The sequence below is a fragment of the Cibotium barometz genome, chromosome 34 (assembly GCF_041138505.1).
Source record: "Cibotium barometz isolate CiBa-2024 chromosome 34, ASM4113850v1, whole genome shotgun sequence".
NCBI lineage: Eukaryota > Viridiplantae > Streptophyta > Polypodiopsida > Cyatheales > Cibotiaceae > Cibotium > Cibotium barometz.
In genome coordinates, this window is record NC_141079.1 from 36,860,248 (window position 1) to 36,932,336 (window position 72,089).

Consider the following 72,089-nt stretch of genomic DNA (forward strand, 5'->3'; position numbering starts at 1 on the left):
TTTGGGATCGTAAAGGCCATTGAAGCTGGAATGAGAGTTGCCTGGGCAAAGGTCTTGTATCACAATTTGAAGGAATAGATAGGGAATCTCACCCGGCCCAATACAAAAACAAAGAGTGGCCCATATTTGATGCCTCTAATTAACATGAAAGCATAAGTAGGAGCTAGAAAAGATAAGGAGGAAGGCCCCAAGGAGGATGCAGCAGGAAAGCCTCAGGAACATGCCACTTTCGATGAGCAACTAGGTGACTTCAAGGCAGGGCAAGAAGCCTCAAGACAAGGCATTGTCGGGACTAGGGAAGAAGAGAATATCTAAATTTGGTGTGAATTTTCATAAAGTTGAAATTTTTCCTAAGTCACCGGTTAATTTTCAGTTAATTAGAAGAAAAATCCTTAGGAATCAAAGGTTCGGATTAAACCGAGTAATTTATGGTTAGACCACGACCATGAGTATGGTGGGCCAGTAAGATACTTGCCCATCTCTCGAATCTGAATCAAGCAAAACCTCGTGACCAATTCCAAATCTTCGATACGAAGAATAGACTACCGGTTGAATTAGAGAAGTTTTCCTTAGACCGAATTCATCGAGAAATGAGTTGGAACTTCATTGAATTTGATGGGTAAATTATCCTCATATGAGATTCATGATTTTCATTAAGAAAGTCTGGTTTGTGAGAAAAAGGGTTTTGTGGAATCAAACTCAACGAGAAATTCTGAAAGGTTGGAAGAACTTCCCGTTGTTTGAAACCTTTTGAAGGTCAAGGGAGCTGGCTTTGGCAAGACCTTAACAATAAAGGCCTTTGCGAAGTCCTTCGCCATCCTTACTGCTTCAGTAGTTATGCTCCCCTGGGTTAACTCCAATTCATTCATCTTGGTTTTGAAAAAGCTGGGAGGACAGAATCTCTTCCTTAGGTAAGTCTTGAGATCATTCCATGTCTGGGTATTTCGATCCAGATGGTTTGTCTTGCAGTGGTTTCTCCATGCCACTTTGGCTGTTTTCAACTATCTTCAGCCTTGCAAGAGCCAAGGTGAAGACTTCTCTTTTAACATCAAAATTAATTTATGCATTTTTCTACTTAAATTACAATGAAAATTCTTCTTTTAAATAAATAAAAATATCCATATCTTAAAACACCTCACTTTTCTTCTTCATGAAGTAAATCCACACTTTCCTAATCATCATCAATGAATGTAATATAATTATTGTCTATAATTGTTATAGTCTTGGTCGATCTCTCCATACATGAGAATGTATAACGTCCAATGGCCTCACGATGCTGACGTGATTTTCATGTAGGAAAGCATGTTTGGCCTTCTTACTAAGCTGGCATGCTTCACATACTTTGTGCATACCATTAAGCTTAAAACGTCGGCAATCCTGCAATAATATTTTAGGCATGCATAGACTTCAGTCTCATTGTATATTCACATGTCCAATGCACTTATGCCATATGTTAATATGTTAATGTCTGCAGCAAAACAACACATGTCCCACGTGTAAACATGGATGCATTCGTCTTAGGCATGTTAACATGCCTTCACTTTAGGCATGTTAAAATCCAAAGTAAACATCCTACCATTTCTCTTACCCTTTGCAACCAAGCGACACTGATTTTTGAAGTCTTCTACAAAGAATCCTTAAGGATTGAACCTCACTTGTAGACCATGTTTAACCATCTATCCAGCAGAAACCACATTTTTCATAATATTAAGAACATGAAGTACATCCATCTATCCAACAAAAACCAGGTTTTTTGTAATATTAAGAACATGAAGTACTTTGATTTACCATCCTACATAAACAATGGCACATCAAGATGCGCAATGGGGTATGTAATGTCATCACCAAAATCCATATTGCACATCAAGATGCGCAATGGGGTATGTAATGTCATCACCTGACATTACGTACCCCAATGCATAATGTCATGACCTGCTTCCATATACCTTGGTTTTTCTATCTCTAAACCACTTATCATGATTGGTCATGTGTTAGAGGCACCATAATCCACATACCAAACATCTCCAAATCTTGACACATCTCCTGCCACATGGAACTGAGCACGTGCTGAATCACAACACTTCTATCATCACCGTGTTTACTTGATTATGCATAGTTGCCCTGCTTGTAGCTTTCCACTTTTGATATCCTTCTACTTTTTATAATAGTCTTTTGCAATGTTTACTAGTTTGCCACATTAATAACACTCCAGGCTATTTGCATTTTGACTTCTTTGCCAAAACTACCTCTGCCTCTCTGGCTCCCCTTGCCTCTAGAGTGGCCTCTTCCACCTCCTTGTATATTAGATTCTTGTTTTACTACCCAGTATGATTTCTATTTCCAAAACAGCCTTCCAATATGGCTTGCACCTCAACCTCTAGATGATGATCTACCTCTAGCTCTACTTATATATGAGTAGAAGGCCTGCTTCTATGAATTTCTAGAGGATAAACCTTCCCAATATTCATCTCTTCTCGGATGAGGAGAGAAACTAAAAAATCTAGAAAGTTCTCTCGAACTCCAATGGAAGTCTGAAACTAGTTGTATTCCTTACCAAGGCCATTCAAGGTCACTGATATTAAATTATTAGCATTTGATGATCAATATAAGTAAGGGCATCTACAATCCCTTTAATCTTCACTGAGTAATTGTCTAAACTCACCTTCCCTTTAGTCACATTATGCAGCTACTCCTTTAGTGCATCTTCAGAGCTTGAGTGTTTATACTGTACATCTTCATCAAGGTGTCCCAAGCATTCTTAGGCGTTTATGAATCCTATATATGCACAATCATAGAGTCTGTCACATAGACAGACAACCAGTACAATATCTTTCTGTACTGCAGTTACTGCTTTAGCTACATCTTCGGAGCTTGAGTGTTTATATTGTACATCTTCACCAAGGTGTCCCAAGAATTCTTCAGCATTTATACATCCTGTATATGCACAATCATAGAGTCTATCACATAGACAGACAATCGATACAATATCTTTCTGGTTCTTTGCTTCCATGCTTTATATATCTACACCTACTAAGGGTGAGATTTTCTTCAACAATCTGGCTCCTTTTCATCACTTGTGATAAACTCCCAATATCATTTTCCTAGGAAATTGGTCATCCTGAACTTTTATGCTTGGAAGTTATTCTTGTCTAACTTCTCGCTCACAATCTCAAATAGACTGTTATACATAATTACCTTATAGATAGTGATTGCAAATACTTCTACACTTACAACAATCTCCAATAGAGCAGTACCGTACACATATTATACTGCAACTATATATGAAACAATTACACAAACATACATTTACCAACCACCTACAAATCTCAAAATCTCTGCACAAATTATTCAACTAATTTTTTACCACAACTTTGCTTCAAACGAGAAATTGGCATACACAATCAAATTTGACACTTTCTTGAAGTGCTTATGAGAAGAACTTGCAAAGCAAAAAACAAGGCTTGAAACACGCCCGTATCGCGTCAAAATGTGAAAAGTTTCAATTAATGTAGCTCATGCAATTAACTACACACACCTGGGTCTTTTTCCTTTACCTAGAAGGATGCCTCAACCAGAGATAGTGACTTCCCTGTTAGCTTTATATATATATACATCTATGGCTCTTATAGCTACCCAAAAGTATTGCTTCAAAATCAAAGAGGAAAAGAGATGTAATTACCTTTACCCGTGTACCACTTAGCTCTTTACATGAATTGGTGCTCTGATACTATGAGAAGAATGTAGGGGAGAAGATGACCTTGAGCTCCCTGCAAGCAAACACAAACACACAGGAGTAGACAAGCATACAAGAGAGATGGATGGTTGAATTTTCTTCTATTCTCTTCTTTATAACCATGGACTAAAGAGAGAAGAGTACATACTATATGGGAAAGTACTCTCTTACTATAACATACAATGGTCGGTCCATAGTGTGAACTCGCCGACTACATGAGTTGGCACTATAACTATGCTATAACTCTAGTACACCAAAGTGGCTATCACATAGCCTGTAAACCATTGTTGGTATTTCGCCCATAATCTCACCAACCATGCCAATGGCATAAGTGTGGAAGCTATCACCAAAGCAGGTCATCAGTGTCTGTAACCCTAGTTGAGCTCGATATCTTAACACAAACCCACTGCCAAACTTAGATTTCTAATCCCTAATATTGAGCCTTTGGATTACCTGCTATACAATAATGCCCACCTAATACTCTAAGCCTTTGGTTTACTTATTATATCATAATGCCCACCTAATACTCTAAGCCTTTGGTTTACTTATTATATCATAATGCCCAGTTAAGCCTTTAGTTTACCTGCTATACCATAATGCCCATCTAAGTTATTGTGGGTTTTGGCATTTGCAAAATGGTATCTTCTCGCTTTTGCATGCCACTTTGCAAAAGTTGCAGTGTTTGAAGAATAACTATATTACAAACAATGATTTTGAATAGCCGTCACTTGAAGAGAAGGCAAAAATATGCAATTAGTCCCACTAAATAAAAGGTCTGGATTGATCCATATTAGCCATTTCACTTTGGCTAACAAAAAATATTCCACCCCACTATATCCTATAAATGGCAGGATCAAAAACCCTTCTCACATTGCTTTGTATAAAGTGAGGTCTCGAGCGTTGATTGTGGCATTCAATCTTATTTTTCAATCCAACATTTTTGCTTCTCTTTGATTAAATAAGTTCGTGGTAATATATAATATGAGATATGGGTGACTCCTCTCCTACTAACATGGCATGAGTCGAATTAGTGGCGATTTTTACCATGCTGCTTTGCCTATTGAAATCATCTAAATCCCCCAAAAAATACAGATTTAGTGTACTTTTGACACCCCTAAAAAAGGTGTCAAAAAGCAAGCGCAAGTTCAATACCAAGAAAAGGTGTCTTTTTTTTTGGCTTTTTGGGAGGGATGAGTCAAGGAGGACCGAACTCGAGATGCTACACCAACTCCGTACCAACCCATGTTGAAATCATCCAAATTACAGATTTTGGTGTATTATTGGATGTTTTAGAATGTCTTGAAACCTTGAAAAAGGTGTCAAACAGCAAGCGTGAGTCCAATTGTAGGGAAAAGTGTCTCAATTTTCTTTTTTGCTTTTTGCGAGGTACCAAACTAGGGCGGGGCTTGGGAGCAAATAGACTACACCAACTCGAGCCAACTCATGCATCCTGAAAGTGCCACATCTTGGGGGCAGTGCTCGAAAAAGACAATGACGTAATGTACTTTAATAACAGGGTAGAATCATGAAAAAAAAAGCTTTTTCAATGCCCTTATTTGAAGGATTCATTTATTATATATAATTTAGTTATAAAGCGGAAATGTAGGATATGTTTTGGGAACTAAAAACCGAACAGTGGGATTAATAATTATTTGTCCTTATTTTGATTGGTTGAAAAAAACGTTCTTATCGAGCAGCTTTGATATTTCATGGGAAACGCAAGCCGACAAGGTCACGAAAAAGGCATTGGCATTTGGCATATTTAGAGGAAATTCCCATACCTTGATGTTTGGAAATTGGCACCGTTTATATCAAGGGCCCTTTTCCTCTGCATTCAATGATTGCGCCACCATGTGCAAACACACCCCCTCTGCCATTTGTCTTCCTCTCTGGCTCTCTCCACACCGCTCACAGCTTCCTTCCTTTCCCTTCATGTGAGCTCTGCATTAGTTCTCGTCAGATTAGACATCGCCTTTTCGTATTGACGCGCTACCCGAGCTTCGTCCCTACCGCAAGCCTTCAGGACTAGGGTTTTGCAGAAAGCTGGAGAAGAACTTGCCGTTTTCTCCACACACACTCAGCTCTGCAAGACTCTCCTGTGCTTCCACTGGAAGCTTTCTCTGATAGGTATTTGCGCTTTCTGGAGAGACTCTCTCTGATAAGGAAAGCTGTGGTTTCTCTGCTAGGTTTTTGCTTTTTCTGCAGGGACTCCTCCTGTGATAAGGGAAGCTTTGGCGATCTCTGCGTTTTCTCCGTCAGAAGGCTTCCCGCTATTGCTGGATTCTCTCATGTCCAGCATGACTCAGGCTATGCATGCACTTCTGCATCCATGCCCTTCCTCCTCCATCTCTCTCCGCTTTCAACCCGATTCGCTTCTTCTTCGCAAGAAGTCTTCCCTCTCATCTGGCTTGAGCCATGACCTTTGTATTTTCTCAAGTAAAAGCTATGGAACCAGATTTGCCATACTTCAGAGAAACAATCATTTTGGCAGAAAAGCTGCCGTGCTCGACATCGAGAACTCCGGCGATGGTGTGCTGACCGACACCGAGTCGGAGATCGCCAACGGAGAGTCTGCCAAAGTAACGAACGGCAAACCGTTTGCCAGAAACGGTTCTTCCAGAGGCACTGTGACTGAGGTGAAGGGCCCTGGCAATGGCAGGACGGAGATTCGGGACTCTGGCAATGGTAGGACGCTGATTGGGAATCCCAGGAATGGCAACATCAGCGTTTCAGGGATTGAAGTAGATTCTGTTTCTGAAGCGGAGCTGAAGGAGAATGGCTTCAGGAGCACCAGAAGAACCAAACTTATATGCACCATCGGCCCGGCATCATGTGAGTTTCATCAGTTAGAAGCCCTCGCTAGTGGAGGCATGAATGTAGCCAGAATAAATATGTGCCATGGGACGAGAGAATGGCACCGCAATGTTATCAGAAACGTACGCAGGCTCAATGCAGAAAAAGGGTATGCCGTTGCAATCATGATGGACACTGAAGGCAGCGAAATACACATGGGGGACCTTGGTGGAGCATCCTCAACCAAAGCAGAGGTGAGCTGCGTTAATTGATTTACAAGCAAGCCCCACAAAATGTATGCAATAAGACCTTTTTTGGTAAAGTTATTCTGGTGATGCACATTGCCTCTCTTGCAGTCTACCTTTTCCTTTTGCAGCCGAAAGTGGATGTTTCTTCACAATTTTAAGGTTTCTAAGGTCTCGTGCTTCCTCATCCTCCTTCCTTTTAAAACAAAGGACAGCGAGCAGCTTGGTCGGGTATCCTGTTACCCTGAAAAATGATATCTTTGTTATAAAAGCATTGAGAAACAAAGGGCAATCTTTTCCATGTTTCTCTAGGTGCTGAACTGAGGAACTGGTTGTTGCTCCACTCAAAACTGTTGCATAAACTGGCACGTTCCAAGTTTGGTCAGTTTGACTGTAGTTGACGGACCTAGTAGATCTAAAACTACAGCTACGGTTTAGCAATGCCACATGTACTAACTGTAGAAATGTTCTGCATGTGACATGCCCTCCTACTTGTCTCATTGCCAAAAGGTGCGTGAAAGTTTGATATAGGGCTGAAAAAAATTTGCAGAAGCCTTCATGCTACCACATGGGTGCATCTGTTTTCTGGTACTGTCATTGGTGCTGTGTGGCTCCGTGCTAGAGTATGTGAAGGATGTTTTTCAATGGAGCTAAAGCCTCTGCCTAACCAACTACGTTCAGCCGGTCTGAATGGAGTCAAGTTTGTAATTTTGACCTAAATAATCCCAATTTTATGCTTTGTATTATGTCATCTGTGTGCTTATTGGCTTGCCTTTGAACATTTGTGATTAGGCCAACTATAGAATTTATCTTTTTTGCAATCTTACAAAATAAGGGGTGTTTTGGAGCAGCTTTGCATTTTGACAACATCCCAACCCTGCATTTTGCTCTAGGATGGAGAAATTTGGACCTTTACGGTGCGTGCTTTTGAGGGGTCCCTTCCAGATCATACTATTCAGGTCAACTACGATGGCTTCACAGAGGGTGAGCTTTTAGTCCATTTTGCTTAAGAACATTGTGATGTGACACACAACCTTCTGAGTTGACATTGTCGTGCCATGTGTTTAATGTATGAAATAGATGTTCGAGTGGGGGATGAGTTGATGGTAGATGGTGGTATGGTGCGCTTTGAGGTTGTGGAAAAAATTGGGCCTGATGTGAAGTGTAGGTGCACTGACCCTGGCCTTTTGTTACCACGAGCAAACTTGACCTTCTGGAGAGGAGGACGTGTTGTTCGAGAACGCAATGCAATGCTCCCCACAATTTCATCAAAGGTCAGATTTAACTTAGTGTAACATTCACGTCCCTTTTTTGACTTGTTGGCAGGATAATCTTTATGGGTGCTGGGAAATTTGCTATCTTAGCGAAACATTCATGTTTTGTGTGCATTTGGCTGTCATTGTGTAAGCCTTGTATGTACTTGCATGCCATCATTCAAGCATTCATGCACTTTCCAGCACTATGCATGCCTTGCATGCAATCACTTTCATGCAATGGTTTATTCATTTACATGCCTCTGAATGCAACCTTAAATATACTTGCAATCAGGCATGCATTTGCATGAAGCCAAGCAGGACTTAATAGGCATCCTGACCAAGTGGTCTAATATCAGAGAGACTCCCATGGCTTTTCTTCATCCATGCACTCAGGGGCACTCAGGATCAGGTGTGGTCAACCCCATGCAGTACTGAACAGAGTGTCAGTGCCCTGAAAAAGGTGGCAGTGCATCCATGGAGAGGCCATGTGTTCGCATCCGTCTTGTGGTTTTGGCAATATTGGCAGCTGTCTATACAGAGACTGCATTTGGCAGGCATACATCCATAGGGAAGACACCTTTTTTTGATTCGTCACTTCAAAGTCAAGATTATCAAGAAGTGACGCTACTTTGGTAGCTCTTTGTATTTAAGAAAATTGGTGTTTTGACATTTACGTTTATCTTTCTCAAATTTTACGATGTAGTCGCATAGAGCTGTTTCTGGGTTTGTTGTTTACATTACCCTCTTGTTTTCTAAAAAATAAGTACCTTATTTTATTTCTAACCTTGTGTCTGGGACTTTCAGGATTGGCTTGATATTGACTTTGGAATATCTGAAGGAGTAGATTTCATTGCAATTTCATTCGTAAAGTCAGCTGAAGTGATCAAACATCTAAAGAGTTATCTTGCAGCAAGGTCGTTGGAAGGGTATGTGATCCATTGTTTTTCGTGTGTGTCGGTAGGTAATTTTCATCTAAAGTTTTGGAGGTTTGCAGGTCCATTCGAGTGATTGCTAAGATAGAGAGCAGTGACTCTCTCAAGCACTTGGAAGACATCATCAGGGTATCTGACGGTGCAATGGTTGCAAGGGGTGATCTTGGGGCGCAAATCCTGCTCGAACAGGTCCCGTCTGTTCAACAACAAATAGTACACCTGTGCCGTCAGTTGAATAAACCAGTAATTGTTGCTTCTCAACTGTTGGAATCAATGATTGAGTATCCAACTCCAACAAGAGCTGAGGTGAAAGGGCTAATCATTGACTCTATTTTGATTCCTCATGTTGATTGAATTCTAGGATAATGATTTTGCTACCCTGTGTGCGTGCGACACTTTCTTTACTTCTAGCCTTCAGCATTCCTGAAGGTGTCCTTAGAAGTGATGGAATATCAGTGTGATGGTTTATCCATTAAGATTTGTCTGCTTATATGGACATTTATCTTTATGCGTGAACTTGCACATACTCTTGGGCACTGATGACATGAGGGGTTGCTATAGCAGATAGTTTATGCTGTGCTTGATGGAATTGATGATGTGAAGCCTTTTGACTAGTACGGAGTTAAAATTGCCCTTTGTGGTTTTTTGAAATTTGGGAATTAACATAATTTTCCATTTTCAAACAAAATTGTTGTTGTTGTGTGTCAGCACGTGTTTGCATGTGTGCATACATGAGCCTGCGTGTGCATGGGTATCTAAAGGTGTTTTCTCGGATGAATTTCAACCATGGGGTATTTCTTCATAAGTTGGATGGTGGTGAGCAGGTGGCAGATGTCTCAGAGGCTGTCAAGCAACGTGCAGATGCACTTATGTTGTCAGGAGAGTCAGCCATGGGTGTTTATCCAGAGAAGGCATTGAGCGTGCTTCGCACTGTGAGTTTGCGGATCGAAAAGTGGTGGCGCCAATCACAGAGACACCAAGCTATGCACCTTATGGAGCTTTCTGAGTCAGTTTCAGATCGCATATCTGAAGAGATTTGCATCTCAGCTGCTCAAATGGGTAAGAGACTCTTTTCTTAGAAACAATGTCTGTGTGCGCAATTAGTTATTATTAGTTGAAGGGACTCAGGGGTTAGGGTACTGATTTCATGCGAAAGATTAAGGCTGAGCTGGCACTCTTGAAGAGTTGATTAATAATCCCGATAAAGCAAGGTAAATAATAGGTGTCTTGGGCCTTCGTAATTGAGTGGGATGCATGTAGGGCATTATCTAGTGTACTCTGAGAGGTGGATGTTGGAATGCCAAACCCAAGGGTAGTTTCCAAGCATGGTATAGGACGTGTCTGGTGGGTGCTAGTATGTAATTAATTTGGCATTTGAAGGCCTCATACCAAGTTGTCTTTCCTATGCACTAGGGCGGTTTAGACCTACAGGACCTTTGTTGGGGCAAGGGAACTTGTCACTGGCTTTTCATTTTGTTTGCATACATGTGTATTGGGCAACTCGGTCAAGCATTGCGTACATGTGTTTCTTGCATCACAACCACAGCATGTTGCCATATCCTTTGTCATGGCAAATAATAAGCCCATAAACATTTATGGGAGTGTTACGATCCTGTGTTTTTCTCCTGATAGTATGCAAGTGTGCACGGGGACATGGTGGACAGAGTGAATGGCATCAGTTTGGGGCAATAGCTTCATGGACAGATTGGTTCAGTTCTTGGGGTCAAAGGTGACCCTAGGCATTAATAAGGTCTTTTTTTTATAAGCCTAGAGTGGACAAAGGTTTAAAACCTTTAAAAATTTAAAACAATCCCCTTTTAGGGATTGTGGCCCCTAAGCTTGTATTGGGGGGGCCTACGCTTCTTTTGGGGAAGAGGAGGGGCTGGCGGCTGTAGAGACACGCCTCCCTTTTCTGGTGGAAAAACAGTGGGCACTGGACTGCACACGCGCTTTGGCTCTCTCTCTCTCTCTCTCTCTCTCTCTCTCTCTCTCTCTCTCTCGCGGAGAGGGGCGAGCAGATGGCATGGCAGGCGGTGCATAGGGCTGAACAGCACGCCTTCTTCTCCCTCCTTGCAAAAAGGCTGGCAGGCTGGTCGGGCCCGTCTGCTGCAAAAAGGCTGGCAGGCTGGTCGGGCCAGCAGACGGGTGCTTTTGGCTGGCGGGCAGGTTGGTACGCTGAGACTTGGGTGCTTTCTCTTGATGGCTGGTCAGCAGGGAGCACAGGCGGGCAGACTGCAGGGCAGCGCACAGCGCAGCAGGCACCGCGTGGGACTCTAGTTGAGAGAGCTATCCAGTTGGGCAGGTCCAGACGCTCGAGGGTTCGTGGATCCTCACATCGGAGACAGTGCCTACACCGGAGGATTCAGAGCATCATTGCGAGGCATCGGGTTCGTCCGACCAGGCATCTCACTATGGCAGATATCCAGGCCATCCGGCAGAGACCCATGCTAGAGCTCCTAGGATGATTACCACTCCAGCCATATATACTCAGTCACTTTTGTACTCCCCCATATTCATGTATTCATGTATCCATGTACTCAGGTACCCCATTTTGACTACTTTCGGATGCTCCCTACTGATGTATTGTAAGGCTAGATACTTACCTTCATTTCTTTCTTTTCTTTTCCAGACAGTGTATAAGATGTCACATGGTTGTAAACTTGGTCTCATAGGTCACTTTGGCCTTTTGAAGACGTTAATATGACATTACATTACATTACATTACATTCTCTCTCTTTGGACAGCTGGCGGGTAGATTGCAGACAACGCACAGTGAGCAGGAGGCGGGGCTAGACTATGTTTGCTCTCTCTCTCTCTCTCTCTCTCTCTCTCTCTCTCTCTGTGGACAGCTAGCGGGCAGACTGCAGGCAGTGCACAGCTGAGCAGGAGTCGTCGGGCTGGACTTCTCTCCCTCTTTGGCTGCCTAGGAGTCGGGCAGCATACATACATGCTTTGGCCCTCTTAGAAAAGGGACTGGTGGCTGGGGAGATGCACTTTCTCTCTTTTTGAGGACTGACAGAGTTGAACAGGCTTCTCTCTCTCTCTCTCTCTCTCTCTCTCTCTCTCTCTCTCTCTCTTGTTCGGAAGAGGGGCGGGCAGAACTGCAGGAGGACGAGAGGGCTGCTTTGAGACTGTTTATGGGCTGTTTTGGTTGGCTGCAAGTACAGGGTCACTTGGATGTGTTTCTTGGCATGTACGTGATGCAAGCTTGCATGGGTGCATGTTCATAGAGCAGATTGCTTTCTTCCTCCTTGAAAGGAACATAGGGACCTGCAGTTGTGGGCATATCTATGTTTCCAGATGTTTCATGGGAATAGGTCACTGGATGTATGCCGTTGTTGGCACTGTCTTTGAATGGTACTGTGTGGAAACAGGACAAAGGTTTCAGGGGGAAACAAGCCTAAGGGTTTCATGTGGAAATTGGTCATAGGTTTCTTGAGGAAACATGTTTTTGGTTTCTCCAGGAGATAGGTCACATGGAGGCAGTGGATACAGGGATTGACACATGTTTTGTATAGCCCTGCTGCTGATTGAACAGGGATCGGGAAATTCATGGCTGAGATCGATAGTACCCTTGGAAGGTAGAGAGGGTTGGTACAGGTGTGTCGATTGTTGGTATGTTGTGCTGTGATGCGAGTTCTCTTTTGGGAAACAGTTTGGAGTCTTTGTTGTGGTGCAGGAGCATTGGATGTGTTAGGGTGTGATGCTGTTCATAGGGTGAGAGGCTATGGATGGTTGTGGCAGCCGTGATCATGGGAGAAAGCCCTTGTATGTAGGACTCAATGTGTGGGAGTCTTCTGATGTGAACAATAGTTGTAATTGTTTGTGGATGTCAAGTGAACATGAAGCCATGATGCAAGGTCTTTGCAGGCTTGAGGAGTTATACTGTGACGGTTGAGTTTCTAGTCTTATTGTATTCAAAGCTCTTATTATCTATTAAAGAAATATCGCAAGGGGCGCCACTGCGTTTTGGGGCCAATCAGTGTTCGTGTGATGTTTGCAGAGCACTCTAGCTCCCCTTGTTTGTTTTCCTTTTCTTGGTGTTGGGAGTGTTTTGTGTGCAAGTTTGTTTTTGCACCGTGCTTTGGTTTTGTCTGAAGACCAAGGCCGGTTTACAAGGTTCCGTTGCCGGGATATCGTCGACTTTCTCAAGAAGGCGAGCCTGTGGTTGCTCTGGCCGGGACAATCGCCAACTTTCCTAAGGAGACGACGTCGTGGTTGTCTCATGAGTCACATCAAAAGCTTTAACATGTGGAAAGTGAAAAGGAAGTGGAGGAGGTAGTGCAAGATTGTGTGTCTTTGCCTGTCTGAGGTGAAGAGAAAAAGCTAAAGATGAAGCTCAGGAGAAAAGACATCAAGGACAAGTAGTAGTCTGCCAGGAACAAGAAGCAGTTGTAGTGTTATGGTGCAAAAGATGGGTTGAAGGCTATGGCTTTCGATAATTTTTCATCCGTGGTATCTTCACGGAGGGTTCGGAAGGCAGCTTCTTTCTATGTTTAGCAGTGGTGATCTGAAACCGATCCCGTCAAGTGGGAAGACTTTGTTGGACACCCACACGCTTAATAGCACAACTTTAAAACCACAATTTGAAATGGACAACTTAATACAACTTGAAATTGAAATGAAATGAAATGGAAAGATGGACACCAGCACTGGGGCCGGAGCGGGCCGACCCCCCCCTCAATACAATGCTCCATGGGCTCCAAGAACCAGATGATGTCCATGTACATATGAAAACAGTACCAAACAAATAGATTTGAAGTCGACGTTCGAAGTAGACGCTCAAAGCAGAATGACTGCTAGCGTGGTCCAATCTCTACGGTCCTGTGCTTTCACTGGACTCCGCGGAGAGCGCCTCACTGGTGTTCCGAGACCACGCACAAACTGGCGCTCTCGTACTAATGCCTGGCTCTCCGATCTCAGCACCTTTGGACCGAGGTTCTCCAATAGAGCTTGGACTACCCGGCACCGAACGGGTGTTACCGAGGGGGTGAATCCCTTATCAGATTTAACACATAGTACTTTATTTAAATCTGAAAATTCACTTACTTGTGGTTGGCAGAGGAAGTCCAATACCCATGTGTGGAGTTACTTGAGAGAGACTCCGAGGCACATCATGTTGAGAGAGGTAGCTGCTGTATGGAGGTGACACACAGCCTGTATGGTTGCCAGGCTACAGTGGAGAAGAGATGGCAGCTTACAGCCACCGGCCTATAGCACACAGTTGGAGAGGACTCACAGCACACAGCCGCTCTGTTGAGATGGAGGCGCCCGCAGTAGACAGAGGAAGCAGCGCCTGTAGAGGATGCAGCCTGCGCAACTGCCTGCTTGTGTGGTGGGCAGCCCGCTGGACAACCAGTGCAGCCCACAGCAGAGGGTACAGCCACCAGCAGAGATTAGTACTTTGGCGCCTGCATGAAGAAGAATTGTGGAGGAGCAGCGGACTGTAGTAGCACAGAAGCAGGTAGCCTTCAGGTGGTGGCAGCCGCTGTGCAGAGGAAGAGATGTTTAGTTGCAGCCTGTTTTGGCCGCCTGCAGAGGTTCACGTAGCCGGCTGGGAAACAGGCACAACTGCTTGGGAGAGAGCTTACGTTGCAACATAGTGGCCGCCTATGCGCAACAGTTCCGTGGGAGATGGCAGCCGCCTGTAGTGAGTACAGAAGCGCAATAGGTTAAGCAGCCGCCTGTGGGGAAACATGCTCAAGAGATGTTAGATACCTGTAACGCCGCTACGGGCGTTACCACAAGAGGGGACGGCCTCTGGCTCACCACCCAGCCATAGAGGAAGAATGAGGATTGCCCCTCATCCCCTAGGCTATATAGTGTGTGGCCTGCCGTCCACACTAGCCTGGCCGCCCATGACTCCGCATGGGCGTCCTCTCCCACTGAACCCCGGACATGGCCATCCGGTCTGCCGTCGGTCACAGGCGTTACAGCCTACGTGACATTACCTCCCGCTTAAGAAGAGTTTTCGTCCTCGAAAACAAACTGGGGAAACCTTTTGGAAATTGCACTACGGCGTTCCCAGGTAGCTACCTCCTCATCCTTATCTGTCCATTTAACAAGTACCTCCTGGTACACTTTATGTCGGGTTTGTCTGTCACGATACCCTAGAATCTTTTCAGGTTCATGTGGTATCTTCGGTGGCTCTATCAAGTCCACCAAATCTCTGGAGAAACGACGTTCTCTAACCCGTGAACTGATTTCTTCAGTTTACTGACATGGAAGACAGGATGGACTTGAGAACTCTCCGGTAACTCAAGTTTATATGCTATGTCCCCAATCTTCTTAAGGATTTTAAAAGGATCACAATATCTCGGAGAAAGTTTATCACACTTTCCCGTTTTCATGGTTTCTGACTGCGCAGGAACCTTGAGGAATACAAAGTCACCTTCTGCAAAGGTCACCTTTCTACGTCCTTTATCTGCATAAGTTTTAGCGCGATCCCTAGCGCTACCAATGCTCTCACGTGCGGCTCTGAGCATATCATTCATATCTTCAAGGAAATCCTTGCCAGATTGAATCTTCTCCTTTTCTAGGTCTACAGCCATTGGAGATCTCGGTTGGAATCCATACATTAACATGAATGGTGTAAATCCTGTCGCTGAATGCTTGGAGCTGTTATAAGCAAACTCCAATATGAACAAATATTCTTCCCAATTTGATTGCTTCTTACTTACATAAGAACGCAACATATCCTCGAGTATTTGGTTAACCCTTTCTGTTTGACCATCAGACTCCGGATGATCTGCCGTACTCATACTCAGAGTAGTATCCAACTTTTTGAAGACTTCCCTCCAAAAATGACTGTTGAACTTTATCCGACACTATATCTGCGGGCAGCCATATAGCTTGTACAGATGTTCAATAAAGAGTTTTGCCAACTCTGGCGTTTTAACAGCTTTCTTCGTGGCAATAAATTTTGCCATCTTGGTTAACCTATCCACCACTACCTAGATCGAGTCATTCCCTCGACTTGTCGTGGGTAAACCAGTGATGAAATCCATGGAAATGCTTTCCCATTTCCCTTGAGGAATGCTTAAAGGATGGAGCAAGCCCCCAACCTTTAGCCTTTCATGCTTATTGACCTGACACTTATTGCATTGCAGCACATAAGTGTGGACGTCCTTGAACAAACTAGGCCAATAAAATTGTCGTTTGACTAGTGCATAGGTCTTTTGTATCCCGGGATGACCAGCACTTGGACTATCGTGACTTTCTCTAAGAATGCATGCTCGAAAGTCACCAATAGTTGGTACACACACCCTACCCTTGTAGAGTAAGTACCCGTCGTCAATGGAGTAGTTAGCATACTTCTCCCCCCGACGAAGTTTAGCATCATCCTTTGAAACCATGTCGGAAAACAAAGGTGATGACGGGCCTACGTCTGAGCTCTCCGGCTCAAAACTATATCCCGAAGACTCGGCTAGCCTCTCCGGACTCACTCTTGCTTCGCTACCCGCCGCACCTACGGCCAGTCTCTCCGGACTAGCATTACGTGCCGGCGAGGAAGGTGGGCGCGGCTGTGACAAAGTGCGTACGCGTACAGCGCGCCAGACCTCTGTAAAGACAGGATCATGCTCACACAAGCCACGGAGTGATTCCAAGAACTCATTCTTGAAAACCGTAAAGCGTAACTCATTAATTTGTGGCATGCGGCTAAGCGCATCCGCCACAACATTATATTTACCCCTTTGGTAGCGAATCTGAAGGTCAAACTCCTGTAGGAGCTCCGCCCACTGAGCTTCGACCTTTCCGTACTTCAAAAGTGGCACCATATAAATAGTGTCTCCACTTTTTAAGTGCATGTACGATGGCCAGTAACTCCCGCTCGTAAGCCGAGTAGTTACGCTGAGCCCTATCTAATTTCTTGCTCTCCAATGCAACAGGGCGTCCCCTTTGCAAAAGCACGGCTTTAATGGCCTCACCACTAACGTCTGTCTCCAAGACAAACGGCTTAGTAGGGTCAACTATAGTCAAAACAGGTGCAGCTGTTATGGCTACCTTAAGTTGTTCGAAGCTTCTTTTGTTGGTCTCCCTCCCAACATATATTCTTTGTTTTTGTACGCAATTGATCCGTTAACGGGACTGCGATCTTTGCGTAGTCCTTTACATACTGTCGGTAAAACCCCGACATGCCAAGAAAAATCTGCAGTTCTTCGAGATTTTTCGGGGCTAGCCACTTGAGAATAGCTTCCACTTTCTCAGGTTCCATCCGCGGACTCGAACTAGGGCGAATAAACCCTTTCTCTAAGTATTCGGTCAACCGCTTTTCCACCTCCTGTGCCTCGGAGTGGCTCAACCTATAAGCAGGCTTGCTTATTGGTTTGGACCAAGGCATAACTTCGATGCCATGGTCTACTTCCCTTGATGGTGGTAAACCATCTGGAAGCTCTGTAGGAAAGACATATTGAAATTCCTGCAATAAACTTTTCAAAGCATCTACGTACTTTGTTTTTAGAGTCTCTTTTGCCTTGGACTTTGTTGTTTCATCATCACACGCATGCCAAACAGGGTTTTCAGAAAACAGTGGGTCTCTTCCAAGGCTTTGTTTTCCATGTTTGTCTACGCAAACATTACTTTCAGTTTCAGCTACGGAAACAGAATTTACAAGAGGGTAACAAGCGTATACTTGTGCTACCTGGCCGCTGCGGACCGCGTGGCATAACTCGAGCGATGATATAAGTGGTAAAAAGGGGACACTACGATCTCCCTGTAGGGTGATGATGTTACCCCCAGACTGAAATTGTAATGTGTTGTGTAAATAACTCCGAATTAGGCTAGGACCGAGGCTATACAGCCACTCCCTGCCTAAGTAAACATCTGCTCTAGCCAAATGCATGACCTGGAAGTCGAGCACGGCCTCATAGTCCTGCATGATCAAAGGGACTCCCAAGACCACAGTATTCCATACCTTTTTATCATAACCATTGGCCAAACCAACGGTATACTCATGATCACTTGCGGTCTCTTTTAATTTCAACTTCTTGACCAATGAATAGTTCAAAAAGTTATGGCTAGCCCCATCGTCTATAAAGACAGTGACTCTACGGCCACCTATGGTGCCATACGTGCGCACCATGTCATGCGGACCAACACTAGGCTGCCACATAGCTGGTGTCACTGAACAAGCGTGACGCTCGTCACAATGACTCACCGTAACCTCTCTGAACTCTCCGGCACTGAGAGGTAGCGTCTGCACCGTGCCTAGAGGATTTACCATCGCTCTTAGGCGCCTTGCCACTAGTGCTTGCTTTTAACTTTGGGCAATCAGCCTTGTTGTGCTCACTTCATTGCAGTTGAAGCAACAATTTTCCTTTTGTGCTTGCAAGTACTGCTCCTTTTTGTGGGTTTCAGAACTTCGTTTTTTTCTTGAAGGGTCTTGGTTTTTTAGACCAACGACCCCCTGACTCCCCTCCGTCCTCTCCCCTGATTTTTCACTACGGAAACCCTTTCTTTTAAACTCGACCCCTTTTTTTTTCTTTATCCACTGATCTCCCTGCCTCATCTCGCGCACCACGACGCTTGATGTCATCATAGATTTGCGCATACTTGATGGCCTGAGAGAGGTCCTTAGGCTGCAAGGGCTCTACATAGTCAAGATAATCATTTGTTAGGCCTCGTTTGAAGCCCCTCAATGTTTGGAATGCATCGATTCCCTTCAACTTGAGTATGAGCTCTCTGTAGTCAGAGATGTACTGGGTGAGGGTCTTGTGTTCTATCGAACACTTGTCCCACGCATCCCAACTTCTCTCTTCTTCATTGCCTAGCAAAAACTCCTTTCGAAACATTGTTTCGAAAGCTGCCCAAGTGGTAGGGCGAGTGGTAAGACTCATCCACCAATTGTATGCCTTGCCAGACAATAAGAAACTAGCCTCTACGGGCTGCACATGACTAGGCTGCTTACACAGCTCATGAATGTCCGACCATTTCGCTAAGAACATATTAACAGAATCCTTGTTACGCTCTCGTTCCTCGCCGCCAAAACTAGGCAACTTAAAATCTTTAAGTAACGCCGAGGTTGCCTCAACGGGCGACCTCGCAGGCACTGCGGCCTGTCCTCCCGGGACCACGGGTGAGGCTGTGCTCATGCGTCGCAGGCGGGCGTCTATCACGAGGAAGAGGAGAAGATGTCGAAATAGCGGACAACACGTCTAGGCGTGTGGAGATGCCCTTCAGCATCGTGATGTCATCCTGGACCCTCTGTAAGGTCGTCAATTGCGTGTTAACATATCTAAACATCCCACTAGAGCGCTCCGTCTCCGTGAGGATGTCGGCAAGGTCAGTAAGGTACTAGTCAAAGTCGTGGTCTGCCAAGAGGTCATCGTCCCCCTCGGTGACGTCAGTGTCCATATAATCCAGCTCATCGGCCGGAGCAGGGTCAGCCAGGTCGGCGGCCTCTACGGGCATGCCAAGGTCAAGGGCAGGGTCACGAGACGTGGAAGGTGCCTGCGGGTCATGAGACGTGCTGCCTGGAGAGCGCCCCTCTGAACGGGAGACGGCCTGGCGTCTACTGCCAGCCAACTCGGTCGGGGTAAGGCCCGCAACCGAGGAGAGAAGTCCTGAAAAACCTACCGGACTAGTGGGTGGGGACACACTGGGACGGGCAGACATTTTTATTTACTTGCAATGTAAACAATGCAATAAACCAGAAATACACAACAGTAACAGTAAAAGAAAGAGTAATTTCCAGGCGCTACGGTTGTATGTTTTCTCCTCTAGGTGCACACGTGCTGGATGAAATTTCCTCTAGGCGCTATGGCCATAGAAGTGTTCACTAGGCACAACGGCCATAGAACGGCTCTCTCTCGAAGGACTCGGCACTACGGCCGTGGGATTTGTCTCTCTCTTAGCACGCGGCGCTACGGCCGTGTGCGGTGGGTCTCTTTCGTGGAAAACGGGTACTACGGCCACACAGCGCGACGGCCGTGTTGGGTTTGTTTCGTGGGGTGTACCGTTGTTTTGTGTTTTTTTTAAAAAAATAACGGGTCGGGCCGGCCCTCGCCGCTTGGGCGTGGCCGCCCGCCCGCCCGTGGGGAGCTTGGCCGCCGCCGCCGTTTGGCAGGCCACCCACTAGGCTGGCCGCCTAAGGGCTGGCCTGGCCGCCTGGGCTGGGTTTAGGGTTTAGGATTGGCCGCCCCAGGCTATTCGCCCCCCACACAGTAGAGAGCCTCCAGCAGTCACCCCAGGCTCTTCGCCGTGGGTTTGGTTTTCGCCCCCCCCCCCACACCAAACAAAAAAATGGTTCGCACACAAGCTTTTCCGTGGGGTTGGTCTTCGCCCCCCCACCCCCCCACACAGTGTTGCGACCTTTCTCTACATTGAGATTAAAATGGCGCAGACAAACTTCAATTTCGAAAGGAAAAAAAACGAAATAGCTTACCTACGTTTTTGCTTGCTGTGTGTGACGGGGAGAGAGAGAGAGAGAGAGAGTTCTTCCCTTCCAAATGTTTTGGCCGCCTCCCTCCACACACTCCATTGTGGAAATAAGGGTGAGAAGATGAATGGTTGAAAACCATCGAGTGGGCTCCGGTCCCCCAGTCACGCGCGGACTCTGACGACCCCATCGAACCACGCTCTGATACCAGTGTTAGATACCTGTAACGCCGCTACGGGCGTTACCACAAGAGGGGACGGCCTCTGGCTCACCACCCAGCCATAGAGGAAGAATGAGGATTGCCCCTCATCCCCCAGGCTATATAGTGTGTGGTCTGCCGTCCAGACTAGCCTGGCCGCCCATGACTCCGCATGGGCGTCCTCTCCCACTGAACCCCGGACATGGCCATCCGGTCTGCCGTCGGTCACAGGCGTTACAGCCTACGTGACAAGAGAGATGGTCGCCGGTGCTTGTCCTACCAAAGGTGGTCGCTTTTTTTAATAAAAATTAAAGTGGGGTTACACTATAGTGTTTGGCTGGCTCCCCACGCTTGCATGTGGGTGGCCAGTTCCAAAGTGGGTTGGGTAGGTGCCCATGCACCCACCTGAAGGAGCTAGTGAAGCCCAGCTGAAACAATTAGGGTTTCATGTGGGAGACACACACAGAGAAGAAGAGAGAGAGAAAGAGAGAGAGACATGTGGGGATAAGTCAACTCACAAAGTATGAGTGTGTGACTCCCCTATCACACATGTATATTTGCTCTAGTACACATAGTGCACTTAGTACATTAAAAGTACTAAGTGTACTATGTACTATAAAACTTATGGGCTTGTACACACTATAAGGGTGGGCATAATGCCTTTACCCCAACAATCTCCCACTTAAAGGCAAAGTGCCCTTAAATGAAGGAAAAGAAAAATCAGCATGTACATGATAATATACAAGGCCATATCAAGGCTGAAACTGGCCTCATCCAATGCCCATCAAGTGTCTGCAATGAGCAAACCGCTCTGGAGGCAAACTCTTTGTCAACAGATCAGCCGGGTTGTCATCCGTATGAATCTTGACAAGCTGAATCAGCTTGTTCTCTATCACCTCTCTGATGAAGTGATACTTCACATCCACATGCTTCGTCTTTGCATGAAAGACAGGGTTCTTTGCCAACTGGATGGCACTCTGACTGTCACAATGCAACAATGGAATATCCCCTGTATAACCCAAATCAATCACTAACCGAGATAGCCATAATGCCTCCTTGCAAGTCTCTGTGGCTGCAATATACTCGGCCTGTGTAGTAGATAAGGCAGTGCACTTCTGCATCCTGGATATCCATGACACAGCACCTCCTGTGAATGTAAACACATAACCGGTAGTAGACTTCCGGTTATCTGGATGACCGGCATAATCCGAATCCGTGTAACGATGCACTAATGCATCCTGTTTGCCAAAGCAGATGCACATATCCTGTGTGCCCTTCAAGTATCTCATGACACCTTTCACTGCTTCCCAATGCTTCTTGCCAGGGTTGGCCATGTATCTAGTAACCACTCCCACTGCAAATGCAATGTCCGGCCTGGTAGCAACCATGGCATACATGAGACTGCCACAAGCTGAAGCATACGGAATCCTGTCACTATCCGACTGTGGGCTGTCCATAGCACTGAGTTTCACATATGGAGGCAAAGGAGTACTAGTCTTCTTCCCCCCTTCCATATTAAACCTCTGCAAAACTTTGCCAATGTATTCCTTCTGAGACAAATACAATACATGCTGATTTCTGTCCCGAAGTATCCGCATACCCAAAATGTGATTTGCATCACCCTAATCCTTCATATCAAAGGTCTGATGCAGCCTCTTCTTCAAGGCATCCATCTCTTTACGAGATTTTCCGGCAATCAACATATCATCAACATACATACCCAATGACCATCACTTGCAGGTTGCTGTCCAGCTTGCATATCACCTATTGGTGGCTCCTGTTCCATGCCATAAGGTTGAAAGATCATGCCCGGTATCTCCTCTAACTGTGGGATATCCATAGGGATATCTTCTGCCATCTCTGGCTGTCCATTTGGACCATTTCTAGCACCATTTAAGGGCTGGTTTTGTTGCTGTAATGGCTGATTTACAGCCCTTGGTTGTTGTCCATGATGTCCATCATCATCAAAGATGACTCTGCCAGGCTTCTGTTGCCTTGCAGGCTCCTCATACATGCATGTTTCATCAAAAATGACATCATTGCTGCGTATAATCTTTCTATTCACTGGATCCCAAAGTCTATACCCCATTTCACCTCTGTCACCATATCCTAGGAATATGCATTTGTGAGACTTAGGATCAAGTTTGGTGCGTATTTCCCTACGTATGTGCACATACGCAACGCAACCAAACACTCTCAAGTGCTTGTAGGACGGAGGCTTCCTTGTCCATACTTCCTCTGGCACTTTCCCACCAAGCCTCGTGTTAGGTGACCTGTTTATAAGATGAACGGCTGTCATAACAGCTTCAGCCCAAAAACCATGAGGTAACGCATCATGTGACAACATAGAACGGACCTTCTCCTGAATGGTCCTGTTCATCCTCTCTGCTGTCCCGTTTTGTGGAGGATCATAAGGAGCAGAGAGCTCCCTCTTGATGCCTTTAGCATCACAAAAGTCCTGAAACTGTTTGGACATATACTCTCCACCATTGTCGGAACGCAAAGCCTTCAGTGTTTTGCCAGTTTGATTCTCAACATGAGCAACAAACTTCTCAAACACTGAGAATGTATCACTCTTCAAACGAAGAGGATAAACCCACACCTTGCGTGTGGCATCATCAATAAAAGACACAAAATATTTTTTCCCTCCCAAAGAAAGCTGAGGCATCTCACATACATCTGTATGCACAAGCTCTAACTGAGCATCTTTCTGGCCAAGAGCTTTCTTGTGGGGGCACTGGAGTTGCCTGCCATGTATACAATGCTCACAAAACTGAAAACTTGAGAACTTTAGAGAAGGCAAGTAACCAAAACGAGACTATTGCTCCATTCCTTTGACACTCATGTGTCCCAACCGGCTATGCCACATAGAGATTTCCGGCAGCTCGGTTGCATTTACATTAGCATGGTGACAAACACCAGCATGCATGAAGTAAAGAGTGTCCACCTTAGAGCCTCTGGCAACAACCAGTGAGCCCTTACTAATCTTCCACTTTCCACTACCAAATGTGGTAACATAACTTGCATCATTAAGTTGTCCAGTAGAAAACAGGTTCTTCTTGATCTCAGGCACATGCCTGATATCATGGAGCATAAGCTGTGAGCCATCTGAAAACACAAGCCTCACATCACCTCTGCCAAGAATTTGGCATGCATGGTTGTCACCCAAATAAACTACTCCATCATTGCCAGCAGTATACTTGACAAACAAGTCTTTGCAACTTGTGACATGAAAGGAGGCACCTGAATCAATGATCCATGAGTGCATACCATGACCATCTCCTGCATGGAGTGAATGGGCATCAAGTGAAGACATGAATAGGACTTCATCCTCACTGTCACCTGCATGTGACACATTGACTTCTTCAATCTTGACTCCACTTTTGCCCTTTGGCTTTGCATCTTTGGCTTCATCTTTGTCTTTGTCTTTTCCTTTGCCCTTTTCCTTTTGATCATTCTTCCATTTGTAGCATTGCTTTTTGAAATGTCCCTTCTTGCCACAATAATGGCATTCCAAGTCCTTTTTGGAGCGGGACTTGCTTCTTCCCCGTTCTTGGCTTTTACCCCTTTGTTGGGATCTCCCACGTGCATTCATTGCATTGGACTCTCCAACAGAGTTGTTCTTCCTGTTCATCTCCTCTTGAAGGAGAGCACCCTCCACATCTGCATATGACAGCATAGCATTTGAATTGCTAGTGGTTGTCCTGAATGTGTCCCAACTCTCTGGCAAAGTGCATAAGAGAAAGGTGGCTTTGAACTCATCGTGCATTGCCAACTTTTGATTGATGACCTGGCTGACAACACCATTAAACTCATTTAGATGGGCTGTCAGAGACGCCTCTTCCTTCATTTGAAGACCTATGAGTTTCTTCAACCAATACACTTTGCTTGAGGCACTTTGCTGGGCATACAAGTCCTGCAATCTTTGCCACATTCCCCAAGCTGTCTTCTCTTCACGTATGCTGAAAAGTAAAGAGTCTAACACAGACAACATGATGGTGGATCTTGCCAGCTCATCCATATCTTCCCATTCTTCAGCAGTAAGAGAAGCGGGCATTACACCCCTTTCTTTGATGGGCTTGTGCTTTCTTTGATGGGCTTGTGCTGCTTCTTCTGGAGCAACACATTATAGCACTGGGTTTGCCAAATGTCATAATTATGTGAGCCTTCAAGCTTTTTAATGTGAAGCAATGAAGAGCTCTCACCTGTGGTTGCCATAGCAATATGCAACCTTTGACACAGTCAATGCCTGACTCCCTGCAAGATGTGCAAACACTGCACCAAAGCACACAAAGGAATGTGATAAAATCACCAAAATCTGGTTGCTGCAGATTTATGACAGCACCTTAGATGTGCTCTGTTCCCCTTCCAAAATACTGTACAACAGTACTAAGTGCTCACCAAAGATGTACCAAATCTGTACCGGCAAGTACAGCAGCTGAAAATGAGCCTTTTCCTCACTCAAATCAATGTACGGCCATCCCAAAACTTGTACAAAGTTGTACCAAATCTGTACCAGCAAGTACAGTAGCAATAAATGCTCTCCTGGCTGTCCAAATGAGTGAAAATCAGACCTTGACAGTCCCCATCACTGCATACAACAGTCCCAGACAGAAATTGGGCAAAAGCCCCTTGACTGCAAGTGGATTTCTGAGGGTTCAAGGCATAAAAGTCTTCCTTGCTGCTTTGCCAAGCTCAACAAGCACAAAATCTTGAAAAGCCCCTTGATTTAAGATCAATTTCTGATCATGAATGGTACATTAATGCACATGAAGGCATCCAGAGTCTTCACAATGCTTTCCCCTGGCCACATATACATCCAATACATAAAAGCCCCTTGATTTACTGGCACATTGAGTGCTTGACAGGCATCAACACATTGCCCAAAACATCAAACGCCAGTGCTTGCATGCAAATCAACCCAATTGGCACAAAAGCCCTTTGATTTGCACTCCAATTTCCTGCAATTTAGCTCCGAATGTGAGATTGCTCACATCATACAGCATGTATGAATGCCCAATGGCACAATTACATCAAAAGCCCCAAATGTTGAGACACAATTTCCTACCAATTGACCCGGAATGTGACCAATGTCACCCAATGTTGCCAATTGTGCTCAAATCTGAGCCATTTACTTGCTCAATTGATGAAAATGGACATGCAAATCCCAAAAAATTGAAGCAAATACCTCTGAAGCGATGATCAACCAGTGCTGCACACGACAGCACCTGCTCCCAGGCCTTGGAGACACACTACGATGACTGCACAATCTCGAAGCTCTGAGCCCAGACGGTAACAATCATGGCCGCTTCTCTGACATCGCGATTGGCCCCTTCCTTCGTCCAGCCTGCGCTCGAGAAGGGCTCTCTGGCTGCTGCTCTCCAGCCCGCTTCTGTGGCTGCCTCCTTCGGCCTCAAGCCCTGCTTTGCAGCCAAGGTCTCCTGCTCTTATTCAGGATGATCTGAAGGACCTGGCCTCCAAATGCAGCGAGGCGGGCAAGCTTGCCGCCGTGAGCTTGATGACCTCGGCGCTGCCTTGGAAACGACCCCTGTCGCTTGCGTTGCTTTTGCTTTAAGCTGCAAGTGGGTGTGAAAGCGCCGGGGACGCCGACGACGATGACCTTCTTGCCGGCCGCGTTGGAGCGGATGGAGACCTGCTGTAGCTTGTCCTCTGCGTCGAAGTAGGCCAGGGCGTCGTCGGGCAGAGGATCACCCACTGCGTGGTACTTAATCTGTAGAAACTACCCGTGAAGCTTTGAAAAGCTTCTTTAGAAAGGGAGGAAGAACTCGTTGGCTCTGATACCAGTTGAAGGAGCTAGTGAAGCTCAGCGGAAACAATTAGGGTTTCATGTGGGAGACACACACGGAGAAGAAGAGAGAGAGAAAGAGAGAGAGACATGTGGGGATAAGTCAACTCACAAAGTATGAGTGTGTGACTCCCCTATCACACATGTATATTTGCTCTAGTACACACAGTGCACTTAGTACATTAAAAGTACTAAGTGTACTATGTACTATAAAACTTATGGGCTTGTACACACTATAAGGGTGGGCATAATGCCTTTACCCCAACACCACCCCTACACACACTTAAGTGGGGCTCCCCACCTTGGACCCTAAGTGGGTGCCCACTTTTAAGTGAATGTGAACATTTAACCTTATAAAACAAAGGGTTAGAATATAAAATATTAAAATAACATGTGCCATATACTTACCACCTATTCACATGCACTAAAACTCGTCAGAAGACAGAGTAGACTTCACGACTCACTGGCAGGCGTCCCCGCTCAGTAAGTAACACGTCAAGCAGGCAAACACAAAAATACAAGTCATGCGAAAACAGTTTCAAACATGCAAAACATGTGTGCATGTGCAAATAGTATCATGGACATATCTCCCGTTCATGGAACAAGTACAAAATATCTGTCGGCACAAAATGGCATGACGTAAAACATAAAAACCTGGTCTTCCTATGGAGTGACAGTCCCATAGGTAAGACACAGTTCCAGGCACGAGTCTCCCTATGGTGTGACAGTCCCATAGGTAAGACACGGCACGAATATTGGCTCTTCTGTGGCGTGACAATCCCATGGGTCGAACACAGTCCAGGTCATACACGGGTGGCACCAGTCTGGCTCCCGTCCATGTCAGCAAAATACTGGCCTCTTCACATGAGACATTGGCCTGGCCTCAAGTGAACGAGACACAAAAACTGGAGATGGACCAAATGGTCGGCCAATTGGTGACATGATCTACTATGCTTCATCGCGGACTTGTGCTTACCCCTTGGGTGGAGTGCAAGCAGGTTTTGGGTGCCTGAGGATGTATCAAATGAGGCTCAACCGGAAGTGGAGGAATTTGATGAGGTTCTTATTCCTGAGCAGATACTGGCACACAAGGAAAGAAAGGTACAAGGTAAAGTTTCCCGTGAAGTTTAAGAACTATTCACCGCCGATGGATGCGAAGTGGATGGAAGAGGGGGACTTAGCATATTCATCTCAGGTATTGCAGCTTTATCTTGATGCCTTCGAGTTAGAGCAGACTCTTGCTACATCTCATTCAGGTGGTTCAGCAGAGCTGGGATCTAGAGCATTGCTTGATGCTCAAGAGGGGGGTAGACCTCCACTCCATTGTTACAAATAGGCTTGGATGTCATCTAGAGGTCGCTTGGTATAACTTTTGTCTCACCCGAAGGTACTTATAGTTGACAATACATTTGCTTATGGGACTTCTATGATATTGTGTACTAGTCACATGAGATGGTAAAGTTGGGTATGGTTCATAGTCGGCTGCACCATGAACTATAACTGCAACTAAGGATAACTCTGTCTACATCTATGGTTAACATAGATGGTTTTTGCCTTTGGAACTAATGTATGACTTAGGAAGATTGGGACATTGATCTTTGTCATATGGTTCTGGTTGTTCTTGACCATAGGATTGGTCAATTGGATATTGAGATGATACTATTTGTGGAGCTGGCCTCCTTTGGAATGGCATGGTTTGGTTGAGCTCAAAGTCTGCGGCAACTTGAGCTAACACTTTGAGACTCTATGGAGGGTGTAAGTCTTGTGAGCAATCCTAGAGTTGGTTTGGTTCATGGATATATGGATTGAACTCTATTTGTGCATGTATTCATACACTTTCTTAGGTATTATTGTATTATGGTGCCATTGGATCCTTGTACCCTTGAGAATACATTGGGAATACTCCGGATTGTGTCGTGTGAGGCATGTATGTTGGTAAGATACATCAAGTTCTTTACTATGTTCATGGTGTACCACTAGTTGTGGGTCCTGCGGGATGGTGTACCACTAGAGTGGGTAAAGCATCAGGAATGACATATGTGGAAAGTACATAGTAGATGTATTGTTTGAATGCATTGAGTGCTTTTATATGCTCATGATGTATCACTAGTCGTGGCTCCTGTGGGATAGCCATGGGCGTAGAGCAGTCCTTAGATTGTTACTTTAGAGTGGGTAAAGCATCTTGAGGAGCATATTGCTTGCGAATGCATGTGTGTGTCCTATGTGGAATGACACATGGTTTTGTTTTTGGCACAGGTTACATGTTTCCACTTGGTTTTAGACTTTTGCTGCAGGTTGTGAAGGAACAAGCAAGAGTTGTTTATCACTTTGATGTGACGGTGTGGCCATATTGTGGAGGATGATTGTTTCATCACCCAGATGCACTTGAGGGCCATTGCTTTTGTCATATGGCATGTCTTTGCTCATTGGATGCCTTACTGTGCCATTGAGTGCAATCGAGGACGCTTGCCATTTTTCAAGAGGGGGGTATGTTATGACCCTGTGTTTTTCTCTTGGTTCAGTTCTTGGGGTCAAAGGTGACCCTAGGCATTATTAAGGTCTTTTTTTTATAAGCTTAGAGGGGACAAAGGTTTAAAACCTTTAAAAATATAAAACAATCCCCTTTTAGGGATCGTGGCCCCTAAGCTATTATTGGGGGGGCCTACGCTTCTTTTGGGGAAGAGAAGGGGCTGGTGGCTGCAGAGACATGCCTCCCTTTTCTGGTGGAAAAACAGTGGGCATTGGGGACTGCACACGTGCTTTGGCTCTCTCTCTCTCTCTCTCTCTCTCTCTCTCTCTCTCTCAGAGGGGCGTGCAGATGGCATGGCAGGCGGTGCATAGAGCATGCCGTCTTCTCCCTCCTTGCAAAAAGGCTGGCAGGCTGGTCGGGCCAGCAGCCTGGAGTGCTTTTGGCTGGTGGGCAGGGTGGTACGCTGAGACTTGGGTGCTTTCTCTTGACGGCTGGTCAGCAGGGAACACAGGCGGGCAGACTGCAGGGCAGCGCACGGCTCAGCAGCCTCACCCATGGACTCTCTCTCTCTCTCTCTCTCTCTCTCTCTCTCTCTCTCTTTGGACAGCTGGCGGGTAGATTGCAGGCAGTGCATAGTGAGCAGGAGGCGGGGCTAGACTACATTTGCTCCCTCTCTCTCTCTCTCTCTCTCTCTCTCTCTCTTTGGACAGCTAGTGGGCAGACTGCAGGCAGTGCACAGCTGAGCAGGAGGAGTCGGGCTGGACTGCTCTCCCTCTTGGGCTGGCTAGGAGTCGGGCAGCATATATACATGCTTTTGCTCTCTTAGAAAAGGGGACTGGCTGCTGGGGAGATGCACTCTCTTTTTGAGGACTGACAGAGTTGAACAGGCTTCTCTCTCTCTCTCTCTCTCTCTCTCTCTCTCTCTTTTGTTTGGAAGAGGGGTGGGTAAAACTGCAAGAGGACTAGAGGGCTGCTTTGAGACTGTTTATGGGCTGTTTTGGTTGGTTGCAAGTAGAGGGTCACTAGTGATGCAAGCTCGCATGGGTGCATGTTCATAGAGTAGATTGCTTTCTTCCTACTTGAAAGGAATAGAGGGACCTGCAGTTAGTTGAACGCTTTAGACAGGCTGGGTTGTTGCATCCTTTGCAAATCCCAGGTAATAAATGGGAAAGTAATTTTATGGATTTTATTACCGGATTCCCAAGAACACATCAAGGCCACGATTCTATTTGGGTTGTGGTAGATTGCGTGACAAAAATGGCTAGATTTTTATCGACCCGGAAGACTATTACAGCTACGCAATTAGCTCGGCAGTTTATTGAGCAATTGTTTAGACTGTACGGGTTACCGCATGACATAGTCAGTGATAGGGACTTTACGAGTGATTTTTGGAAACTTGTTTTTGAGAAGTTGGAAACAACTTTGAATTTGAGTTCCTCAGATCATCCTCAATCTGATGGCCAGACTGAAAGAGTGAATCAGATTTTGGAGGATATGCTTCGAGCATATGTATCCAAAAGACAGAGTTCATGGGAGGATTATCTTCCTATGTTAGAATTTGCATACAACAGTACTAAGCATACGAGTACAGGGTTTAGTCCTTTCATGCTTATGTATGGTTTTCAACCTAGATCACCTGTTAAAGTAGGATTCTCAGGACTTCAGCATGATGTAGCACGTAATTTTTTGCAAGATATGCAGGAAATGTTACAAGTTGCGAAGGAATCTATTAGAAGTGCTCAAGACCGAGACAGGTTTTATTCTAATAGACATCGTTCACCCAGAGAGTTCTCTGAAGGAACGATAGTGTATTTGCGAGTTCCGAAAGATTTCGAGACTTTACAGACAGGTCGATCTCCGAAATTGTTCCCTAGATACTGTGGACCATTTCGTGTTGCATGACGGATTGGTTCAGTTGCATATGAATTGGATTTGCCTTCTCATGTGAAAGTTCATCTTGTATTTCATGTCAGTAGACTTAAGGAAGTACTGGGTGGAGCAGATTAGTTAGTTACTCCTCAAGAAATTATAGATGTCGAGGACATGACATTTGTTCCGCACGAACCTGACAAGATTCTTGGATTTCGTGAAAGAAGATTACATAATACGCTTATCACGGAATACAAGATCAAGTGGAAGGATCGTGTTGAGGAGGACGCTACATGGGAGACATTGACTACTCTTCAGAGAGATTACCCTGGCTTTTTAGTGAGCTCATGAGACGAGCTGAGTTAGGGATATACTAACGGGCGGGCACCCAAGTATGGACGGGCGGGCGCCCAAGTGTGGACGCCCGATGACCGGCCAAGAGCCTATAAAAGGGTGGCCAAGGTTAGTTATTGACAGATAGAGAGTCTTGCGAGTTTGTGAGAGCTCTATGGTCTTGGAGCTTGGATCTAGTGCAGACGTGCACCTGCTTTACGCAGCCGAGGCCGGCAGCAATCTCGAGGCCCGCGAGGGCAGCTTCGTGGCGGTATGGGACGTCGCGAGGAGGAGATTGGTCGGTACGTCATCCTAGTTAGCTTAGCTCGTGGCTCGGTGGGGACAGCCAAGACTGTGGGCTTGCCCACGGCTGTCATGGTTGGGAGGTGAGTCAGGCCTGCATCCCCTTGTTGTTTGTTCGTTCGTTTGTTTGCAGGTTTCGAGTCTCGAACCAAAATCGATCACGAGGAGATCCGTGGGGATTTGACGCTTGCTACTGATTGGACAAGGGTCGGGAAATCCATGGCTGAGATGGATAGTACCCTTGGAAGGCAGAGAGGGTTGGTACAGGTGTATCGACTGAATGGTATGTTGATGTGATGCGAGTTCTCTTTTGGAAAACAGTTTGGAGTCTTTGTTGTGAGGCGGAAGCACTGGATGTGTCAAGGTGTGATGCTGCTTATAGGGTGAGAGGCTATGGATGGCTGTGGCAGCCCTGATCATGGGAGAAAGCTTTTGTATGCAGGACTGAATGTGTGGGAGTCTTTTGATGTGAACAATAGCTGGAATTGTTTGTGGATGCCGAGTGAACATGAAGCTTTCATGTAAGGTCATTGTAGACTTCAAGAGTTCTACTATGTCAGCTGAGTTTCTAGCCTTATTATATTCAAAGCTCTTATGATCTATTAAAGAAATACCGCAAGGGGTGCCATTGCGTTTTGGGGCCAATCGGTGTTCGTGTACTTTGCAGAAGCACTCTAGCTCCCCCTGTTTGTTTTTCTTTTCTAGGTATTGAAGTGTTTTGTGTGAAAGTTTGTTTTTGCACTGTCCTTTGGTTTTGTTTGAAGACTAAGACCGGTTTACAGGGAGACACCCTGTGAGGGCAAAAGAGACCAAAGGACCAAATATACGAGAGATTAGAGCAAATCACACAGCATACAATGGAGAGAGATATATAAATGATAAAATCCAGTAGAGGAGCTCTATGTAAGACTCTGAAGGAGCAGAGAGGGTTGTTGTCCCAAAAACGCAGATAACAATGCCGAAGTAAGCCTGATGTAAGCGCTGATATATGCGTGATGTGAGTGCTGATGTAAGCACATATGTAAGCACTGATGTCTTAATGTAAGGCAGATGATAAATGCGATGTAAGCACAGATGTAAGCGCTGATCTCCTGATGTAAGACAGATGATAAGCGCTAATATCTGCTGAAGTGAAACGCTGATGACTGCTGAAGTGAAATGCAGATGTATGCTGAAGTGAAACGTTGATGATCAGCCGTGATGTAGGCGACCAATCCAGCAGAAGAGAATGCAAGTTGCACCTGTCGTAGGCGGCCTGCACCAGCAGCAGTAGCCGGAGAGGTATACGCTGATGGTGACCCCGATGTAGGCGACCAGCAGAGGAGGTACTTTTCGTGAGTGAATTGAATGAAGATGCGCTTCCTATATATAGGAAGGTAGGGTGCTGGTCGGCTAGTAAATAAAGGTAAAGTAAAAATAACCAAAATAACCCTTTTTGGGTTGGATAAAATACCCTTTTGGGTATATTTTCACACACCCTCAAACCAAAAAGGGATCATCAGAGAAGATGAGGGAAAAAACCTTTGGTTGTCGAAGATGAAGACCATTTGTTTTGAGACCGGAGAGTAGACTTTTGAGTTTGGGAGGTAGTGGAAAAATGCCACAATGCAAGAGGTTTTCACATGCATGAATGCCCATTTTTGGGTTTTCATTCACACATGCGTCCCAAACACAAAAACAGAATGCTATGCATAGGGAATGCAAGATGGAAAAAATGCAATGCAGTGGGTTTTCACATGAGCCATGCCCTCATGGGGTTTTCACTGATTCATGTGTCCGATACAATGATGATAAAAATGTGAAAGGAGAGGAAGACCCCCCTCTCAATGTGCGGAGGATGATGATGGTGGACCAATGCCGATCCGATCGCGAAGACGCTCGAGGATGGGGCGGTTTACAGACTTTGTAAGGATGTCTGCGTGGTTGTCCGCCGTAGGAATGTATTGGAGTCGGATGGTACCAAGCTCAACCTGTTACGTGGTAAAATAAAAATGGACACCCACATGCTTGGTACGGTTAGAAAAAATAGGATTGGCTGTCGACGAAGATGATAGAAGCGGTGTCAATGGGGACGCGCATCTCTGTAAGAAGCTGACGAAGATACATAGCCTCAGTGGTTGCGTTATAGAGGGCCCGGTATTCGGCTTCAGTGGAAGAACCTGCAATGGTATCTTGCTTTTTGCTAGACCAAGAGAAAGGGGCAGATCCGAGGGAGTACAAATAACCACCATGAGAACGTCGGGAATTGAAATCACCAGCCCAATCAGAGTCCGTGTAACCACGCAAGGTGATTCCACGACTGTAGTGAAGTCCATACAAATAGGTACTTGCTAGAGAGCGAACGACCCTCATTGTTGAACTCCAATGTGGCCCCTTAGGAGCATTGAAATACTAACTTAAAATGGATGTGCGATAGAATATATCAAGACGAGAATTTGTGAGCCAGATAAGTTTCCCAACCACTTGGCGGTAGGCTCGCTCTTCATGTGGAGGTGAGTCCACTTCCTTTGATAGTTTGACGGTGGGATCCAATGGAGTAGCCATAGGGAAGAGTTGGATGGGCCTCAATGATGGGCACAGAAGGATTGTGTAGTAATTGACAAATCTGAATGAAGGCAGAGGCTTTCCCCTGCGGATGGCCTTTGTTTCTTCTTCCTTCTGGAGGAGTGGCCAGAGTCAACCTTAAATGTGACCTGAGCGATATTGGCCAAGGGGTCGGGATGGGGTGTAAGGGAGACCAGTCAAATATCTCTTCCAGGGTGGTGAAAGAAACTAACTGGGAGGGTGGGGCTTGAGCAACCTGACCAGTGGATGTCATGTGCACAGTGCGTATCTACCGTGTGCTACATGCACGCAAGACTAGTTTCGAGGCTTGGGGAAGCTTGGAACTAGGCAGGCTGATTGACGAGCTGAGTTAGGGAAATACTAACGGGCGGGCACCCAAGTATGGACGGGCGGGCGCCCAAGTGTGGACGCCCGATGACCGGCCAAGAGCCTATAAAAGGGTGGCCAAGGTTAGTTATGGGGATATAGAGAGTCTGGCGAGTTTGTGAGAGCTCTACAGTCTTGGAGCGTGGATCTAGTGCAGACGTGCACGTGCTTTATGCAGCCGAGGCCGGCAGCAGTCTCGAGGCCCGCGAGGGCAGCTTCGTGGCGGTATGGGACGTCGCGAGGAGGAGATTGGTCGGTACGTCATCCTAGTTAGCTCAGCTCGTGGCTCGGTGGGGACAGCCAAGACTGTGGGCTTACCCACGGCTATCATGGTTGGGAGGTGAGTGAGTCCTGCACCCCCTTGTTGTTTGTTTGTTCGTTTGTTTGCAGGATTCGAGTTTCGAACCAAGATCGATCACGAGGGGATCCGTGGGGATTTGACAGTGGATCACCACTGAGAGGATTGTGACCAAGTCGAACCATTGCCTTGTTGCTGGGTCCTTAGAGATACTTGGGATGGGTAGAACCCATACGTAAGACGCAAAGGAGGTGCAGGCGGTGATGATTGCACGCCAACACTAGTAGGAAAAACCATGGGTTGGGTGGGAGGGTTTTGTGCTTGAAGTTGAGCAGTATTCCATAACACATTAGGAGCAGGGACAAAAAGTGAATGAGAGGAAAAAACAGTGTTACCTCCTTGAACACTAGAAGTCTGAGAGTGAATTGTACTCCTAGACCCTCCTCTATTTGGGTTCACAAAATGGCAGGGATCTGAAAGAGTGCACAGAGTGGCACTATAATGTGCTAAACAGAGAGTGCAAGAGAGAGAGAGAGAGAGAGAGAGAGAGAGAGAGAGAGAGAGAGAGAGAGAGAGAGAGATGGAGCAACCTATGCTGAATATATTGAAGCAAAACAGTCCCAAGCAAGAGACACTACAAGTCTCATAAGTGAGGGAGCAAAATATGTACAAGACTGAATGAATGATGAGAGGCCAGCACCTACTATATATAGTAGATGTAAGTTGGCCGATTGGAGCTGCAAAACAGGCCGACTGGAGCTATTGGACTGGCCGATTGGAAAATGCGAGTAAAGCTGGGAAAAATCCCAGAAAAATACTAGAAAAAGGGGTGGCCAGCCCACAAGCAAGGGCCATGCAAAAGGGACCAAATGGGCACCATAAAAGAGCAAAATCTGGTGATGAATGTGCTAACACCCCCTCTGAGCACCAGATGCTGAACAAACTCCGAGAATCCGAAGATGAGGAGCAAAGGAAGCTTGAGAAACTGGCTTGGTGAATAAATCTGCAGCATTCTCCGTGGATGGACAATACTCCAAACACAAATCTCCAGCAAGAACCCGTTCACGAACATAGTGATACTGAATCTCAATGTGTTTCGTACGAGCATGAAACATAGGGTTCTTGGCGATGGTGATGCAACTTTGATTGTCACACCAAAGAAGAGTAGATCCGGTAGGAGGACAGCCGAGCTCCTCCAGTAATCTCCTCAACCATATCGCCTCACATGTAGCATAACAAACTGCACGGTACTCCGCCTCGGTAGAGGAAAGCGCCACAGTAGGCTGCTTTTTACTGCTCCAAGAAATGGCTCCACACCCAAGTGAAAAAACACAACCAGGGGGTCGAACGTCGTGTATCTGGATCTCCAGCCCAGTCTGAGTCAGACCATCCAACAAGAGAGCGTTCTTGGCCATAAAAGATGCCAAAATCCAGAGTGCCACGCAAGTACCGAAGAACTGTGAGAGCACACCGCCGATGCTGCAGATGGGGTTTGGATGAGAAGGAACTCAATAAACTGACTGCGAAGCATATGTCCAATCGGGAGTAGGTCAACCGTACCAAACAACTGACGAGAACCCGATACTGTCCCTGATCAGTCCCTGGAGAAGCATCAAGTTACTGAAGCTTCTCACCAATATCCATAGGAGAAGATACTGGTTTGCACCCAATCATCTGAAATTTGTCGAGAATCTCCCGAGTGTACTTCTGTTGAGAGAAGAAAATGCCCTTCGAGGTCTGCCAAATCTCAAAGCCAATAAAATAATGCAAGAGGCTAAGATCCGTCATCTCAAACTCTGTCTCCAAAGCATCCATAACAGAACGGATCCGCATAGAATAAGAACCTGTAAAGATGAGGTCATCAACATAGACCACAATGATAACAATCAACTCCCTCTCAAGGAGAATATAAAGGTTCGAATCTACGTGAGAACGGTGCAGGCCGAGCTTCTGAAAGAACTCATCAATCCGCTGGTACCAAGCTCGCGGAGCCTGCTTCAGACCATATAAAGCCTTCTTCAGCCAGTACACATGATCCTGTTTGCCCGGAACAACAAATCCTGGCGGCTGATCAATATAAACCTCATGTGTAAGCTCTCCATTCAGGAAAGCCGACTTGACATCCATTTGGAAAACGTGTCACCTATGATGTCCTGCAAAAGTGCAAGAACGGTGCGAATGGTAGTCATTCGGGCCGTTGGAGCGAAGGTCTCATCGAAGTCGACTCCAGGGCGCTGAGCATAACCCTTGGCAACCAACCTTGCCTTGTGCTTGTCCAAGCTGTCATCATCTCGGAACTTTGATTTGAAGATCCAACGCACACCAACCACCTTAGGCTGCAGTGGCCGAGGCACCAAAATCCAAGTGCCATTCCGTTCGATAGCATCCAGCTCTGCTTGCATAGCACGACGCCAAGGCTCATGTGAAAGTGCCTCGTCTACAGAAGTGGGATCAGAAGGACCATTAATGATAGTAGACATAAGAGCATAATTAACAAACATGTTGCCCTCATGAATTTGTTTCCCTGTAACTTTGGAAGAACGCCGCAGAAGAGAACCAGGCGAAGGAGCGGAAGGAAGCTCATGTAACCGAGAATCACGAACTGTCTGATAATACCAACTAGGTACAGATCTGCTCGAACTCACCGGAGGAGGAGTAGGGTCATCATCATCTGACTAAGAATCCTCAGCTGGAGGTGTAACAGAAGCAGTGGGAGGAGGAGGAGGAGGAGGAGGAGGAGGAGGCGGAGACGGAGATGGAGGAAGAAGAAGCTCACCACCCCCCTCTGAAGATGTAGGAGTCTCGTCGAACACCACATCACGGCTCACAACAACTTTGCCGGCCTGAGGATTATAAAGACGATATGCCTTGGACACAGTGCTGGAGCCAAGAAAAGTCATGCGCTGAGACTTCGAGTCCAACTTGGAGCGATGCTCCTTAGGCACATGAACATACGCCGTACACCCAAATATCCGGAAATGAACAACAGAGGGTTTCTCACCATGGAAAGCCTCATATGGAGTTTTATCTGGAAGAGCAGAAGTAGGAGACCTGTTCTGAATGTAGACAGCAGTGGAAGCTGCTTCAGCCCAGAAACGTCGAGGTAATGAAGAATGCTCAAGCATAGTACGGGCCATCTCCATAATGGTCCTATTCTTCCTCTCTGCAACTCCATTCGGTGATATGGAGTATATGATGTAGTAAGCTGTCCCCGAATGCCATGTGTCTTGCAGTATTGCTTAAACTCCTGGGATGTGAACTCACCCCCTCCATCGGCCCTGAGAGCCTTGATCGAGTGACCGGTCTCTTTTTCCACCTCAGCTCTCCAATCACAGAAGTGCTGAAAAGCCTCATCCTTGGTCTTCAGAAAGAAAACCCAAGTATATCTAGTAAAATCATCCACCATCACGAGCATGTACAATGCCTTACTCAAAGATCCGGTACTCATAGGACCACATAAGTCTGCATAAATGAGAGCAAATGATGTCAAAGATCTGTGTGTCGCCTCCTTCGGAAAGGCGGCTCGGTGTTGCTTCCCCTGTAAACAAGAGGAACAAGCAGAAGACAGAGCCTTGATGGTCGGTAATCCCTCAACCAACCCATCCTTCGAAGCTCGCTGCAGAAGCTGAGAGCTCAAATGGCCAGATCGAGCATGCCAAAGAGCAGAAGAGGCACCAGAAGAAAGAAGAGCGGTCAACTTATAGAGACCACTATCTTGGACTCCCTGAGCCAAGATGCTACCAGTCGCCTTATCATGAATGGTAATCTCATAACGAGAAAAGATCACTTCCACACCCTGAGCTGTAAGAGCACTCACTGACAAAAGGTTAAAAGCCAAATCTGGAATATGCAGAACGTCAGAGAAGTACCTCTTGTCCTCGGCAGAACGGAAGATGGGGATAGTGCCATGTACATGCACTGGCACAGAAGAAGAATCACCCGGAGTGATCTCGCCTGATCTGGCAGTGAAGTCCTCGAACCAATCTCGATGGGGTGTCATATGAGCAGTAGCACCACTATCAACAATCCAAGTGTCATGTGCACAGTGTGTATCTACCGTGTGCTACACGCACGCAAGACTAGTTTCGAGGCTTGGGGAAGCTTGGAACTAGGCAGGTTGATTGACGAGCTAAGTCAGGGATAAACTAATGGGCAGGCACCCAAGTATGGACGGGCAGGCACCCAAGTGTGGATGCCCGATGACCGGCCAAGAGCCTATAAAAGGGTGGCCAAGGTTAGTTATTGGGATATAGAGAATCTCGCGAGTTTGTGAGAGCTCTATGGTCTTGGAGCCTGGATCTAGTGCAGACGTGCACCTGCTTTATGCAGCCGAGGCCGGCAGCAGTCTCGAGGCCCGCGAGGGCAGCTTCGTGGCGGTTTGGGACGTCGCGAGGAGGAGATTGGTCGGTACGTCATCCTAGTTAGCTCAGCTCGTGGCTCGGTTTGTTTGCAGGATTCGAGTCTCAAACCAAGATCGATCACGAGGAGATCCGTGGGGATTTGACAATGGTATCAGAGCATACCTCGTGAACGAGCAAGTCGGTAGGTAGAGAAGAAGAGGTCGAAGAAAGGTATGTGTTAAAAAGCTTGCTGTTTTTCTGTGCATAATGTGGTTTTCAGATTCGGTATGTGTTTTTTCTTCTTCAAAGAGACCCATGTTGGTGGGGATGGTAGTCTAAGTAGGGTTGATTGCTTTGCAAAGAAGAGGAGAGAGTCGCTTGTGTAGTCGTACGCATGAGCAAGTCGGGAGTGAAATCAGAAAAAAGCACGCTGTTTTTTGTTGAACGATTGAGAGAGAGAGCGAGGGAAAGCGAGCCAGGCGCGCGCTGCAGGGCTGATGGAGTGGAGTTGCTGGTCGTAAAGTGCTGTACGTGTAGGCAAAGGTGGCAGCTACAGACCAGGCGCCAAGGGCTATGTAGCCAGGCGGCCAGGCGGGCAAGCTTGCGTAGCTAGGCCAGGCAGCGCCCAGGATTGCCAAGCCAATCGGCCAGGCCTGTGTAGCCAGCCCAGGCAGCGCCTACGCCAGGCGGGCAGTGCCCAGGCCAGCCCAGGTCTATGCAAGCGCCCCAGCTAGGCCCCTGTAGGCGGCCAGCTCTATGATGGCAGGCGGCCGAGCGTAGGTAACGGCTGGCGCACACAGCTGTGGCCTCCATCTATAGGCGACACCGGTAGGACATCTGACGGCAGTGCAGGTGGACGTCAGCAGTTGGCGACGGCAGCAGCACGCCGGCGGGCTAAACCAGGAGGAAAAAAGAAAACAAGGAAAGTCCACGTTTTTTTTGGAGCTTTCGTTTTTTTTTTGGGAGTTTAAATTTTTTTAAAAAGGTTTAAAAGGCCCCTCCTCCAAAATTTCAAAGGTGTTTTTTTTTTTCGTACACACCCGGGGCCCACTCAAGTGGGTGGAGCCGATTTCCCCTTCCAACAATTAGCCAATTATCATGGTCGGGCAAGGGCCACGTACCATCGGGCAAGAGCCACGAATTAGGCATCCCCCATGACCACCGCTATGAGTCGAGCGCTGGAACAGCGGAGGGGTCTCGTATGGATCCTCCTATCTCGGGTGATCCACCACCCGAGGAGGAGGAGTCACTCAAGTGTTCAAGGGGCAAGAGCCCGAGCAACCAAACACATCAAGCGAGCATAGGTGTCCCTTTATAACATGAGAGAGCCTAGTGGGACTTGAACTCATAACCTAGAGGTTACAAGTCACAAGCTTGACCACTACACTAACTCAGTTGGGACCAAAGGTGTTTTTTTTAAAGAACCCAGAATATATATATATATATATATATATATATATATATATATATAACACAAAAGCAAAGCAAAAGCTAAGCCTAGCTTTTGGAGATTTTTAGCTTTTGGGGCTATCTTTATAAACCCCTCAAGTGGGCTTCTTGCCACACATCTCTCAAGTTTTCAAGCTCTCAAGCTCTCAAGTTCACTCGCACTTTTGTTGTGCAAAGATCGAATTTTCTCTCGACGTCCCCTCTTCACGATGTCGATCCAAGAATCGGAGTTGGAGCCCCTTGTGGAACGCGAAGGCTTGCCGGCGGAAGGTACCGATGCCGATCTTTTTGACGATTTTGTGTCGAAATCAGATTTCCAAGAGTTCAAAGTAGCTCTCGAAGCCTCTTCAACGGAACGTCAGGCACAAATCGCAGTCCAGATGCAAGCTTTGTAGAACTCCATTGCTCTATTGACCACTACCCTCTCTACTTTCTCGGGTATGGATACCTTGGCTTCAGCTTTAGGCCCCAACATTACTCCGGAACCGTTCGGGGCCAAGCAAAAGCAGCGAACCAAGGAGATCGTGGACACGTGGCTACATAAGTGGCAAGTTTACTTTCAGTTTCATCCATATGATGACGGAAAGAAGATCCAGTTAGCAGCAGGTTTCCTGACCGGCAAAGCTTTACTTTGGTGGAAGGAACACAACCCTAAACCAACGACTTGGGCACAATTCGAAGACGTCTTCAAGAAAGAATTCCTCAAGAAAGAGGATGATTATGATGTTGTTGCCCGGTTTTCAGCTTTGGCCATGACCTCACAGCACCTCACTTATGAGGTCTACCTCCAGAAGTTTCGTGACTTGCAGATGAAAGCTACAAAGATGGATCCCACTACTCTTTTGGGATTTTTCGTAGCTGGTTTACCAGACTCGTACCGATTACAGGTTAAAAATAACAAATGTAAAACATTGGACGAGGCCATTCATTCAGCTCGTATCTATGATGATACGATGGTCTCTTCCAAGTCGAAACCCGTTACCGAGCATGGGAACAAGCATAAAAGAAAGTTCTCTGCACGACAGAAGGAAAGTCTTCGGACCAACCTTCGAAGAGTTCCAGTTCGACACTAGCAAAGAAGAAATGACTCCTTAGGGCTTTAAAGCTCAAGAAGGAAGGACGTTGTTTTATCTGCGAAGAAAAAGGACACATGCGTAATGAGTGCCCAAAGCAAAAGGGTACCAAGACAAACGCAGGACCCAAGCCAAAGGCAGCTAACCAATTGTCTTTGACAGGTACGTCAATTACTGTACTTTCTCGCCCTAGTACTTGTTCTGATTGTCTGTTCAATTCTAAAGTATTTGGCTTGCATGATCTTCTCCGAGTTTATGGAGAAGTGAATGGCCATAAAATTCACATTCTTTTAGACCCTGGCAGTTCACATAACTTTGTTAACTACAAACTTGTGCAGAAATTGAGTCTTGATACGACACTTAGCGACCATATCTATGAGGTACGTCTACCTGCGGGAAGGCAAGTTTGGGATCGCAAGGTGGAGATGCTTCCAATCCAGATTTAGGACTACAAAGATACTTTGGAATGCTATGTAATGCATCTGGAAAATGTAGACTTGTTATTAGGGATTGAGTGGTTTAAGACTCTTGAAGTCCAGATAGATTGGTCTAGTCATATTTTTTCTTTTCAGCATAAGGACACCAAGTATAGTATTTTAGGTGATTGTATTCATCCCTCTCAGGGACCTCTTGTAAATACAATTGATTTTGGAAATATAATGGATTCTTCTTTGTATACCGCTTTCCATTGTATATTGATTCCACTTTCTTCCTTTCTCATCCCTTCCATGGATGTAAATGAATTAAGTGTGTTTGAAAGCAAAGAATTACAGAAGATACTTGATTCGTTTCAAGATGTATTTCCTAAGGAACTGCCATCGGGTTTACCACCTGAACGGGCAGTAGATCATCGTATTGACTTGATCCTTGGTGCTCATGTAACTCGCGGCGGGTGCCCGGGGGACTAGGGCCTTTGACACACTTGTTGATACCATCAATGCATATTAAAACATTTAAACATGGCCACAACCTTAACACATATCCATCATCACTTTGCATAAAACATAAAAGCTGGACAAAACATCCACAAATGCTGAAAATGGAGCTTGCACACGTGACACCGCATAGAGGCCGGAATGGGCCTCCCCCCCCCCCCTCCCCCCTCCCCCCCCTTGGAGTATTTTATTACCCAAGGAGAATAATATCATGTACAAGCTTTGAGGGCCTTACTCTCCCCACGGGAGATGCAGGATTATCCATATACAAATGTCATAACACAGCCCAACACAAGGCTACCAAGCCGGAACATAGGCTGTAGAAATGCCGAGCCAACAATATAATCCATATACCTCCGTGTGGGTATTGATTCTTCCCCAAAAACCACGGGTCTTCAGGCAATAGAGCTGGTACAGCAACTACAACTCTCCATTCAGCCGGTACAGCAGGTACAATGGCTGGTACAGCAAGTACAATAGTTGGTACAGCAGGTAGTGGCTGGTACAGCTGGTACGGTGGCTGGTACAGCAAGTACAGCAAGTACAAATACTGGTACAGCAAGTACAATGACTAGTATAGCAGGTACAGGGGTTGGTACAGCCGGTATGGTGGCTGGTACAGCAAGTACAATGGCTGGTACAGCCAGTATGATGGCTGGTACAGCAGGTACAACAAGTACAAATGTTGGTACAAGTACAATGGCTAGAAATCATAATAAATGATTAAATACCCTTGCCTTCAGTATTTCTTCGCGATGGAAGCCTCCAAAACAGTCCCCAATAGCCGGTATTCTTCATGGGCAGCCTTCAAGAGAGAGAGAAAGAGAGTAGCCATCATTAGGGAAGCCTTAAATGGTGGTAGAGGCTAGTGTGCAGCAAGAGAGCCTCCATTAATGAAGAGAGAGGGCTCCAATTTATAGATTTGGGCCTCCCATGAGCTAAAATGGCAAGAGAAGGCTACAATGACAAGTGGAGAGCCACACAATAGCTGAAGTGACAAGTGTGAGGCCACTTGTCTCACTTTGATCCACTTTCTAACAAGTGTCAGGCCACTTGTCTCACTTTGGTCCACTTTCTTGCCACATGTCCCAATCTAAGAGATGGGTCCTTCCATAATCTTTACCTCTAAAAATATCCCAACTGGTAGACATTCTGTCATAGCACTTTGCCAATTCTTGGTATCTGCTCAATTCCAGATGTAATGACGCGAACAGAATTTCCATCGGAGTCGGGCCAAAAATAGCAACTCTCCTAAATTTTAGGAGTGTGGTTCTTTGTATTCTAGGATAATCCCGCATTCCCAAAGCTTGTACTTTCCAAATATTCAGACACCCTGGAGTCCACCAGACCCCTTTCAGACTGGGAAATGTCCAGGCTGGTGACATCCTCCCCAGCTTCTTAAAAGTTGTCCGCAACTTTAAGCTTCAAGCCATATATTCAAGATATAATCATGTCCCATCGATTGGGCGAGACGAGACAGTCTCAAAAATCCAATATAACTGAAGAATCCATGTCCCAAAGAAATGGGCGAGACTAAATAAGTCTCCATAATACCAATATCAAAATCATGTTCCAAGATAAATAGGCGAGACAAAAACAGTCCCATAAGTCCAGATATCATAATCATGTCCCAAGATAAATGGGCGAGACAAATCAGTTCCATAAGTCCAGATATCATAATCCATGTCCCAAGTAAATGGGCGAGACAAAATAAGTCTCCTACCAACAAGAGATCGGTCCACATGACCCTTGGCATAGACATAAGTCCCGTCATGTCCACTTTACCACTTGCACTCCGTGTTGGTACTCTGACCACACACCTTGGATGAGAGGTGGGCTCAAGTAACAAGATAAAACAATCACTCGCAGGCATAGATAACCTGGTGTTCCATACGCATTTCTGCACCTATCATCATTCTTGTACTTGAAAATATTCCGCCTGCCATCATAACACACCATGTGTGCATGGCTGAATCCACACGGGCACCGCCTGAAAGTCCACAAATGTCCTGCCATGTCCTTGGACTCATATGCATCCACTCATATGATCCATACACATGCCCAGGTATAATACATACATGCATCCGCATGTTTCTAGGCCTGACACGCATCCGCATGTCCCTAGAATATACTGCAAAGTACAAGATTGCGGGTGCCTGGGGATTCACCACCAGCCTGCACCTGATTCTTCCAAATACATTATGAATGAATACATTTCAAACAAGAGAATCTGTAGGTACATCCGCCCTGCAGAAGCCTCTTCACAGGTACATCCGCCTTGCACAAGAGTATCACAATCCTCACAGGTACTCCGCCCACATACTCCGTGCTAACCACATACCTTGGAGTAGAGGTGGACTTTATCCATAAAAGCATCGTATCCATGAGATATCCAAAGATTTCTTCTCTATAAACTTGGACAGATTCGTCCATAGAAATTGCTTGTGAAGCCCAATATCTATATAAATCTCGTCCAAGAAATCTCCATAGATATAATCCATCCCAATAAAGAGAGCCATGAAAAGAATTCATCCCATTAAAGGGAGCCATAAACAATGTTTCCCTGAAACCATCTCAAGGCAAACAACACCACCTTTCTCCTTGCATAGCTATACAAGGGTTAGTGAACATCAAAAACACTTCATAGCAAAAGCACTAACTTTGCAAACTCAAAGTATACTTAGCTTTTCTTTGCCAGGTTGGTCATGAAGCCAGAAGAAATATCTCGTCACCATATCCTTAAGATATCCTAAGATATATCTCCATATAGCTTGCCTGCAAGCTTGATAATATAATCCACAATATCCATATGGAAAGAGTGCTAAACGTGTGCACATAAAGCCAACTCCATACTTCCAAGATAAATTTTGTGAATTGATAAATCCTTAGACCAAGCTGTCTATTGCTCATGCTCTTGCTTCATAGGCTCTGAAGTGGCTGGCCATGCTTAATAGCAATGATGGTAAGTGTGGTCTCCACTTGAGATCTTTTCTCTTCCTTATTGATAAAAGGAAGTCTCCGCTTCCAAGGAAGTCTATGCTCTGATACCAATGTAACTCGCGGCGGCCCTGGGGACTAGGGCCTTTGACACACTTGTAGATACCATCAATGCATATTAAAACATTTAAACATGGCCACAGCCTTAACACATATCCATCATCACTTTGCATAAAACATAAAAGCTGGACAAAACATCCACAAATGCTGAAAATGGAGCTTGTACACGTGACACCGCATACAGGTCGGAATGGGCCGACCCCCCCCCCCCCCTTGGAGTATTTTATTACCCAAGGAGAATAATATCATGTACAAGCTTTGAGGGCCTTACTCTCCCCACGGGAGATGCCGGATTATCCATATACAAATGCCATAACACAGCCCAACACAAGGCTACCAATATCCCAACTAGTAGACATTCTGTCATAGGCACTTTGCCAATTCTTGGTATCTGCTCAATTCCAGATGTAATGACGCGAACAGAATTTCCATCGGAGTCGGGCCAAAAATAGCAACTCTCCTAAATTTTAGGAGTGTAGTCCTTTGTATTCTAGGATAATCCCCCATTCCCAAAGCTTGTACTTTCCAAATATTCAGACATCCTGGAGTCCACCAGACCCCTTTCAGACTGGGAAATGTCCAGGCTGGTGACAGCTCATCCTGTCAGTATTCCACCTTATCGGATGAGCCAAGCCGAGGAAGATGAGTTGGCTAAACAACTCGAAGATTACTTGAGGATGGGCCAGATCCGTCCAAGTAAATCATCTTGGGGTGCACCTGTGTTGCTTAGGAGAAAGAAGGACAATACCTGGAGAATGTGTATAGATTACAAGAGATTGAACAAGCTGACCATTAAGAACCATTATCCTCTCCCTAGATCAGATGACCTGATTGACCGGTTAGTAGGAGCGAAATATTTCAAGAAGATAGGTTAGTAGGAGCGAAATATTTCAAGAAGATAGATTTACGTACTGGCTACCACCAGATACGTATTCATGAAAGGCATGTCGAAAGAACCGCCTTTCGCACTAGGTATGGCCATTACGAGTTTCTTGTATTACCTTTTGAGTTAACCAATGCTCCAGCCACTTTCCAGCAAATGATGAACGATCTTTTTCGTGAACATTTGGGAAAATTTGTGGTGGTGTTCTTGGATGATATTTTGATATATAGTCGTACTCTTGAGGATCATGTCAGACACCTCACGATTGTCTTATCTATTTTAAGACAGAATTGACTATATGCTAAGTTAAGTAAATGTGAGTTCTTTATAACCGACATCATTTACTTGGGACACAAGATCACTAGAGATGGATTGAGCATTGACTATGACCGAGTTCAGAAGGGTCTGGACTAGCCTATACCGCGAACAGCGAAACAACTTCGTTCGTTTCTCGGTTTTGTTGTTTTTCTTCGGAAATCTGTACGGGAGTACACTCAGCTCACACTACCGATGACCGACTTATTGAAAGGTCGTGGACGTAAGTCAAATCAGTCTATCACTTGCAATAACGATTTGGATATGGCCTTCAAACTTTTGAAAGATAAAGTCAAGGAAGCACCTATCTTAGCATTACCTGATCCTAGTCGGCCTTATGTTCTTGAAACTGATGCAAGTGACTATGCTATCGGGGCTGCTCTATTTCAAGATGGTAGACCGGTTGCTTTTGAAAGTAAAAAGCTAGATGACACTCAATCTCGTTGGCCAACCCTTGAGAAGGAACTTTATGCTGTGATTCATGCTCTCAAGGTTTGGAGACATTATTTATATGGCTCCAAGTTTGTGGTATTGACTGATCATCAGTCAATTGACTGATCATCAGTCAATCAAGTATGCGTGTGATGCGGATGATTTGAGAGGAAGGAAAGCTCGTTGGACAGAGTTAATGCAAGATTTTGATTTTGAGATTCGTTATCGGAAAGAGTCCATGAATAGTATTGCAGTGCGCTTAGTCGAATTAGAGAGGTGAATTCTTTGTCGTTCACCGAGATTTCTACTGACTTATTTCAGTCATTGAGAGGGCTTTGCAGGACTGATAGTTATTTTGGTCCATTTTGGTAGAAGATCCAGGACGGGAGCTCATTGATTGACCAAGACTCGATGTGACTGAGCACTCTACCATTCAGGCTGTCGGAGGCCAGTGGATGATTCCGAATGGTTTGCTATTCCGTAATGACAAAATTTGTGTACCACAGATCTCGGACATTAGGTCCAAGATTCTTAAGGAGTGTCACGATGCCCCTTCTGCTCGACACCCTGGGGTACACAGGACGTTATCATTAGTGGAACACACTTTTTATTGCCCAAAGATGAAAGGGTATGTAGAAGATTATGTTCTCAAGTGTCAAATTTGTCAGGCAAATAAAGCTGAACGCTTTAGACAGGCTGGGTTGTTGCATCCTTTGCAAATCCTAGGCAATAAATGGGAAACTATTTCCATGGATTTTATTACGGGATTCCCAAGAACACATCAAGGCCACGATTCTATTTGGGTTGTGGTAGATTGCTTGACAAAAATGGCTAGATTTTTACCGTCCCGGAAGACTATTATAGCTACGCAATTAGCACGACAGTTTATCGAGCAATTGTTTAGACTGTACGGGTTACCGCAGGACATAGTCAGTGATAGGGACTCTAAGTTTACGAGTGACTTTTGGAAACTTGTTTTTGAGAAGTTGGAAACAACTTTGAATTTGAGTTCCTCAGATCATCCTCAATCTGATGACCAGACTGAAAGAGTGAATCAGATTTTGGAGGATATGCTTCGAGCATATGTATCCAAAAGACAGAGTTCATGGGAGGATTATCTTCCTATGTTAGAATTTGCATACAACAGTACTAAGCATACGAGTACAGGGTTTAGTCCTTTCATGCTTATGTATGGTTTTTAACCTAGATCACCTGTTACAGTAGGATTCTCAGGACTTTAGCATGATGCAGCACGTAATTTTTTGCAAGATATGCAGGAAATGTTACAAGTTGCAAAGGAATCTATTAGAAGTGCTCAAGACCGAGACAGGTTTTATTCTAATAGACATCGTTCACCCAGAGAGTTCTCTGAAGAAACAATGGTGTATTTGCGAGTTCCGAAAGATTCCGAGACTTTACGGATAGGTAGATCTCCGAAATTATCTCCTAGATATTTTGGACCATTTCGTGTTACACGACGGATTGGTTCAGTTGCATATGAATTGGATTTGCCTTCTCATGTGAAAGTTCATCCTGTATCTCATGTCAGTAGACTTAAGGAAGTACTGGGTGGAACAGATCAGTTAGTTACTCCTCAAGAAATCATAGATGTCGAGGACATGACATTTGTTCCGCACGAACCTGAAAAGATTCTTGGATTTCGTGAAAGAAGATTGCGTAATACGCTTATCACGGAATACAAGATTAAGTGGAAGGATCGTGTTGAGGAGGACGCTACATGGGAGACATTGACTACTCTTCAGAGAGATTACCCTGGCTTTTTAGTGAGCTCAGGAGTGAGCTCTTAGAGGAAGGGGAGTATGTCATGTGCACAGTGTGTATCTACCGTGTGCTACACGTACGCAAGACTAGTTTCGAGGCTTGGGGAAGCTTGGAACTAGGCAGGCTGATTGACGAGCTGAGTTAGGGATAAACTAACGGGCGGGCACCCAAGTATGGACGGGCGGGCACCCAAGTGTGGACGCCCGATGACCGGCCAAGAGCCTATAAAAGGGTGGCCAAGGTTAGTTATTGGGATATAGAGAATCTTGCGAGTTTGTGAGAGCTCTATGGTCTTGGAGCCTGGATCTAGTGCAGACGTGCACCTGCTTTATGCAGCCGGCAGCAGTCTCGAGGCCCGCAAGGGCAGCTTAGTGGCGGTTTGGGACGTCGCGAGGAGGAGATTGGTCGGAACGTCATTCTAGTTAGCTCAGCTCGTGGCTCGGTGGGGACAGCCAAGATTGTGGGCTCGCCCACGGCTGTCATGGTTGGGAGGTGAGTTAGGCCTGCACCCCCTTGTTTGTTTATTTGTTTGTTTGCAGGATTCGAGTCTCGAACCAAGATCGATCACGAGGAGATCCGTGGGGATTTGACACCAAGACCGTGATTGAGAAGTCACAAGAGCAAGTATACGTTGAGTACCTGCTAAGAGAAGGATGCCATCATCCTTCTTGGGTTGAGACACCGCCGTAGAAGAGTTCTTTGCCGCTTCATCACACTTCTTCTTGTGACATTGGGGTGACTTGTGACCCTTCTTGCTACAATAATGACATTCAATGTCCTTATTTTTTGAAGATTTGTCTTTTTCCTTGTCAGAATCCTTGGAGTTCTTGTCAAAACCCCCTTCCCCTTTCTTTTGCTGATTCTTCCCTTTATCTTGTGCTGCCAAAGCTCCATCAGGGCCACCAGAGGTGCCATTCCGCTCCTCAAAGCGAGACTCAATCTGCATAACGGAGGGGAGAACTTCCTCCCAAGTAACTGGAACAAGATGAGGAGAAAGAAACAAGAGACTGAAAGTATGCATCAAACCTCTTTGGAAGCTTGGAGAGCAGTCGAATAGCCATGTCCTCTGTGGAGATGTCCTTGCATCAAATAGCAAGCTCATCCCGGAGATCTTTCATCTTCGAGATGAAAGCAGATAAAGATGGAAAGGCAGAAACTGATAAGTTCATAAGTTGCTTTTCCAACGCCAAAATCCGACCCGGAGACTTGAATCTCATAGAGATCTGCAAAAGCCTTCCAAACTTCATGTGCAGCTTCTGTTGTACGCACATGAGAGAGAACAGAATCTTGACAGTTCAACATTAGAAAGGAGAAAATGTGTCGATCATTCGACTGCCATATATCAATCTGTGCCTGAGTCGCACCACCGGAAGCAAGGGTGGGAGGGGTGGCATTTTCCGGTGTAACTAGCCAATCCCAGAGATCCACGTCACGCAAGGCCGATTTCACCTTCACCTTCCATAGGGTGTAGTTGGAACCATCCAACTTGGCAAACTCAGCAAACATATGAAGAGAAGTCGGTGCAGCCATCACAAAAGCTTGGGCTCAATCTCAAGAAAAAATGCACAAACTCTGAAGTAGAAGTGTCCTCCACAGGTACCAAGAGTGCCACCAAAGCGTGCAACACCAAAGACCCCCTCTGCAAAGGAGCAAGCCCACGGGAGAGGAAAACGCAGCAAAAGAAGCTGCTGCCCTGAAAAAAACAGGCCGCCTGTGTCCCAAACTCCACGTGGAATAGAAAACGCTGGTCAAACAGTACCTGAAGGCTGAGTTGATGAAGCCAAACTGAAAGGCGCAACAACCAGCAGGTTCAGTCCAGAAAACACTGCAAAGGAAGCTGCAGATTTGAGAGAAAACGCAGAGGCGAAACGACCAGCAGGTTCAGTCCAGAAAACGCAGCATGAAAGAGCTGCAGATCTGTAGGAAAACGCAGAGAAGGAGGTGCTGAAAACAGTGCTGAATCTGGGGCAGCAAAGAGGTTGCTAAACCGGGAGCGATGATACCATGAAAGAGTGCACAGAGCGGAAGCAGAGTGGCACTAGAATGTGCTGAACAGAGAGTGCAAGAGAGAGAGAGAGAGAGAGAGAGAGATATGGAGCAAACTATACTGAATATACTGAAGCAAAACAGTCCCAAGCAAGAGACTACAAGTCTCATAAGTGAGGGAGCAAAATATGTACAAGACCGAATGAATGATGAGAGGCTAGCACCCACTATAGATAGTAGATGTAAGCTGGCTGACTGGAGCTGCAAAACAGGCCGACTGGAAAATGCCAGAAAAGTTGGGAAAAATCCCAAAAAAATACTAGAAAAAGGGGTGGCCAGCCCACAAGCAAGGGCCATGCAAAAGGGACCAAATGGGCACCATAAAAGAGAAGAATCTGGGGATGAATGTGCTAACAGGATCAAGGGTAGTTGATGGTACCGTTTGTTGAACCTACGCTACAGAAGAAGATACCCAGGTAGAGTTAGGAACATACGTACTAAAGGGCACATACGAACCTGACGCGGTCACCGGCAAGGTTGATGACGATGGATCTCCGAACGACCGAGGAGGTACGTGTCCTTCCTGAGAAATTTTCTCATATTGAAGTCCAGTTTGTCGGCTAGAATGAGAAGCAAGGCTCTCCAGATGAGGCTGAATACTTGGGTCCAATACTGGCACACTGGCTGTGGGCATGTATCCTCCTTTGGAAGTAACGGCTGATGAGCTTAGAGAAGAAAAACCATATGCCAAGGGTGTAGAGGGTGAGTAGGTAAAAATAGGCAGGTCGTCTCCCAATGAAAGACCTCCAATAGGGCTCTCCAGTGAACGAGGAGTCCCATCCTGCGTGTGATCTAAACCTGAATAAGGAGAATCAATATTTGGTAAGAAAGGCTGATCCTCTGGAATCGTGGGTAGACGATCCATGCTGTGTGCTCTCAAGGTCTTCAATCATTTTTATCACGATAGCTGTGATACCATGTGAGGGCAAAAGAGACCAAAGGACCAAATATACGAGAGATCAGAGCAAATCACACAGCATGCAATAGGGATATATATATAAATGATAAAATCCAGTAAAGGAGCTCTATGTGAGACTCCGAAGGAGCAGAGAGGGCTGCTCTCCCAAAAACGCAGATAACAGGGCCGAAGTAAGCTTGATGTAAGTGCCGATATATGCCTGATGTAAGGCTGATGTGAGCTGAGATGTAAGCGCTGATGTCCTGATGTAAGGCAGATGATAAATGCTGATGTAAGCACAGATGTAAGTGCTGATCTCCTGATGTAAGACAGATGATAAACGCTGATGTCTGCTGAAGTGAAACGCTGATGACTGCTGAAGTGAAATGCAGATGTATGCTGAAGTGAAATGCTGATGATCAGCCCTGATGCAGGCGACCAATCCAGTAGAAGAGAATGCAAGTTGCACCTGTCGTAGGCGGCCTGCACCAGCAGCAGCCGGACAGGTATACGCTGATGGTGACCCAGATGTAGGCGACCAGCAGAGGAGGTACTTGTCGTGAGTGAACTGAATGAAGATGCCCTTCCTATATAAAGGAAGGGAGGGTGCTGGTCAGCCAGAAAATAAAGGTAAAGTAAAAGTAACCAAAATAACCCTTTTTGGGTTGGGTAAAATACCCTTTTGGGTATATTTTCACACACCCCCCACACCCCCTCCTATAAAAAAAAAACAAAATGTAAAATGAAAAAATCTTTAATTCTTGCCTGTCTTGGAGAGGGGTACCTTCCTCAAAATCCTTGGACACGGGCTGATTTGTCCTCATGGTTGTTTAGAAACTCGTCACATGAGATGAGAGGTATGGTACTACCTATATCGTTACTAATGTATTGTACCTTAGAAACCTGGCATTTTTTTTGGGTACAAAAGTTATTAGGTATATATATGAGTTATTGATTATGTATGTGTGTGTCTGTGTGCGCATATGCATATGAATGTGTAAGTACGTACGTATGTGTGTGTGCGCGCGCGGTCTCATTTCCACAGACTTACAGTACCTGTCCTTTAGGGATCAAGATTCGTCTGAACCCGTATTGTCCGCATGTTTCTTAAGTTTTTCACAACTATGTTTTCCCTCTTGGACCGTCCATGTATTTAGTATTGATTTGATGCTTTTTGGGTTTATCCTAATTGACCATAGCATATGAACTAAGCTCACACCAAGGTCTCACAGGTTTAGGATGGTGTCCACATGAGAGGACGAAAATCCAGAGCTCTAATACCTATAATAGTTGTAAAAGCTCAATGAAGTGCTTAACCATTTATAAATAATCGATATTATGTCACACAGCACAGAGAACATGTGCTTACAATCCACATAGCTAAATGGCATCACGCACAACTGAAAGAAATGAACATCATCAAAACATGCACATATACTCTGTGCTGTGAGTATTCGTGCCAATGTACACCACTTTGGAGCCAAAGATGCCCCCCCCCCCTCTCTTCCCTTTTTTCCCGCCTTTCGGTATTTTATTACCAAAAGAGACAAGAATATAAGCAATGTTGAATCCGCTACCCTAGGCTTGAGTTTTGGTTTCTTTTTATGGCTACTTGGTGATATGTTTTTGTTACTTTTTATTTTTATTGTTTTCATGCTAAATGCCACTATGCAGGTTGAATGTGTATTGAACTACCATTGTCTCAAAGACTTGATAGGTATTTTATTTTTCTTGCTCTCTCTATAGTGAAACAGTGTACATACGTGGCCTGAAATTCTCATACGTGGCCTGAAATTCTATGTGAAACCTGCGGAGGCAAGATTTGTCAAGGGATATGCATTTTTAGCACGTCTAGCAAGGCAGTGCTTCCGTGCACATTTCCAACATATACAACAAAATGTCTTCTCTTTAACTCATTAGTCAGACAAGCAGCCATGTATGGGGCACCCTTTTGGTCAGTCAATCTTTACATTTTTGGATTGGAGCTCCACTGAAAAGTTTCTGGTCATTCATGTGCATCAAATCCTTTATCCAGCATCACATCATTTTGGTAGAGTTTGCGGCCTGCCCCCTACATGTAGATGCCTTGTCTCTTTAATACAAAGGGTACAACTACTTGGGGACAAAGACACCCATGGCTAGCCTTGTCTTCATCTATGCATTTAGCATCACAATGCGTAAAAAGATGATGCTAAGCGTGTACTGGTTGCAAAGAATTTGTGGGTATATTTATCCGGTGTTGAGTTAAGGCCTACTGGTTTTGTCTTTGTAGCTAGCACGTCAAGGGGATACACTGTTGGAACGAGTGATTTTGGTTCCTTCTACAGTAGAACATGCCCACAGGGGATAGTTAGTCCCATCAAACTTGTCCTCGGTAGAGAGCATCCCAAATACATCATTATTAGCCATGTCTCAAAGGTAATCTATCCCAAGCTCACTGCACAATGCATTGCAAACCCTCAATGTCCACTGAAAGGCATGCTTCTGTGATGGCCAATGATTCATTGACGAGAAGGACCTGCAAATGTATTGAGATGTCAAAGTGTAGGGATAGAAAAGTTAGCTAAATAGAGGCTTGATGACCAAAAGAGACCCCAAAGATGGGTGTAACAATGTTGTATTTCGATGCCAAGTGCACCAAGAGAGAGCACAAGGAATGCCGGATTTAACCCAGCGCTTGATTCAGCTCTATTTTTGGAGAAGCTGAAAATTTGCAGAGGGGATTCGATGGCCTAAATGGGCTCCGATTCAGGTGTGCTTCGGCCTAGGAGACTCGGCAATGGACGAAGAATACAGTTGTGCAAAAAAAATTGAAATTTTTTTTGGTCTGAGATTTTGGCTCTGTAGCCACGGGCGGAATTGGCAGCTCAGCTGGTGGAAGCGGCACTGGCGAAAATCCCCAAGTCAAACAATTGATTTGGGGGTTTGCACATTCGATGCTGGGCGAAGCCCTTGGAGCTGCTGACGTTGGTGTTCTTTGTGGCGGCTGTAGGTGGCTACTGTGCAAGGCAACCAGCGGGCAGGTGGGCAAAGTGACCAACACACTTAAGTATAGCAGTTCGCAGCAGCAGTGGCCCTAAAAACAGCATGTACAGAATGTTCGAAACCCTAAAACAGGCGGTACAACAGTTTGCAGGTGGCGCGCTGTTGTACGAAACTGTTGAAACCCTAAAAAGAGGTGGTTAGAGCTGAAATGAGCTGAAGTTGCTGTGCGAGCTCTGATAGGCAACGTTCACTTGAGGGAGTTCCAAGGGAATTCTAGTGTATTTGCGAATACCCAAGATCTCAGAGACGTTACGGATGGGGAAAGTTGGGAAGCGATCCCCTAGGTATTGTGGACCTTTTCGGATCCTTAAAAAGATCGGAGAGGTAGCCTATAGACTAGAAGTGCCTCAGAATTTGAAAGTTCATCCAATCTTTCATGTAAGTAGACTAAAAGAGATGCTAGGAGTTGAGGATAGCATTGTGATTCTCAGGAACTTGTCGAGGTTGAGGACTTGTCCTATGTTCCATCCACATGAACCAAAAGCTGTGATTGATTTTAGGAAAGGGCAACTTTAAGAATAAGTTGATCCCTGAGTATAAAATTAAGTGGAAAGATAGGGTAGAGGACTCCTCGACTTGGGAGATAGTAGCTAGTATAGAGCATAGGTTCCCCGGCTTTCTTTCTTAGATAGATTTTGTTTCCAAGAGTGGAAATGCTTGAGGAGGTAAGTATGTTATGTACATAGAGCTAATCAGCAAGCCTAATCCAGTAGGGTCAGGGGGCCTTGGGATTAGGAGATGGTAGGCAGATACAATGGGCTAAGGTTGTTAGCTATTTATAGTGGCTGGGAGCGGCCTCAATGATGGTCCGCGTAGATTGGGAAGCTTTGATACAGTATAGCAGTCCAGTGGTTGCGTACAACGATGATGTCACAGGTGGCCATGCAGGAAAGCAATGGCATCGCGTGGCCGGCGGCCGTACACCTATGGCACAGATGGTCATATAGATGGTGGCGCAGGCAGTTTGTACAGATCGAGATGACGGCGTTGAAGCAGTTCAAACAGCGATGATGAAGAAAGAAAGATATATTAAGCATCTACTAAAGACCCAATGGGCCTATGAGACCAAAGTGGTACAATAATGTCCATGGCATATCTCACCATGGAATGGAAAATAAAACAGAATGAAAACATAAATATAGCTATCTCACTGGGGTGATACAAAACTGTCCATGGAAACTCGTCATGGAATACTAAGAACATAAAAACATGGGGGCAACATCAGCTCCGAGTAGATGGTATACCACTCTCCAAAATGTCAAGCATGGGGTTGACGAGTATGGCCGAGAGGTCTCCCTCAGCTATGTCACGTGGAAAGGTAGCTCGATGGCGGTGGAGCATGTCCTGGATCTGGAGCTGATGAGGTGATTGTGGCCGACGGGGGGGTCGAGGGCGTTGGGCACGCTGGAGTGCAGAGGCTTGGTCCGAGGTAACTCCTCTCGGGCGAGGTAGGTCGAGAGCAGCTCGTGGACAGTCCACAATATCCACTATGTCGGTGTCCTCCACCTCGTGGGTCCAGAAGAAACTGGTGATGGTTGGCTGCCGAGGGAGGGGGCGGGGTGGCTGGGGCCTGTGTCTCAAGAAGGTGTTCTTGTGTCTGCAGAGCTCAAGCAGGAAGAGGCCCAGGCAACACTGGTCCTGGAAGTCAATGATCCTAGAGAGTGGACGGAATCCCTCACGAAATAGACAGTGAAACCTCCCACAGATCTCATAGTATACTGGGCAGCGGCATGTGTAATGCTCCTCCATCTCATCCTCTGTGTGGCATAGTCGGCAGATTCTCTCCTCTCTGGGTGTCCGTATGAGCTTCCCGGCTCTGAAGATGCGCTCAGCTCTACCTGTCTCCACTCTGAGGCGGTGGGAAGAAACCCGTATCTGGCCAATCGTAATCCGCATGGCATGGGACATGTGAACACTCAAGTAGCGGCTGTTGGAGGATTCCACTATAACCCATACTGCTTATTTATATGGGTCAGGCTGCTTTTCTTGATTGTGCTTTTGATGAGAACTCCTACAAGTTTTTAATATCTTGCTTTCACTTCCATTCGCTTTATGAATGATGGTTGTCCCTTTTTAATAAAGGGTTTCTCCTTTGCCCTTTTTAAGTAAAGTGTGGCCCCACTTATTAATACATGCGAACCCTTATGGTTTAAGCCATGTGATCACATCTAAGCCTGCAAACTCATTAAAGTCCCTAGTTGATGTTAGGTTAATGGAGCACTCCCAACCTTGGGCTTTCTTGGGCATCCCCAACCCTCGGACACATACAAACCATAAAACTACGCACACGCAAGCATTTAAAAAACATGTGCACGCAAATAAGAGAGATTGAGCCAAGCATGAATGAATGCATGTTCCATATGATAAATAATCTATTCAATACCATGTACTCAGAATTTAGATGTTTTAGGGGTAGCTAAACCTTGCACCCCTCATTTGGCTCAATAACCTTGATCCATCAGATGAGTTCTGTGCACACAAAATATGCTAAGCCTTAATGATATCAGAAATATTGGCATATCAGGAAAGCATTCTGTCATTGTATCCTCAGAACAAGTATTCCCGTCATCTGGATCCTCAAAGACAAATATCCCCATCATCTGTATCCCTTAGAGACAATCTTGCCATGTCATCTGGCTCCAAAAGGATCCATCAGTACACATGCGCAAGTCCAAGAAATCGGTATAGTGGAGAAGTTACCAAATCTGGTGACACCCCTCCCCAAAAGACTGGCAAGAGGAGATATGATAGCGCCCCCATGAGCAAACTCCCTCACATGTGGGATCAACTCGGCACGTAGGTAACATGTGGTGACCACCCCATGAGCTACACGCGATCAGCGCTCTCAAAAGACTTTACACACAGAACTTGCAGCCATAGCAACAGAGCACTTTTTGGGGGAGTTCCTAACTCACCATGTGACATTTGCATGCAAAAATCACACTCCATTTGTCATTATGCATCAATAGTTCTATGGGATGTCCTTGCATCTCCTATTACAGATTGTGGTGATCTCTCTCTCTCTCTCTCTCTCTCTCTCTCTCTCTCATATCTTTGTGTCACTTACTCATTTGCAAGAACTTAGATTTTTTTACACAGTTTATGTTGCCTTCAAAAAACGTTTTTAGCTTAATTTTGATAGAATTCTGAACCACCAACTGACTATTGTCTTTCAATGATTTTACTTTTACAGCAAACAACCTTGCAGTTGATGCCATATTTGTGTACACTAGGCAAGGTGACATGGCCTCTCTTCTCTCACGTTGTCGTCCAGATTGCCCGATCTTTGCCTTTACTCCTTCAACTCATGTAAGGCGGTGTTTGAATTTGCAATGGGGTCTTATCCCTTTTCGACTTGACTTCAGCGACGATATGGAGAGTAACCTGAATCGCACCTTCGCACTCTTGAAGGCAAGGGGTATGGTTAAGCCAGGTGATTTGGTAATTGCTGTATCAGACATGCTACAATCGATACAGGTCATGAAAATCCCATAAGTCACTGATTGCATTAGAGCATATTGTCTCTCTAAGAAGGCCGTTTGGAACATGTTTCTATTGGTGACTATGAAGGCCTCGAGGGAGGATGAGGTGGGGGACTAAAAGTCAATATGAGCTGTCTATGCACCCATCTAAAGCTCCAGATTATAATTGGAAGGAAGCCAGGCGACCTCCAATTGGTGATCTGGATAACCATATTGAGTATGGTTAGATTTCTCTGTTGCTGTTTAAGTGGAGGGAAGCCATGTGGCTCTGCCTCAGAGCAGGATGTTGATATACTCCCTATATTATACATATTATTTGGAACTCTTTGGGTTGCAGTTGCATCCACTTGAACAATGCCTTGGTATATTCCTTTGCTGAAATAAGATCATTATTACCTTTTACATGTTTTCATTCTCCTTTGATAGGTAACCATAATTTCTTTTATAGGATTTGATTTATAATTGTCCTTATTTATATAATGTGTTTGCATTTCATACTCACCTTTTTCCTACCCTCTGGGTTTTAGAGCTTTTCAATGAGGGAAGAGTGGAAATTGAGGCATAACACATGGTCTTTCAATCCAAATCATTTGAGATAGAAGGAAACTACGTTAAGAGCTAAGGTTAATAGGCGTATGAGTGTACTAATGTGCGAGGGGATAGCTAAAAGTGGTGACTGCAATTAAAGATGGGTGGGTGTTGAATCTCGTGACTAAAATTTCACATGATTAAGCTACATTCAAAGGTTGAGCATCAGTCACAGGTTAAGTGGCAAGTGTATGTAAGAAGAAGAGGTACAGTGACCATAGCATGCAGCCGGAGGGTTGGATACCTGCTGGATTTCCCTACACAAGAAAATGCATTTGTATACACCTTATGTATATGGAATATTGGCACTTAATCAATGCTGCACTTGGCCATTTGGGCAGGTCCTTGAACGTTGACAACGGGCATGAACATAGAAAAAATTAATGTAGTAAGTTTATCATCATAAATATGCAGAGTCTTTGATGCTTAGTGGTCACAAAAAATGATTTGGTGTATAAAATAAACTATCCAATGTATGCTACATGTGTTTTAATTCCTCATCATGCCAGTATCTTGTGCAAATTCTAGGTCAGGGTGCAAGCAGCTATACTTTATGCAGGTTTTAGGACCAGAAGGGAGTTCTCATAAACCTTATGGAATTAATGGCACCCCAAGGGGTAACCTCAGCAACATGAGGTGGCATGCAACCTGTTTCAGCTAGCATGGAGATGACATGATGTCTAAACAAAGGAGTGTTTCGGGGGTAGGTGACGAGTGTATCCTGTAATTATGCAATGCAACTCATGTAGCTTACCATTTTGGTTGAATTGAGTTTGACTTGCAGGTTGAAGTCGCAGCCTAGCTCATCTCGCTGCTAGTTGGTTCATGTGGAGCATTCAAGTTAAGATTTCACCGTGTGGAGATTTAAGAGTGCATTAGACTAATAATGTCTATGCCCCTTTCTGTATGGCAAAAATATTAATCTGACAATGGAAGGAAAAGATATCAGGCATTTGCAAAATCTTGTTGAGAAAAGATGAAAGTGAGGTAACCACACATGCAATAGCCAGCCAGCAATGTGATCCTATTTCAAGGCATTGATAAACTATGTTGCATAGCCTTGATGTTTTCAGAAAACAAAACAACATGAAGCTTGTTGAATGCTTTCTATGGACCCTTCCATAATGCTGTATTTTATACATGCCATGTAATCGCTTGACTAGATTTCTCATTCCTAGATTAAATTATTTCGTCAGTCAGTTTTTTTGTGAGATGATCTATATCGAAGTGCTCCCTCCCTGCTCAGCTCATGATGGGGAATAATTACACCTCAAAAGGTTCTCATGTGTTTTCATAAGTAGCACTTGTGTTTTCATCCATGCATCTACTAGATGACCTATAGCTAATGTGGTACAGGGAGATGCTTTCTTAAGCTAACAAATCTATTTAAGCTAATGTGGTACAGGGAGATGCTTTCTTAAGCTAACAAATCTATTTAAAAAAAAGATTCACTAAACCTTGTTTTAAGTGTGGGTACCACACAAGAAGAATTTTTGAATGGTAGAGTTTAATACTTGCAATCAACCATTATCATTATGGAGGTGGTGGCCAAATTTTACTCCCAAACCTATTGCGTGGAGTTTTGTTATCTTTCCATTGGATTTTCTTCAATAGAGTGGAAAACTATTCCTTGTTTAAATCATAGTTCTTTAATTTCCAGATAATAGAATTGAAGCCATGACACTAGAATTTGCTTACTACAAAAACATTTTTAGGGAATGGAGTGGGCAAATAATTATTCTCATTTTATATGTTCATTATGTGTTAATTATATTTTACTTGTGACACACTTGGTGTGAATGATGTACAAAAGTTAATGATTATATTTAAATGCATAGAAGACTAGTGATCATTATGAAAATGAGTTAGTGGAAGTGGTGCTAAACAGTTCCAAACATCTTGGCACTAAATTACTCTCCAATTACAAATAGTTGAAAATGTGTGGTTCCTCAAATAGAAGCTAGTAACAAGAGAATTATGCATTTAAAAGCAGATGCAAAATAAGGCCAAAATTAGGAGTTGGCCATTATGGATAAATTTTTAACACTTTAATCACACCCATGTTACTGTACAGTGTTGAAGTATGGGAGGTAGCATTTCACCCACCTATTTAGCCTTGTTTGTGCAAGGTTGTCAAGGACTTACCAAATGAAAAGCTCTCAGTGAAGGTTCATCTTTCTGGGAAAAAGGTTGTCTCAAGTGGTTCCCCCATGGCCGTTGTGAACACACTAAGGGTGGCTTCAAGCATCAAAGGGTGGAAGCATGGCAAGGTGGACTGATTTCTGTGCTTGCTTTTTAATAGCACATTCTATAGCACCTTCTGTAGTGGTTTTTAGGTCTTTAAAGGACCTTTACGAAATTGTAACATTTTCATTTAATAAAAACTTGAAGTTTTTAACTGATTTATAGTTCATATTAGTCAATAACCATGCATGAACTCTAGTCCTTTCGAGGATGCGAATCTTTTTCTCCCACATATTTGCCCTGGGGATCTTCAATTCTTCCCTCTCTAGAAAGATGAAATGACTGCAGTCAAGGCCTTCCCGACATATGAACTTCCCTAATGTGTGCCCAACCATGGAAGTTTTGTAGGATGTCAAAGAATTTCTGTGAGACTCATATGTCAATTCTTGGGGATGGAGTCAATCCATGGGGAATTTAGCTAGGTTACATCAGTGATGATGAAGATTGGGAGTCAGTTTTCATATGCTCTAAACTCCTTCCTAAGCAAAAGATAAAATGTTACAATGTGAAGAGTGAACTATACGAGGACCTGATGCTACTGCACCTCAAGGTTTACCAGGATTCTCCTAATAATAAGGAGAGTTCAGAAGCATTTTTCTTGGGAGAACTGCACCTTAGCCGTTTATGTAGTAAAGCAAATCAAGGGTGGATTGGGCAACCTTTGCTCAATTTGTTATGGTTACAGTTCATGTGCATGGCGTTTGGTATTCCGATGTTTGGTGTTGACTCTGCTGTTTCACCTTTGGATGCTTCTCGCAGCAAAGACAACAAATGTACAAAGATCATGGCTATGTATGGTGATGTTCATAAGGATGCCATAGAAGATATGTGTCCTGTAGCTGGAACACATCTTTCTTATTACAAGAATATGGTAGAGAAATCATGACATGCATTAGAGGATGCTAAACAATGATTTTCATAAGGCTAAGGGAGCATTGGTATCTTTAGAATAGGTCACAAAACCATCCAAGAGAGAATGTCGGCTATATTAAAGCCACATCTATCCACAAAAGACACAATGTTTCGGAGGCTGGCAAGCTTATGGAAATGTTGCGATCTCTTTGTCCACCAAAGAACACTAAGGAGTTACCCACGAAAGTACAGGCGACAAAGGTAAACCCTCTACCTTGTCATCAATGTTAGCTAGATTGCTAGAGTGATAATTAATGCCATATGAACATTTGCTTGATTATTCTCACCTAGCATCTGATACATCACATGTGAAGCTCCTATAGCACTTACCTCTTATTTATTACCCACTTGCCATAGAGCTTTTATATCAACTAACCCTTAACTTTTTCCAAATGCAACCATGCTATAGATCTATGGTAATGACTTATTATATTGCTCTTAAATTTGTTACGGTTATATGGAACATTTGAGGGTGATATAGAGCTATATTACTCACCGCACTACTACATAGCATGTAAGACTCCCAATTGTAAAGCATGGCATATCTAAGTGTTTAAAAGTTATACATGTAGCAGTGCTATGTAACATATAACATATAGCTCTAGCCCTGCTATATAGCTCTAGCACCTGCTATATAGCTATGCTAAATATCACAACTATATAGCAGTGCTATATATAACTATTATATAGTAGTGATATATAGCACTACTAAATAGCTTTGTAGGACCTCTCTTAAATGTAAAGCATGACATATCTAAGTGTCTAAAGGGTATGTAGCAGTGCTGCTATATAGCAATTGTTACAATGGTATATAGCATTTTCATAGAGATATATAACAACAATGTCTTCTATATAACAATTGTACATGTATAGCATTTACATAAAGCTATATGGCAACAATGTTGCTATATAGCAATAGTGATTGATGTATAATACTTTTTCTAGTGCTTTATAGAAATATACACTGCTATATCACTTTACTTTAATGTTACATAATAGGTCGACTGACATGTCTCGGTTGTTGTAGGACACGTTGAATGATGTAGAGAAGATGTGTGAAGATGCATCCCAACATATATTAGGCACTATTAAATGGGAGAAATAAATAGGTTCATAATTTTGGTCCAAACCCATACCACCTTAGTGATGCATCTATGCATCGCATTCGCCTTTGGTTTATCTAGTTCATAGAATCAATAGATTGGTTGCTACAATTCACCTTTTGTCAATTAAGTGTAATGTCATCCATCAAAATGCCATCTCATAAACAAAAAAGATGTGACTCAACCATATCTTTAGGTTTTTATTATTGAATGTGGCATTAGTTATAACAAGTTGATAAGCCCTCATTTAGTATTGGTACTAAAACAACCATGTCTAAATAAAGGCCAAAACTTATATGACATCTAACTTCCTAGAGACAGGAGTCGCTATTGGATGAAAGATTAATAAAGATGTTATTCCTTTGATAAAGTGAGTTTGTATAGTGTTAATTAGTTGGTTTGGAAAAATAGCACTTGTGTTTTCATCCATGCATCTACTAGATGACCTATAGCTATGTGGTACGAAGGAGATGCTTTCTTAAACTAACAAATCTATGAAAAAAAAATCATTAGAACTTGTTTTAATTGTGGGTACTACACAAGAAGAATTTTTAATGGTAGAGTGGTGGTGGCCAAATTTTGTGGTTATGACTCCCAAACCTATTTGGTAGAGTTTTGTTATCGTTCCATTTGATTTTCTTCAATAGATTAAAAATGTTTGTCACCCCATTGGCAAAATCCTCAAGCATGTGTAAGCTGTATGGATGCCATGCATAAGCTTGTACAATGCTTTATCTTTAAAATTAATAAGTTGGATAATTAAATCTCTCCATAAAGGAGGAGATAGAAATGAAATGAGAAACTCTCATACTATCATTTTTAGCTCTACCATGACCAACATTTTTGGGACTTTCATGGAATGCCAATCCAACATATGGGCAAAAAAGAAGATGCGAGCAAGCACTATGAAAATTTTTTGTGTACCTAAATCTCTCTGTAGGTTAACATGGTTTTGCCCCACCTCACCTACTGTAAGGCGCTTTGTAATCTTACTTGCATGAACGGGTACTTACCTGTTGTAAGACGATGTTAGAACATATAATGCGGCCTTACCCATGCGCTTAATGTCAAATAGGAAAAGTCTATAGACTTAGTGTACATAGTTACTTAAGACTAGTAATAGAGGGGCATGTCTATTTTTAAGTTTGGCCGGCCTAGTTTGAAAATTAATATAAGTCATTTTTGACACTAAGCAATACACAATTATTCCCTTTACAATAGTTTACTTGCAAGCTCCCCTTGTTTCCTCTTCTTGCTTGCTTATATGGTTTTGAATTCATGCTTGTTTGATGGATACATGCTCCCCTTATTCCTAGATTTTTGTGCCCCAGAAAGGCTTATTTCACTATAGTGACTATGGCCCATGGCACGACCCATTGCCGAGAATCCTCATCCTAGGTACCTCCCTCGAGCTTCCATGCTTGTACTCTACTTCAACTCTAATTCCAAACCACCACAACCTCACCCTGGCCGACATATTTGTCAAGAAAACTCCCCATCTCTAGGCATTATGCTATGAGATCTGGGCATATTACCCTATCGTGCAAAGATGTCCTGGAACTCCATCTACCCATGCTCATCCTTCCCTGGAATAGTGGCACTCATTCCACCAAACACAGGGTACATCTTGCTTCTACCAACAACTACCTCATGTTAAAAGGTCCACACCACTTCCACAACTAACGGAGAAATATTATGAAGAACCTCTACATCGCCTATCACTTTCTATGTTGCCTCATGTGATAAGCTACCTCTTCCATCAGGGCTACCCAAGCTTTCCCATTACCTTACCTTGCATTTGGCTGCGGATCAATCCCGAACTATACTATTTAATCTTGGCTGCCAACTCTATGACATATCCTAGATCATTTACACCATCCATGTCCCGACAGCAGCAGCTTCACTACTGACTTGGGTGATGTGAGAATGTTATCACCATTAGGAAGGGGGGTATGTTAACCACTCCGTAGTTCAACATGTTTTTGCTCGCACAACCTACCGTAAGGTACTTTGCCATCTTACCGTGTGCGTGGTTTTGCCTACCCAACCTACCATAAGATGCTTTGCCATCTTACCCACGCGAACAAGAACTTATCTATTATATGGTGACGGCGATGAAACATATGTAAAGAAGCCTTACCATGCACTTAATGTTAAATAGGGAGTATACATAGTTGCTTAAGATTGGTAATAGAGGTCGGACCATTTTTAAGTTTGATTGAGCTAATGTGAAAACTAGTCACTTGTATATGTCATTTTTTATAGTAAGCAATACACAATCATTCCCTTGCAATAATAGTTTACTTTTGTGAGCTATCCTTCTTCCCTCTTCTTGCTTTCTTGTATGCTTTTGAATTCATTTTTTCTTGATGGTGGATGCATCATGCTTGAGTAGGTTTGATTGTAGGCTTCTTCCCTCTTCGATTAGCTTCTTCTTTTCGTGCTATTTATGAGAGAGAACCAATGTAAAGGATCAACACTTCTTGCCTCCATCTAGGCATTGAGATTTCTCCCTTCAACCCTTTGTCAAGGAGCATTCTGGTGTGATAACGGAGGATGCGATAGTAGGAAACAGCTTCACGAGGACATGGTCACCATTAGTAAGGTGGGGTATGTTTTCCACTCTATAGAAGATTAACACGATTTCGCTCGCCTGATCTACCATAAGGTGCTTTGCCATCTTCCCACAATGTCAACTTCCTTGACTTCCGCTGGGCCATCGTATGATATGGATAGCCCATCCTCCTTAACCCTTGTTGCCGTTAGTCGGACCACTTTCTGTTCGTCATCAACAGTGTAGGTTTTGAAGTGGTATGGCATGTTGAGATATGTGGTACCAAAGAGCACAAGGAAGAGGTAGGGAGTGAGTCACATGAACAAGAGAAGAAGCATGCACAGTAGAAAAAAAGAATAGACTTAGGGTCTAATATCAAAGGTTGATTTGTATGGTCACTTGTAAAAGGTGAAGTCAATGGTCAAAAGGTGACACATGGAAAGCACAAGGTTGCACATGTAGTGTGAGCATTAATGAACACATGGTTGGCACTAGGGTGCACAAAAAGCATGGATTGGAGTCCTTCCCAATACTATAAATATGGGTGTATGAAACTTGATTATGGCAATGAGATTATAGAGTTTGTGCCTTAATCATTGTGTTATTAATTAACCTTATCTTAATCTCATATTAATTAACCTTATCTTAATCTCATATTAGCATTTTCTTAGTCTTTCACCATGGACTTAATCACTTGCTATGATCCACCTTAGATCCACATTCTTAACATGGTACTAGAGCCACCTAGGGGATGGCCATAGCAAGAGTTTGATTATAGTGTTGTTTTGTCATTTTTAAGAAGATTAGGTTTAGGAGGTTTTAGATTAAGGTATGTTCTTCTCTCTATTTTGTTTTTTGTGAGTATCCCCAAAGGAAATGACTAGCTGCAAATCATATAGCTCAAGCACTTGTAGGAGTGCTAGAGAAGAGGCACAACATTCAGCTTGAATATCAAAACTCCAAGGAATTTTTAAGGAGTAGATTCCAAGCATCTTCAAGAGTAAGATTCAGGTGACTTACAAACCTCCCAAAGCTTGTAGTTCATGAGCAAATAACACACCTACTATAGTAGTAGATGCCGTCAAGGTTCTCTTGGGCAGTGTTGTGACGTGTGCAAATCAGCATCACAATCTCAACTCAAACAATAGCTACACAACGAGCAGTAGAGAGACTGCAACGCCACAAAAGACAAGTGTGTCATCGTAGCAGTGGTACTCACTGCAACAAGGTGAAAAGAACTCAATAGTACCTTGTTAGCAAAACAACAAAAGCGCAATGCAGCTGTGCGAAGGCAAGCAAGAAACATGCCAGCGAGCACATCAAGCGCAAGCCAAGGAGCATCAACGTGAGTGCATGGGACGCACAAGGAAATAAATGAGGTGCATCATCAGCATCAATAGTAGAGAGAAGTGCAGCCGCCATTCTCAGCAAGAGACAAGTTTCTGTCATTGCCATCAGTAGAGGCGACTACAAAGATAACATTTTTTTGTTTGTGTGGTGGTGAAAACCCTAATGAGAGAAAACCATAATCTATTTTTTGCGGTGTAAATTCTTAAGCAAGGGGTTGTTCACATGGGGAGTAAAAGGAAGTGTGTTATTCACATCAGCTTAAGATTTCACATTTCTTTGACATCAACATGTGTTACAATGAAATCAACAAAGTCATCATCATCAACATGTTCTACATCAAACAACCTTAGCATAAACAAAAAAAAATATCATGTTGTAGGCGGCCAAATGAGCACGCATAATATCACAATCAACCAACTCACTACCCAAGCCAATATTATAAAGGCCATCAATTGAGTAGGCCAAAAATCATTTGAAATGTTGTAACACGCGACCACTTGAGAGTAGCCAAAGATGCACCCAGGGGGAGTGGAAAACAAGCTGCCTCTCCAAGTAACCTCTGAGCTTGAGAGTGTCCAAGAAAAACAAGAGCCTTTGAGTCACCCAGCTAAGTTAGAATTAAGGGGGGGGGGATGAAATTTGTAAACCTCACATCCAACCACCTTGAGTAGCCCAAAGATTTGGCACCAAGGGGGGGTGTTGAGATATGTGGTGCCAAAAAGCACAAGGAAGAGGTAGGGAGTGAGTCACATGAACAAGAGAAGAAGCATGCACAATAGAAAAAAAGAATAGACTAAGGGTCTAATATCAAAGGTTGATTTGTATGGTCACTTGTAAATGGTGAAGTCAATGGTCAAAAGGTGACACATGGAAATCACAAGGTTGCACATGTAGTGTGAGCATTAATGAACACATGGTTAGCACTAGGGTGCACAAAAAGCATGGATTGGAGTCCTTCCCAAGACTATAAATATGGGTGTATGAAACTTGATTATGGCAATGAGATTATGAAGTTTGTGCCTTAATCATTGTGTCATTAATTGACCTTATCTTAATCTCATATTAGCGTTTTCTTAGTCTTTCACCATGGACTTAATCACTTGCTATGAGCCACCTTAGATCCACATTCTTAACATGGCACTGAAAGCAAGTTTGGTTTATCCTCATTCTCACTCTTGTTTTTAGCCATGACTTTTCTAGCGTCACATTCAACTTCTGCCAAAGATTTATTGTGTTTTCGACACCCAGATTTTGTAAGCTTAGGTGTTTCTGGCTCTTGAAGGGTGACTGTCTCCTTGTATCTTCCTTACAGCGATATCTTACTTAACTCCTCACCCCAATCCTTAGAAAACTCATCATGTACCTTAGTGGCTTCGAGGTATCTCAACCACACTGGGCATCCGTGGGTTTTTTTTGTAATAGGACGTTTCGTCGGGTGATATATTGTTTTTGTTTTCACCATCTTCTGAGGTGTTGAGCGTTGGTATGGCCTTGTGTTGTTATGGTCCCTTCTATGCTAGAGGCTTCCTCTTCTGATTCTTCATCAATGGTTTGCCACTTAACCATACAAACAGAGGTCGTAGGGACATTTCTAGATTCCACATATTGGGTTCCCCTGGGTTGTATCACATCTATGGTAGCTAGCACATGCATCCAGTTTTCACTGAAGTCCGGAGGAGGAAGTGATGCATACATTTTCATTTCTTCTTCTTCCTTGGAATTTTCCACTGTGGTTTGGCATATTTGTACAGATGTGGTTCGCTCCGTTGTGACCGAATAATTAGCGAACAATTGCCCTTCCATGAGATGTGCTTTCCATGTTCTCAGATCTATCCTTAAAATTTACGAATCCCTACGCACATACACATGATCTAATGCCCAATCATGCACCAATTGGGATTCCATCATCACAAAGGGTGTCCCAAATATTATGTCATATGAGCCAGGTAAGCGCAGGAAGTCCATTACCACAAATGTATGATGGTAGTGAAATGTACAGAGTTTGAGTTTCACATTCTCCAGAAGTCCAATGGGCCTTGAAGATGATCCGTCAGCCATTTTAACGATTAGATTTGCCCTTTTTAGATCGGGTTTTCCCTAGTTCTCCTAACAATGCTTTGTGATGATGCTAACCCCCACCTCACCATCCAAGATAGCCAGTGCTGCCTGATATCCACCATGATGAATCGGGATTGTAGCATTTGTGTCGTCGCTTTCATAATAGGGTAAACAAGGCCTTTCATTGCATAAAAGAGAGAGGGTGATCACTGGGTATTGAGGGAAGGTGTCATACACCTTTAGAGGCTGGAGGAGGAATCTTACATCCTCTCCCACTTGAAAAACGCGAGATGTCCTCATCTTGGAAACTGGGAGTAGTCCTTTACCAGTTCATATTCTTTCTCTCAAGTGGCATCCTCTAGAGGGTAGAACTTCCGCTTGACCGGAAATTTCTTTAATACTCTGTTTCGAAGTGTCTTCTCCTATACATCTAGGATCTTTTCAGGTTCAAGTTCCATCTTACCTTGAGTTGGAAATATTAACTATTCATCATCTATAGAACATGACTCTGACTGGGTACATACTTTTTAAGTAAACTGACATGAAACACATTTTGTACCTTCAAGTGTGGGGGCAGTAAGAGTTCGTAGGCTAGATCTCCTACTTTCTTTATGATCACATATGGTCCACAGTATCTAGGAGATAGCTTCTTGTATTTCCCTAAGGATAAGGAACTCCTTTTGGGTCGCATACAAATGAAGACCATATCTCCTTCTTCAAATACTCTGTCAGTCCTCTTCTTATCTGCATACTGCCTTAATATCCTTGCGAATTAACTGCATTTGATGATCCATATCATCAAGCATCTGTTTGGACATCTCGACCCTAATCAATGGGTTGGACCAAGTTAATGGTGTGAGGCAATCTTGTCTGTACAGAGCTTTGAAAGGGCTCATCCCCGATGCTTTGGTGATAAGAGGTATTATAAGCAAACTCGTCTAAGTGTAAATAGCTTAACCATTTCCTTGGTTCTCTACCAGAGTATGATTGAAGAATATCTTCAATCACTTGGTTTACTCTTTCTGTTTGACCATCAGTCCTCTGGGGTGATAAGCTTTACTGAGATCCAAAAAAGTTCCTACTGCTTCAAAGAAGGCAGTCCAAAATCTTGATGTGAACTTAGCATCTCTATCACTCACAATCCTCCTAGGCTATCCATGCAATCTGAAAATCTCTTTTAGGAAGTCTCTAGCGACATCTACTGCAATAATGTAAGTCTCTTTTATTGGAACCAGATGGGCGAATTTGGTTAGTCTGTCAACTACCACAAAGATGGAGTTGTAAACCCGATTGCATTGATGGTAATTCAGTAACAAAATCCATACTAATACATTCCCTTTTGTTGCTCCTTCCCTCATACTGTAGCCGACCAATGTGTGCATGAACCACATTCATAATTCCAATGATGCACTGAACTGGCTCCCACATGATGAGGGATACACATCTGCAACCATAGACGTGGATAGCTTACACAGTTCATGATGAGACCATTATGAGAAAATGGAGGATTGACAAGCGATAGATTAACTTACAATTTGGTCTATGCGGGGCAAATATATGCCATCTTGACTCTCAAGCACAAGCTCATTATGCATATATATATGCTGCACTAGGCCTTCCTTGATGGTTGTCCTTCCAGCCTCTATCTTAAAGTCTTTCACTCTTCCTTTCCATGACGCCCTGAAGGTATTCTTGTTGCTTGTCTTTCTTGTCTTCCTTGGCAGCATAAGGACCCACGTGCCCTTGGTGATTAGCACTTCAGTCCACTGATTTTGCGCATTGAGAGAGTTGGATACAAGTATAGCAAACACTAATGATCTTGGTCTCCTTGCCCTAGGAATCGAATCATCTATGATGGCATTACTGGGGCAAAATCAGGAATGATATAAAACGAGATTTGCTACCCATTGTTTCAAGAGGAAATGGAGTACATAAGGCTGAAGCTTTAGAAAATGGAGTGCAGCAGAAGGTAGAGGAAATGAATAGAGCGCGAGAAATTGTTTAATCCTAAGAGGAAGTTTGAGAAAAGGAGAGGACTTTCCCTCCTCTGCAAAGATACATGTATTTAATATATGGAGAAGAATAGAAGTTTCCCTCCCTACAAAAGTGTAGGTGTGTTTAATGCATTCGGGTGTGAAAAGTGACTATCAAGTGTAAGTAGAGTACATTTTGAGGTGAAAAAGAAGAGTTTTTGGATTTAGAAAAAAGAAATAACCTATTTTTCAATGTAACGCTGCCTTCTTCCTGATTGGGTGAGACTTCCAATCTCTAAACTCCTCACAAGTCACATGCACTATAAGTTACAACATACCCTTTGAGGTCCCTATTGTGAGTCCTCACAGAGTCCACGAGCACTTACAAGACTATATATGCTAAATATACCTTCTTGGGACTAATTTCACTTATTTGGTTAATTTGCAATACGTAGTAATCAAGTCTACGGATCAAGGATAGTGTGGATCATCCAGTTCTTTGAACTACAATAACTTTTGATGCACAAACTAGAATGAGAAATTGTTTGCATGAATGGAAACTCATCTTGAGAAGATAACTTTTGACTACTTGAATGTCCCAATCGGACTTATGAGTCAAAAGTTATGAGCTGTACAAGTTGTCCATGTCTGGAAAAGTTGTCCATGCCTGGCATTTTCTCTCAGCTTAGTGACTCTTTTTGAGTTCTGACTTTTGGTTGATGTTATAGAGACCTAGTACTAGGCATGTGTCAGGTATAATCTCAAACTGCTAAATTTAGAAATTGGTCAAAATTGGCAATATTGCTCTTTCTCTCATTTACACTTGGCTAAAAATAGCAGGTGGACATTGGAAAAGAAGACCTAAGGTGCTAAAACTGAAGTGTAGTACCATGTATCAAATCTAGTCTCATTTCAACAAGTGTAGACCCATCTGGGGACCACTCTAAAAATGAACTTAAGCAAGGGTACATGGCTGAAAATTAAGCATTTTCGGCCTGATTTGTCTACGCTTAGCTCTAACTTCC

At 44.4% G+C, this 72,089-nt stretch overlaps 1 protein-coding gene across 1 annotated transcript; it reads left to right on the forward strand.

Annotated features, from left to right (window-relative positions):
- The first annotated feature begins 5,532 nt into the window (after window positions 1-5,532).
- Window positions 5,533-58,687, forward strand: LOC147618978 (pyruvate kinase isozyme A, chloroplastic-like). Its single transcript, XM_086774188.1, has 7 exons — window positions 5,533-6,780; window positions 7,665-7,755; window positions 7,852-8,045; window positions 8,832-8,953; window positions 9,022-9,265; window positions 9,784-10,018; window positions 57,994-58,687. Exons 1-7 carry the CDS (start codon window positions 6,022-6,024, stop codon window positions 58,293-58,295), a joined length of 1,947 nt encoding a protein of 648 aa, XP_086630314.1. The 5' UTR covers window positions 5,533-6,021; the 3' UTR covers window positions 58,296-58,687.
- The last annotated feature ends 13,402 nt before the right edge of the window (window positions 58,688-72,089 follow it).

What these genes read in the sequence shown, in the direction of transcription:
- LOC147618978 (XM_086774188.1), top strand. Translation starts at nt 6,022, where the DNA reads ATGTCCAGCATGACTCAGGCTATGCATGCACTTCTGCATCCATGCCCT. An exon ending in CATCCTCAACCAAAGCAGAG is followed by an intron (nt 6,781 to 7,664) that starts GTGAGCTGCGTT and finishes ATTTTGCTCTAG; the next exon opens with GATGGAGAAATTTGGACCTT. An exon ending in CATCTCAGCTGCTCAAATGG is followed by an intron (nt 10,019 to 57,993) that starts GTAAGAGACTCT and finishes TTACTTTTACAG; the next exon opens with CAAACAACCTTGCAGTTGAT.